Source organism: Lithobates pipiens, unplaced genomic scaffold, assembly GCF_037356315.1.
Source record: "Lithobates pipiens isolate NorthernLeopardFrog02 unplaced genomic scaffold, aLitPip1_a1.2 Scaffold_22, whole genome shotgun sequence".
In the NCBI taxonomy this organism is placed as follows: Eukaryota; Metazoa; Chordata; class Amphibia; order Anura; family Ranidae; genus Lithobates; species Lithobates pipiens.
The window spans coordinates 45987934-46042978 of record NW_027507784.1 but is presented as its reverse complement, the minus strand read 5'-3'; the positions used below and the strand labels follow the sequence as shown (position 1 = coordinate 46042978).

The 55045-nt window shown below is 45.9% G+C and overlaps 1 protein-coding gene across 1 annotated transcript; it reads right to left on the bottom strand.

Moving 5' to 3' along the window:
* Positions 1-618: 618 nt before the first annotated feature.
* Positions 619-29515, bottom strand: LOC143923726 (signal-regulatory protein beta-1-like). The gene is made up of 5 exons (XM_077447539.1): positions 29189-29515; positions 21169-21465; positions 18572-18856; positions 13060-13167; positions 619-1230 (listed from the first exon to the last, which is right to left on the bottom strand). Exons 1-5 carry the CDS (start codon positions 29472-29474, stop codon positions 911-913), a joined length of 1296 nt encoding a protein of 431 aa, XP_077303665.1. The 5' UTR covers positions 29475-29515; the 3' UTR covers positions 619-910.
* Positions 29516-55045: the final 25530 nt, after the last annotated feature.

Here is a 55045-nt window from a genome sequence, read left to right as displayed (position 1 = left end):
ATCTCACAGAATTTTCCTACTCATCCAAGCGTGGTTTCAGAATTCGCGAGCCAGCGCCAATCTTGTCCACACTAGAGAAGACTTTCAGTTCTGGGTGGCTTTGAGGGTCCTCGTGACTTACAGGGACTCAGAAACAAAAATACATTGGATTTTTGTGGATTCTGTGTAAAAATACGTTTTACACACCTTCTGGGGTGCCATATTATCTTTGAAGTTCAGTACATTCCAGGTGGGCTGAATAGAACTCATTCTGCTATTCAAATTGTGTCACATTCCTTGCTTTTAAACATGTGAGACTGCCTGGCATCAATATGGCTGAGTTCGGCTGTACAAACAGCTGTGTAGATGTATAATACTAATTCCTGTCTGATTCCAACAATTACTAAAATTGAAGTCCAGGCTAACATCTAAAACCACAATTGCAGTACATAAATAGGTCCAATTTTACGTGCCAAAATATTCGTATTTTTGTGCATCCAGTCCCAGAGATTTACACAACCCTAACAAAGAGCACAGCCAGACTAGTGAGACATTTTTTAGTAGGATCAGACTGAAGAACTCAGCAGAATCTTTTCTCTTCATATCAACATGTTTCTTATGAGTATAGCTGCAGTTGGTTCCTACTTCTGCCTCCTCCTCTCCCAGTCTAATCTTTGCTGTTCAGGGAACAACAAAAGGCTGATATTACATCAATGTAAATTCCTTAGATTGGTGGCCTAAAAAAAAATATATATAATTTTTTTTCAATTAATACACCACTGTAGTACGTGCTGTTGTTTTTTTTTATCTGCCTGAGGAACTGAGGATAGGTGTACTCAACTTTCCTCCTGTAACGTTTACGTGGATTTTGTTACAATTACTTGACCATATCAGTTTTTAGACAGATTGCTGCCCATACCAGAATATCCCCTTATACTTCATTATCTTTACCATTGCTTCTCCATTGTCTGTGTTTTGGGTGTTTCAGCTTGTTGTGTTCCACCACGGCTTGCACAATGTATGGCTTATCCTCCTGGATCTTCCCTCTGAGGCTTTCACAAGTGCTGGTGGCATTGAAGGTTAAATCTTGGTTCTGTTGCATCACAGTGGTGGAGCCTATTTTTTGTGGCTCTGTGCTTGATGGTGGCTGGAACACGTTCCAACATACTGTTATATCTGGATAGAAATGATCCATAGTTAAGCTGAAAGTGGCCCCTGAGGATCGAGTTATACGTCTTACCTTTGGGTAGCCTGTAAGATCAAACAGATAATGCTAGATACATTTTCCACTACACAGACATAGAGGAAGTTCAAAACTATGTATTATTTGATGGTATAACTATCAAAACACTTAAAGGACTTAGTAACTCTGCTTTTACTAGTGTGGGAGTGTGAATAAAAATCTAGTAAGAAAAGTCAATAATCTAGTAGGTTAGGTTTTCCCTAATCTGGCATCCAGAGTATTGTGTGGAAATGACTCCCACATTTAATTATCAAGGAAGCAGTATGGAAATTAAAAAATTTGTTGACGCCAAATTAAGTGGGGAATGGGGTGTATTCAAAATTCATATTCAGTCAACAAGATACAACAATATAGATTTAAGCACAAGCAGGTTATGAAAAATGCCATTAAAAACTTTTATAGCAGAAGGCTGTAAAGTCCTAGCTGTTTTATAAATTCCAATGAGACAGTTAAGCAGGGTAGAGGTCTATCACAATGTGGTTTAGCGGGTCTGCACAACCTGGTTAAAAGCCTGCTGCAGAAATAGGAAGGGATAGCCCATCCGCCCCACACCTCACCTGACCCCAGTGGTTAGCAGGTAAAAGCAGTCTCAGCTCGATTTAGCCAGGCCATGTCCTCAAAATGTTTCTCCCCCCCCTCCCCCCCCCCATGATTAAGCCCCAGGGGTGGGGGAAAACATGTTGGGACGTGGATGAAGTGAGCTAAAGCTGCTTTTACCTGCCAACCACTCGAGCCAGGTGAGGTGTGTGAAGGCTGGGCCATCTCTTCGTATTTCTGCAGCGTTCTTTGGGTCTGGATGGACCTCTCCTCAGCCTACACCCTCACCGGTCAGGGACATCCAACTCATCGGCCCTTGATAGCCTGGGCGGGGACCTTTAAGCATTTATTATGGGTCACACTAGTTAAAAACCTGTTGTAAATTGTTGATGGTAATAATAAGCAAAATACTCCAACCGTATGAGTGCTCTGAAATGAACTCTCAAGCCATCAAATGGCTGGTGTCATAACTGATCACATGTGCAATGACAACTGCAGTCAAGAGAGTCTAAGAGGGTAGCTTTTGGATACAGTGGGGGTTTATCACTGTCTGTGTCCCCATTAAGGAGATTTTCCCTCACTATGTGTTCTGGTGACCAGTTTCACTAAGAAGACGATGAGGGAAAATCTTTTTATGTTATCGTGCAATGGATGTTATAAGAATCAAGGAAGGTATACCAGTCATCTGTATCTTTGATAAATTTAGATTATGCATGATATTTGTAGGTCACAAAAGATAATTATAATTTTAATCTCTGATGGTCTAAGAACTTTGTTATAAAGAAAATATATATGAAAGTTTGATTTTGTAAGTAGAAGTGTTTTAAGAAATGAATTAGTATTATGAAAAACATAATCGTAATTATAACCATATACCGTATATACTCGAGTATAGGCCGACCCGAATATAAGCCGAGGCCCCCAATTTACCCCCAAAAAACGGGAAAACTTATTGACTCGTGTATAAGCCGAGGGTGAGACATGGCTGTCCATCCCTGTGTGTCCGTCCATCCCTGTGTGTGTGTCCGTCCATCCATCCCTGTGTGTGTGTCCATCCATCCATCCATCCCTGTGTGTGTATCCATCCATCCATCCCTGTGTGTGTGTGTGTGTGTGTGTGTGAGTGTGTGAGTGTGTGAGTGTGTGAGTGTGTGAGTGTGTGAGTGTGTGAGTGTGTGAGTGTGTGAGTGTGTGTCCATCCATCCATCCATCCCTGTGTGTGTGTCCGTGCAGCCTTGTGTGTGTGTCCAGCCTACCTGTGTCCCGAGCCTCCGTCCCGAGCCGCCGTCGCCCCAAGCCTCCTCCGTCCCGAGCCGTCGTCCCGAGCCATCGTCCCGAGCCGTCGTCCCGAGCCTCCGTCGTCCCGTGCCGTGCCGATGGATCGCCGCTCTTCTCTGCGGCCATTCTACAATTCAAAAGCCGCGCCTCCGCCTCTGCCTGTGATAGGCGGAACACTCAATTTCCCAGCAGCCTGTGTTCCGCCTATCACGGACATCCTCTCATCCTCGTCCGTAGTACGAGGATGAGTGGATGTCCGTGATAGGCGGAACACTGACTGCTGGGAAATTCAGTGTTCCGCCTATCACAGGCGGAGGCGGAGACGGAGGCGCGGCTTTTGCATTTTAGAATGGCCGCTGTCTGTCTGCTCGATACGCTGATCGAGCAATCAGACAGCGGTGACTCGAGTATAAGCCGAGGGGGCACTTTCAGCCTCAAAAAAGAGGCTGAAAATCTCGGCTTATACTCGAGTATATACGGTAAGAATATAACCTATGTTTAGATTAACACATACTCATTGGATATATCAGAATTATCCAGTTGTCCATATAGATAATATTCAGTGTGATATTGATTGATATATATAACCTGTGTCCTTCCTAGATAGAATAGATTTAATAGATATACATTTACTGTATATATAAATAGAGAACCATTTTATGTGATGTAGATGAATCAAAATTATGCTAACGGTATTTCATATTATGTTGGTTACTAGCATCCCTGAATACTAGATATATATATTCTTTTTACTAAGATACAAATAATACACATTCAAAAAATACAATTCTAAAAATAAAATATATTAACTTAAAGAGACTTAAAACTCCAAACACATCCACCCCTATCAAATCATTCTCTGCAGCTATTACCATTTGTACCACCACCCCCTCCCTTTAGAATGTAAGCTCTATGAGCAGGCCCTCCTGTCCCTTCTGTATTGTACTGCAATTGTGTTGTCCCCCTTATATTACAGACACTCCCTACCTCCTAGACTACAGAAGTCCCCCTACATTGCAGACCCCCCACAATACAGAACCCCCCTACAATGCAGAACCCACCCACAATACAGACCCCCCTACATTACAGACCCCCCTACATTACAGACCCCCCTACAATACAGACCCCCCTACAATACAGACCCCCCTACAATACAGACCCCCCTACAATACAGACCCCCCCTACACTATCCAACAGACTGGTGAAAACAATGGAAGGCCTGAAACCATAACTAAATTTGTAGATGAAATTCATGTATCTCCTCAATCATTACAGTCTAAAACCAAGAAAAAGATACGCTGATTTAGTCAGAGGAGAAATGCCACAGAGTTTCCCCAGCGGGAGACCAGATACCCCACCAATCAGAAGGGGGGACAGAGACTACCCTTTAGAGAGGAAGCACAAAGATCACCTCAGGAGTATCACCCGAGGTTTAAGAGAAACTATAGGGCGTATCTCCAACGGGTCAGATTTAAACCTAAGGGTAGACACCCTTACCATTACCAGTGTAATTGGCCCCAGGGGCCTACACAGGTAAATAAGGATTGTATTGATACCCCAATGCGGGGAGATTTTATTTGTTTTATTTCTCCCAAGTAGAAGGTTGACTATAATGTCAAATATTTTATTACTGACAGTAAGTTGACATGTCAAACTGAAATGTTTTTAATTGTTATTATTCCAGAACTGCTACAATTAAGCCATAAAAAAATGGTTCTGAAGAACGTAAGTAAGTCATTCATTTCTGGTATCCACAACTATAAATAAATGTCCTCATGTTAATGAGCCCTAAAACTATAGCGGGCAACTTATTTAGGTTCTTCTAAGTTTATACATTATCCCTATAGAAATAATAGATTTATAAACATTGTCAGTATTATTAGTAAAGCAAACTAATATATGACAAAGAAGAATTCTAACAGCTCTGCAGTGCTATGGCGTCACAAATAATGATTCTATATTGACTGTGCACTGAACTTTGTTATTTTGAGTGTAAGTGTCCCATAGAATATTTAGTACATTTGTACACCTATCATTACTAGAAAAGACAGTGCTAATGTGTTACAAATAAAGAATATGATAAGGAGACAGAAATGGTAAAAAAATACAGATCAGTTAATGCAACTATATAAAAATTGATGAACAATTAGCACTATAGTCAGAGGCGTAACTAGAAACCTCAGGGCCCCGATGCAAGAAATCAGGAAGGGCCCCCCCCCGAAAAGCATGATTTTGATACTATATTTTTTTCCACTGTAGAACAAAGTAAAACATTTCTGTGCAGCCTGTGTCCCGAGTGAAACCTGTGTCACCAGTGCAGTGGTGGTACTGGAGAGGGGTGGCGGTGGTACTGGAGGGGGATGGTGGTCCTGGAGAGGGGTGGTGGTCCTGGAGGTGGGTGGCGGTGGTGGTGGTACTGGAGGGGGATGGTGGACCTGGAGAGGGGTGGCAGTGGTACTGGAGGTGGGTGGTGGTGGTGGTACTGGAGGGGGGCTGGTGGTGGCACTGGAGGTGGGTGGCGGTACTGGAGGGGGATAGTGGTCCTGGAGAGGGGTGGCGGTGGTACTGGAGGGGGATGGTGGTCCTGGAGAGGGGTGGCGGTGGTACTGGAGGTGGGTGGCGGTGGTGGTACTGAAGGGGGGTGGCGGTCCTGGAGAGGGGTGGCGGTGGTAACAGAGGTGGGTGGCGGTGGTACTGGAGGGTGGGTGGTGGTACTGGAGGAGGGTGGCGATGATACTGGAGAGGCATGGTGGTCCTGGAGAGGGGTGGCGGTGGTACTGGAGGTGGGTGGCATGGTGGTGGTACTGGAGGTGGGTGGTGGTGGTACTGGAGAGGCATGGTGGTCCTGGAGAGGGGTGGCGGTGGTACTGGAGGTGGGTGGCATGGCGGTGGTACTGGAGGGGGATGGTGGTACTGGAGGTGGGTGGTGGTGGTACTGGAGGGGAGTGGCAGTCCTGAAGAGGGGTGGCGGTGGTACCAGAGGTGGGTGGCGGTGGTACTGGAGGGTGGGTGGTGGTACTGGAGGAGGGTGGCAATGATACTGGAGAGGCATGGTGGTCCTGGAGAGGGGTGGCAGTGGTACTGGAGGTGGGTGGCATGGTGGTGGTACTGAAGGGGGGTGGCGGTGGTAACAGAGGTGGGTGGTGGTGGTACTGGAGGGCGGGTGGTGGTACTGGAGGAGGGTGGCGATGGTACTGGAGAGGCATGGTGGTCCTGGAGAGGGGTGGCGGTGGTAACGGAGGTGGGTGGTGGTGGTACTGGAGGGTGGGTGGTGGTACTGGAGGAGGGTGGCGATGGTACTGGAGAGGCATGGTGGTCCTGGAGAGGGGTGGCGGTGGTACTGGAGAGGGGGTGGCGGTGGTACTGGAGAGGGGGTGGCGGTGGTCCTGGAGGTGGGTGGTGGTGGTACTGAAGGTGGGGGGCACGGTGGTGGTACTGGAGAGGGGTGGTGGTGGTACTGAAGGTGGGTGGCACGGTGGTGGTGGTGGTACTGGAGGAGGGGTGGCGGTGGTACTGGACATCAGGGTTCACAGAGGGCCCCCTTGCTTCAGGATCCCCAGATAGCCCCCCTTACATCAGGGTCCCCAGAGAGCCCCCCTTACTTTAGGGTCCCTAGACAGTCACCCCCCCTTAAAGAGGTTTCTCTGTACCTTGCTGGACTCCGATGTGCACCTTGGCCCCCAGCAGATCTCTGTAACCCCCCCCCCCGCACCTGGGGGGAGGCAACGATCAGCAGCTCTATGGATGTTGATAGGCGGCGGGATCTTCCTGAGTCTCTGCACACACTGGAGAGGGGTCAGCACGGCTGTGAGTGGAGAGCGTGTCTGTCATTTAACAGCAGCGCAGAGCCAGAGACACCGGGACTGACGTTTAATTTTCCCTCGTTCTCTCTCCCAGGGAACACTGACACAGCTGATCTGCTCCCCCTTCGGCCTCCCCTCCTCTCCTGTGTTCACCGCGGGAAATGTGAGCTTGTTAGCTTCGCACCTGAATGCCCGCGGAGAACACAGGAGAGGAGGAGAGGAGGGGAGGAGGGGAGGTGGGGCCGAAGGGGGAGCAGATCAGCTGTGTGTTTTGTGTTCCCTGGGAGAGAGGACGAGGGAAAATTAAACGTCAGTCCCGGTGTCTCTGCGCTGCTGTTAAATGACAGACACGCTCTCCACTCACAGCCCCGTGGATAGCAACCACGCCGGGCCCCCCCACAGTGATGGAATTCCAGGGCCCAGTCGCAACTGCGACTGTTGCGCCCTGATAATTCCGCCACTGACTACAGTGTATAGTGAGGTGGTGAGTGAAGTCAAAACTTGAAAATGGCAAAAAAAAAAGCCATAAATGGTTGCAGTGTTGGTTTGAATGAAGGAAATCCTACTGACAGAATATGTGAGTGTGAAGGAGAAAGAATACAGATGCGACAAAAAGAGAGACAAAAAGAAAAGAGTGCATGGCCAAAAAATGGTGGCGTAAGCAACACACAGCTGGATCTCCGGAGTGATCACCCCAAACTACAGTGATAGGTGCAATCTCCTTACTTCCAAAAGTGCCGTACTGCCATGTCTAAACAAAAAGCTCCATGGAACCATGGAGACAATTCTGAACCAGCTATTAGCCAATTCTTTGCCTCACAATTCTTGGACACGATTGACTGTCTAGGTCTGTGGGTATCTACTTGCCAGACTTGTATGGCTTTGATGATTGCTGCCACATTGGCATACAACTGTCAATATCAGCTTCTCTTCTCTCTCATCTCTTTACACCCTGGTGAGTACCTGCTCCCTCTCCCCATGGAGCTATTTAACCAGTTCCCGACCAGCGCGCGCCGATGTACGTCGGCAGAATGGCACAGGCAGGCATATTGGCGTACAGGTACGTCCAATCTTCAATGCCGCCCTGCCATCACGAGCACCCCCATGAGTCTGGTCGCGAGTCCCGCGGACTCGATCAAGGCGGGCATACCCGCGATCGTCTCACGGGGCGGCTGAATGGAGGAAATGCCATTGTAAACAGCATTTCCCCATTCTGCCTAGCAACTAGTGACACTGATCTCTGCTCTATGTGATTGGAGCAGAGATCAGTGTTCACTAAATGAAAGCCCAGCCCCCCACAGTTAGTAACACACCCCTAGGAACACTTAACCCCTACACTGCCACCCCCTGGTTAACCCCTTCACTGCCAGTGTCATTTACACAGGAATCACTGCATTTATATAGCAGTGATTGCTGTATAAATGGCAATGGTCCCAAAAATGTGTCCACCATAATGTCACAGTCACAATAAAAATCGCGGATCACCACCATTACTAGTAAAAAAAAATAATAATAAAAAATTATTAATAAAAATGCCATAAAACTATCCCTATTTTGTAAACGCTATAACTTTTGCGCAAACCAATCAATAATCGCTTATTGCGATTTTTTTTTTACCAAAAATATGTAGAAGAATACGTATCGGCCTAAACTGAGGGATAGAATTTTTTTTTTTTTATATATATTTTTGGGCTTAATCTGCTGCTTAATTTTTTCTGGGCTTTTTTCGGTCGGCTTGATCTTTATGCCATTCAGTGTCCATTTTTTCACTTGGCTTTACATCAACTCGCAGGTAAAACCTCTCTATGGGTGGTTGATGGGTATTGGGTATGGTGGCCAGCAGCATACTAATTTCTTAAGTGTTTTTTGTTTTTGTAATTTATTCTAAGTCTGTACTGTTTTTAACTGTATTTTGTTTAATGCAGTATCACATCTAAGTCTCAAAAAACATCCCCTGAAGAATCCCCAAAATGCGAAACATGTCGGGATTAGTCACTCCATGCTATTGTTGAGTGACCACTCTTTCCATCTGCTATTTAGATGTGTAATTGTATCTGCGTATCATTTGTACAGCCAATATTTTTAAAATTGTCTTTATGTAATAAACTGTTACACTTTTTACATTTTTTGGAGTATTGTAAAGTTACTTTTTTGCCTGCTACCACTAAAATCCCACCAAAAAACCTCCTCTGTTTACATCTATTTGAGTTATATTTAAACCCCTTGATCCCTCATTCTGTTTGGAAATAAATGTGTGATCTCAGAAAAAACTTTGTGGATGGGATAATGTAACTTGGTCAAACACAATGTCTTGTCTGGTGTGTAATATCTCCTTCAGGCAATTTTAATACATATACTGGGACACTCTTTTAAATAATTTGGCAAACATCCTACACAGCATTCCAACCCTATGATCTTGCCCCATGTTCCTTGCCTCTTCTTCCTATTATAGGTAATCCAGACATTTTGCCCGGAAGCCAGAGTAAGTCCTTCCTCGTTTTGTGGCAAACACATAAACGCAGTGATCATCATTTCTTGCAACAAATATCCTGGATAACTCCCCCCCAAATGTCCAGGTACCTGGATTGTGCATGCTTGGATATGCTTCAGATACTGCAACCATCTCATTTCCTACATTCACTGCCCAACCCAAAATGCTTCTTGAGAGCATTTATGCCAGTTAAAAATGAATGTCAAATGACTATGCCACTTTGTTATGCACTTTCCTGGTCCTACAAAATGTTGCTGATGGAAGTTTCCAGGTCTCCTACACGTTTCTTGAAACAGCAGGGGAGGGATTTAGGCATTTTTTTTTCACCAGACAACCAATATAAAATATTTTCATGTAATTTAAATCCTCCATTAGTAGTTATGATCAAGAATCAGGATACAAGATCCTTACCTGCTTGTATCGTACACCAGCGGTACTATATGCCATGTTTCCTCCTTTACTGACCACCTGTTAGAGATATGGACAAGGGTCTGGGGATTTGTTACACATTTTCTGGTCATGCCCAGCTCTGGACAACTTCTGGACTCAAGTCCACAGGATAACACAAAAAAATACTGACAGGAAAATCTTGAAATCACCAAACTTCTTTCTCTTATGCCCCGTACACGCGATCTGACTTTACGGTGGGCCATAGCCCGGCGGACATTCCGATCATGTGTGGGCTCCGGCTGACTTTTTCCTCCCAAAAGTCCGATGAACCTAGATTTAAAACATGTTTTAAATCTTCCCGCCAAAAGTCCGCCAGACCCAGTTCCTGTCAGGAAATCCGCTCGTGTGTATGCAGTTCCAACAGACTTTCCAAATGAACGGACTTGCCCACACACGGAGTAAAGTCCATTCATTTTGAACGTGACTCCAGGTACGATGGGACTAGAGAAGGAAGTCAATCTAGCGCTTTCATCGGCGAGATTGACACCTTGCGAGTCCTGTTGCCTGGTATGGATTTTGAGGGTAACCCCCATGCCGAAAAAACGGTGTGTGGGGGTCCCCCCGAAGTCCACACCTGACCCTTATCCAAGCAGCCCGGCTGGTCAGGAAAGGGAGTGGGGATGAGCGAGCGCCCCCCCCCCCCCCCCCTCCTGAGCCGTACCATCCCGCATGCCCTCACAATGGGGGTGGGTGCTTTGGGGGAGGGGGCGCCCTGCGGCTCCCCCACCCCAAAGCACCTCGTCCCCATGTTGATGAGGACAGGGGCCTCTTCCCAACAACCCTGGCCATTGGTTGTCGGGGTCTGCGGGAGGGAGGCTTATCGGGAATCCGGGAGCCCCCTTTAGTAAGGGGGCCCCCAGATCCCGACCCCTCACCCTATGTGAATGAGTATGGGGTACATGGTACCCCTTCTCATTCATCTAGGGAAAAAAAGTAAATAAAAAAAAAAAAAAAAAAAAAAAAAAAAAAAACACACTAGACTAGGTTTTTAAAGTAGTTTATTAGCAGCTCCAGGGGTCTTCTTCCGACTTCGGGGGTCTCTCCGCGCTTTCCGGCCTCTTCTCCCGCTCTCCGGTTGTTCTGCTGGGCTCCTCCGCCATCTTCTTCCAGCTCTTTTACTAGCGTTGGCCCCGTCTTCTGGTTGGTCGCCGCCGCCGTCTTTCTTCTTCCTTCTTCCGATGTTGACACAATGCTCTCTCCCGCTGTAATGCGGTGGACATGCTGCGTATCGACTTATATCACGTCCCTTATGACGTCATAGTCCCGGGGCATGCTTGGACTGCGACCCAATAAGGGGCGGGGTCATATGGTGACATCACCCGGTGACCCCACCCCTTATGCCTATATAAGTGGATACGCAGCGTGTCCATCACATTAAAGCGGGAGAGAGCGTCGTGTCAACATCGGAAGAAGAGAAGAAGGAAGAAGGAGAAGAAGATGGCGGCGGCGATGACAAACCAGAAGGCCGGGCCAATGCTAGTAAAAGAGCTGGAAGAAGATAGCAGGGGAGCGCGGCAGAAAAACTGGAGAGCGGGAGAAGAGCCCGGAAAGTGCGGAGAGACCCCCAAAGTCAGAAGAAGACCCCTGAAGTCAGAAGAAGACCCCTGGAGCTGCCTAATAAACTACTTTAAAAACCTGTCTAGTGTGTTTTTTATTGACTCTTTTTCCCTCAGGTGAATGGGTAGGGGTACCATGTACCCCAAACTCATTCACATAGGGTGGGGGGCTGGGATCTGGAGGCCCCCTTATTAAAGGGGGCTCCCGGATTCTGATAAGCCCCCCGCCTGCAAACCCCGACAACCAACGGCCAGGGTTGTGCGGAAGAGGCCCTCCTCCTCATCAACAAGGGGACAAGGTGCTTTGGGGTGGGGGGGCGCAGATTACCCCCTCCCCCAAAGCACCCACCCCCCGTGTTGAGGGCATGCAGCCTGGTACAGCTCGCTCGTCCCCTCCCCCTTTCCTGACTGGCCAGGCTGCGTGCTCGGATAAGGGTCTGGTATGGACTTTGGGGGGACCCCACAACGCTTTTTCGGCTTAAGGGGTTACCCTCAAATTCCATACAAGGCGACGGGGCTCGTAAGGTATCAATCTCACTGATGATAGCGGCAAAATGGACTTCCTTCTCTAGTCCCGTCATACCTGGAGTCACGTTCAAAATTAACTTTACTCCGTGTGTGGGCAAGTCCGTTCATTTGGAAAGTCCGTCGGACCTCCGCTGTAAAGTCCGGTGGAATTGTCCGCCGGAAAGTCTGATCGTGTGTACATGGCATTACACCACAATTGAGGCATACAAAAACACTATACTTCACCATTTAAATAAAATGATACCCGTTCATGTATTCCTGCACTGTGGAAATCAGCCTCACCCGCTACAATCTAGCAATGGATTACACGAGTGGCTATCAGGTTAATGGAAAGCCTTACCAGCTCCTTAAAAAAAACAAAAAAAAAAAAAACACACACTAAATTCCCATCCACATAGTTTTCTTGGATAGAATGTACCTGCACAGATGACTTCAAACAACTTTTGACTAAATAAATTAACTACCAACTCCCACCAGAAGGTGAAGCATCTCAAGCAAGCTTTACGGTCATTCCTCCACCTGATCCACCCTGTTCCCCTTTTCTTCCCTTCTTCGCCTTGTCTTCTTGATCCCCCTACCTTTCTCCCACCAAATGTCCCAACTTGTTCATCTTTCTTTTCTTACCCACCTACGTTTTGTCCGCTTATGGGCACCTGTTCCTCTTTTTACACGCTCTTCTGATGGAATCGTTGCTTAATGACGATATACCTGTGTTCCTTGTTGGACTGTCCCTAATGCCCCCTCATTGGGTTTCTGTTCAATAATTAAGAGTGGTATTGTCATAATCCAACATCTGACATATACAGTATGTGGTCTTTATCATTTCAGAACTTGAAGATTTGCCCAAGGTGTACCCATTTTAGAGGGGATTCTCAAGTATACCTTGTGTTTTGATTATTCCCTGCTTACTCCTTGTATCCATCGATGTTGTAATGATTGTGACATTTAAGTTTTAAATGCGCCTAACCTTTTTGTAACTCTATTTGTATTTTTTTAATGTTGTAAACAATAAAAGGATTGATGAAAAAAAAAAGAAAGGCAGGAAAAGATAAAGACTTAGTGGCAAGGTGGACCCACTGGATGAACGCATTGCATGGATCTGTTTTGCTACATGATCAAAAGACAACCTTGGTATAATGGACACTCTGCGCAGGTCAGCATATTTTCTTAGAAGCAGCATCTTTAATTACTTACTTTTTTTTTGTTTCCCGAATAAAAAAATAATGGTTCCAACTCCGAATAATATTAAGACCAACACTACACTGGCAATTACAATGTGCCATTTATACTGTGCCTTCATATCTGAAAATGAAAGAACATAAAAGGCTGTTTATTTGTGGTAAACTCTATAGTTACAAAATTTTCAGGAGTAAAAAAATATATAATATTTGTAAGTAACTGGGGTATACAAATTCTGAGAGAAGAGGATAATTTTGAGTTTCCATTGTAGCCAGCTTCTAACCCTTATACTGATCGTAGAGTACAAGCTGTATTTTGTGGGGAAATTTTAATTTGCCTTTGCTCCAGATATTACAAATCAACTTCTCTGCACAAATTGCATAACATGATCAGTCATGCAGGTCAGTTGGAAGAGACTTATGCCGTGTAAATACGAGCAAAATTTTTTGTCGGAAAAATCTTGGATGGTTTTTCCCACGGAATTCCGCTCAAGCCTAGCTTGCATACACACAAAATTTCTCGGAACTTTCGACCGCCAAGAACGCGGTGGCGTACAACACTACAACGAACCGAGAAAATGAAGTTCAATGCTTTCGAGCATGCGTTGAATTGTTTCCCAGCATGCGTAGGAATTTTGAGCGTCTGATTGCTACAGTCGATCGGAATTTCCGTCCGATTGGAACTTTTTCCGACCGAAAAATTAAGAAAAAAGTTTGGGCCAGCAAAAGTCCGATGGAGCATACACATGGTCGCATTTTATGAACAAAAGCTCTCATTGGTCTTTTGCTGGCCGAATTTTCGATTGTGTGTATGCAGCATTAGATATAACACAGCAGTAGAACATTCCAAATGCCTTCTGATTGATCTGCAGAATGATTTTTAGCATAAGCATGTACGGTTTCCCTGGCTGAGCATGTGCCCTGTGCAGACCCGCCATCGCTGGCTTTGTCTTTGAGACTAGGGGTCTGCAAACTATGGCCTGCAGGCCACATGCAGATTTGTTTTCCACCACACAGCTGATGTGCCTAGTCTCTGCTCTGATGCAGACCCTGATGCAAGGGGGGACTCTAGCGGGTATCCTGGTTTAATAGGGTGACTGATGTGAAGGGGAAATCTGATGGGGTCCCTGATGTAAAGGGGACTCTGATGGGGTTCCTAAAGTAAGAGGAGACTCTAATGTACAGGGAATTTAAAGTGGACCCTGATGTAAGGAGGGATTCTGATGTAAAGGTGACTCTGATGGGAACCATGGTGAAAGGGGGGACTTTGATGGGGGCCCTGATGTAAGGAGGGACTATGATATAAAGGGAATTCTGATATAAGGGGGACTCTGATGGAAACTCTTAGCCCTTGTACACACGGTCGGACATTCCGACAACAAAATCCGTCGGATTTTGTCCGAAACTGGTGTTGATGGAGCCCACACAGTCTGATGGAGCCCACACACTGTCGGATTATCCGACAACACGGTCCAATCGGACATTCTCGGTGGGAATATCCCACCGTATGTACAAGGGCTAACTCTTATAAGAAAGGTGCAGACTGAAAATATGTTTGTTGGACCTTCATTAACGGCTTAAGTTCATTTTGAGTTTTTTTTTTGCTCTGTCTTACTGAAATTATTTCTCTGTTCAGAATCACATCATACTTTTTACAGAAAACAACTAAAAAACTCATAGTAAAATGTATTTGTTCATTTAAATTGTATTGATTCATGTATTAAACTGATTTTGGTAGAATATACAATGTAGCCCTCATACTAAAAAATGTGGAGACCCCTGTTCCAGAAGATTGGTTCTTCCCCTGAGATGGCTGATGTCTCTTCATGGATCAAGGACAATCTGTAGACATGTGTAGCCTCAAGCTTGGCCAAGAATGAATAGTGAGAGGAACACTGGCTGCAGCTGCTCCCTGTAGCTGCTGCCCTGCGGGGCTGAACTGGTTTAAAGCTATATCAGTAACAGAAGTTACAACTCAAGAGCTTTTGAACTGCATTTCTTAGAGCAAGAGATTGCCAAGAGGAGGGAAAAGAGCTGGATTTTTCTGGCTTGTACAGGACACAGCTTTCTCTTGCTATGAGGAAGATCAGGGAGTGCACATTGCTGTCCAGTATGCATCATCTCTGCTGCATAGCCAAGGCATGAGTGGGATCCAGAGATCTGAGTTTGGGGATCCCGACAGCAAGAGTCACCTGGGAACAGAACACAGAGTGGGCTATTCTCTGTTTGTGACTGGATAGTTAGCTGCAATATAATGGGGACTGGTGAGCTTCTGCTGTTGGGATTTGTTGCTATAGAGACTGAGCCCTTTAGGAACTGACCTACAGCAACCTAGTAGCCTTATTGCTGCCTGTAGGCTTGACTTGGACTATTTTCGCAAGCACCAAAGGTACAACTGGGCCCCATCGCTAGCCGGCTGAAGAGTTAAGGCTAAACACTGTCCCTTTACAGCTGTTACACAGTGACTTTTAACTATAATTTATTCTAAGCCCTTGTACACACGGGCGGACATTCCGACAACCAAATCCGTTGGATTTTGTCAGACGGATTTTGTCCGAAAGTGTTGCATACACACAGTCAGACAAAGTTGTCGGAAAATTCGATCATTCAGAACGTGATGACGTTATTTCGTTACGATGGGACTACATTCAGGCTAGTAGCCAATAGCTTTGGTCTAGGAATTTGATCTGAGCATGTGTGGCACTTTGTCCGATCGGAATTCTCTACACACAATCGGACAAAGTCCGATCGGATCACGTTGTTGGAAAGTTTTATAGCCCAGCTCTAAAACCTTGTCCGTCGGATATTCCGACGGAAACAGTCCGATGGAGCCACACACAGTCGGATTATCCGACAACATGGTCCGATCGGACATTTTCCGTCGGAATGTCCGACCGTGTGTACAAGGGCTTACCCGTACCAATAAATTGAGTTGATTTACCACTAAATGGTCTAGTATTTATTTCTTGGTGCTAATTCATAGCTGAGTTAAAGTGATCTATACTCAAGTTCTTATAAGTGCTTGCAGTGACTTTCATTCAACCAGGTGTGTCAGAGAGGCTGAGGTTGTTCTTGGAGTCAAGATGCAGAGCAGAGAACCCAAATTGCCAAGCGGCTCCTGCAGGGTTAGCAGTTTACATTTGTGACTATCACCTGGTCTCTATAGGTAGACTATGGTAAAACTGAAGCTATAGTGTATATATTTTGTACAATTTTGTACAATTACATACCATGCATATCCGGTTATAAAAATACAAAAAATGAAACTAAAACACTAAAACACACTCATATAAAAAGCACTAAGTGGCATACTGTAAATATACATTCACATCAGCTAGAGACTGTAAATTGTGGGAGAGAGAAGTTTCCTGAAAACAGCCGACTTCCCATCTGTAATCCACTATTTATGGAATTGTATGCGGACCACCTACTCCCAGCTTATTTCATTGTTGATGGCCGAGGGCTTTTCCAGCTATTGAGATAAAATATCAAGTAAGTCAAGTTAATTGTTGTCCAGACAGTACAACAGACATTTTAGCTTTTGGGGTTAGTCAGATTAAAGGTTAATATAGAGCCAGGCTAAGGCTAGCCTACACTAATGGAATTTAATTTGTAAATTTTCACTTTAACCACCTCAGCCCCGGAAGATTTGGCTGCTTAATGACCAGGCCATCTTTTGCAATACGTCGCACTGCGTCGCTTTAACTGACAATCGCGGGATCGTGCGATGCTGTACCCAAACAAAACGTCATTTTTTTTCCCACACATAGAGCTTTCTTTTGGTGGTATTTGATCATCTCTGCGTTTTTTATTTTCTGTGCTATAAACAAAAAAAGAGTGACAATTTTGAAAAAAAGTTGTACTTTTTGCTATAATAAATATCCCCAATTTTTTTTTTTAACCATTTTGCTGGACAAAGACCAGAGCACTTTTTGCGGTTTGGCACTGCGTCTCTTTAACTGAGAATTGCATGGTCATGCAATGTGGCTCCCAAACAAAATTGACGCCCTTTTTTCCCTACAAATAGAGCTTTCTTTTGGTGGTATTTGATAAACTCTGTGGTTTTTATTTTTTGCACTGTAAACAAAAATAGAGCGACAATTTTGAAAAAGATGCATTATATTTTTACTTTCTGTTATAATAAAGATCCCCAAAAAATATATAAAAAAAACCTTTTCCTAAGTTTAGGCCGATACGTATACTTATACATATTTTTGTTAAAAAAAAAAAAAACGCAATAAGCGTTTATTGATTAGTATGTGCAAAAGTTATAGCGTCTACAAAATAGGGGTTAATTTTATGGGATTTTTATTAATTTTTTTTTTGCTAGTAATGGCGGCAATCTGTGATTTTTATCATGACTGTGACATTATGGCGGACACATCGGACAATTTTGACACATTTTTGGGACCATTGTACACTAGGGGGCTAGGGAGGGGTTAAGTGTGTCCTGGGGAGTGATTCTAACTGTTAGTTCGAAGTACCTTTGAACGGCATTGAGCAAGCCATCAAATGTACTGAGGATTTTTAGGACTATTAGTGTATAGCCAGTTTTAGGGTCAAGACTTGAGGGTTAGGTTTAGGAGTTAGCTGAAAGGTTGTTAGGGCTTAAAAGCAGTATTAAAGAGGTTGTAAACCCTCTGAGTTTTTCACTTTAATACATTCTATGCACTAAGGTGAAAAACCTCCTTTAGTGCAGCAGACCCCAGAGCCCTCGTTATACTTACCTGAACTCTTTTATTTCAGCGCAAGGAATGAGCACACATGCTCTCGCCGGTATCTTATGTCTTAGATTGATAGCAGCCATTGGCTACCACTGCTGTGAATCAAATCCAACGAGTCCTGCTGTCTGAGTCAATCCCCATACGCGTGTCCCCAGGGAAGCGCTTCACCGTCGGGGGGGGGGGGGGGGGGCAGGAGCGCAGCGGAGGGACCTCAGTAAATTGGGACCTCTCTGTGGAAAACCCTTGCACAGAGGAGGTAAGTATGACATGTTTGTTATTTTCAAAAAAAATAAAAAAACTGAACCTTTATTGTCCCTTTAAACCCAAAAGCAAAACATTTATGTTGCAGTTTACTAATTCTTTGATGTGATGGCTACATTTTCTTTTTTAGGCATTCTTCCTTCTGTAGCACCCTCTAGTGTTGTTAGTGTAGGTTTGTAGAGTAGGCTTGTTAGTATAGGAACATTTATTTTAGCTCAGGGCTAAGCCTGAGCTCTCAATCTGGGTCAGGGTTCAGTGAATCTGGGCAGGATGACTCGACATCCTAGCAGCCTATTTAGTGCCTCCCCCTGTTTTCTGTGACATTGGAGAATGTTCTAGACATAGTGGCTCGAGACTAGGAGGAACTGCTAGGAATATTTATGAGGACCTCAGCCAATCCCCTGTAAAGGGCTGGCAGGGGGAAGGGGCATCTCTTAAATAGGCATGCCAGCAGGGGCAGTCGGGTGGAAGATGAAGATGGAGTGCTGAGGAGGCTGTCTGCGGCCCTTGAGAAGTTACTCTTTAAACAGGACAGTGACCCACCTGCACCTTGTACCAGCAGTCTCTCCACATGTGGGGTGGTGAGGGTTCCATGTTCTACCACACATCTCAGCTCCATGCCCCAGTTTTGTTCTGTCGGAGTGAACAGGTAGACAGATTCCATAGCTGAGCTACTGATCCTCCTTGTCTTGGCATTCTCCAACAGGGTATCATTTAAGAACCAGTTCACAGTGATGGACTCTGGGTAAAATCCAGAAACATTGCATACCAACTTCTGCTCCACATTCATCCTAAACTCTTGAGAAATTATCTGAACAGTTGGGATATCTGCAATACAAGTGGTTTATATGTCATCCCAATGTTTTCGTATAAATCCAAATGCATTTATGTTTACCCTCCCCTGAATTCCCTTATACCTGGGCAGAGGTCAGATTCGACTGAGAAAGTTGTACTACAGTGAGATAAGATACATTGGAAGAGATGAAGATGTATTGCAATGGAATATTATCTGAAAATATTTAAATATCTAAAAAAAATATTTAGGGGTCTTTACATTTCTAGTAAGTTCATCATCTACATGGATTGTGGTAGAGCTTTACAATTTAAATCACACAATATTAAAACACATTGATTCATTTTTTTCATTGGCAGTGATGAGAGGTCACTAAAACATTGGAATGTTGGTTGCCATTATATAAGATAACATTGTCATTGTATACATACAACACAATTTCTCAAGCTACTCTTTACAAGAGCAATAAAAAAAAAATGTCAGGACAGCCACACCTGCATACTTTCGAACACATGCCCACATATCCATCATCAAAGTATAATGAAAGAAAACTTTTTAAAACATTTTTTGGATAGAGTGTAGTGGGATTACAATGCTTGTCGTATGTATTGCTGTCTGTGCCCCCCGTTAAAGTGGATGCACACCCTCACATATACACAGTGAAGTGAACAGCCTCAGATGATACACAGAGATTGAACAAATCCCCCTACATAAGTTTTACTTGTATATCTGCAGTCTTCAGCTTTCTAAACTCTTTAGAAAGTGCACATTGTGTTAGAAATTGTTCTTCTTGTTCCAGCAGTGGGATGGGAGTCTAGGCATACACTGTGTGTGAGCTGATTGGAGGAAAGGCACCCCCCCCCCCCCCACTCATCATAGCACATAGGCAGAGGAACAAAGAAACTTGCAGAGCTGTGCTGTGATTAGAACCGCTTTCTGCTTATTTATCTCTAGGTTACCTCCCCGGAAAACATTTTCAGCTGCTTTTATCTGTGTCAGAAAACTTGTCAGAAAATGATTATGCTGATAACAGAAGAACAGAGCAGCAGAAAGACACAGGACTTAGAGCTTTGAAGAGAGTTAAGTAAACACTACAGATATATGTGCCCAGGTCAGATTTCATGAATAGAGGTTACAACCATGCTACACCCCTTCTGTTTGTTCTATTTACCATTATCATTGAAAGTAAAGGAAAATCCCAAATTTTGGGTTCTCCTCAGAAAAATATTAGAGAGGACATCTTCCTAGTTCTGGTGACCTGGGGGGTCTCAAAGGAATTCCCTTAGTTTGCAGGATTTCCTCTCACTTCCCGTTTGGCTATGGGACAGGAAGTTAAGGGAAATCTCTGCAATGGAACACAAATATCCAAAAGAATCTGATAGGGGTTATAACCCGCTCTATCCAAAATGAAATGTGTTGCCTGTAGTTCTAGCTTAAATGTTGAAAAAAATATAAAAAAAAAACATTTTAAAAAAAGTAAAACATTAACATAGAAATTTTTACACGTCAGTATTTTGTAGATTTTGGACTTAAAAGGCTTATCTTATCAAAGAGTCACCACCCTTTTTGTTGAGTAAAACCATTAGCTAGGGAAAAACTAGAGTCATCCAGGGCACATCATGGTTTATCTAAAGTTGAAGTGGATACATAAGAATGGTAATATTGGGATGGATTACTCATGATGAACATAAAATGGAGACTATTTGGTAAAAAAACATATTTGGTCAAAACATTTAACTGGCATTACAAATAATTGTGATTCAGCCCCAAATGATGCAGGATTTGAAACGTTCCTAAATTGACGCAGGCCATTCTTTCCTTGCCAACTGTGAAATAGACATGTAGAAACCCTACTTAGTGTGCATCTTTAAGAAGATTTGTAAAATTAAACAGAGTTAGGGTGAACCACAGAAAAGAAGGATCTGGGGAACTCTTTAAATTTCAGGGATCTGGTTGTCAACCACAGTCATACAACAGGTTTGTATTTCAGCTTCTCTTTTTTAATCCATGGAACTGAACCTATGAAGTACGGACATGTTGCTTGGAGCTACCAATAAGGTTTCCTCTTTTTATCTTCTTAAAGGAATGAAAAATATAGGATTCCTGTAGGAAATAATTCTACTTTTTATTCCTCCTTTTATTTCTATTTTTTTAATATATATTATATATATATATATATATATATATATATATATATATATATATATATATATATACACACACACACACACACACATATATATATATACACACACACATACACACACATACACACACACACATACACTGTATATTTGTTTGATGTATTGGAAATAGACATCAGAATACATAATAATGATAACATTACCTCCATACACCAGCTGGAAGTCTTCCTGGAGAGGTGCAGTAAGAGACTCATGTTGCACTCTGCAGGAGAAGATCCGCTCTCTGTCCTCCTCAGTGGGAGTTAGGGTTACTGAGCTCCTCACGTGGTACGTCCCATCCTGGTCTCTCTGGGGCTTTTCCATGTTAAACTTGTCCAGTATCGCCCCATCCCGAAGCCATTTAATGTCAATTTCTTCTGGGTAGAATCCAGAAATAACACTTTGTAGGGAGCTCTCTTCATTTGTAACAACTCTGTCTGTGATGTTAATATGTGGAGGAGCTGTAACATAACAACACGTCAGCCTAAACTTCTAAAATTTGCCTCATTGTATCTTCATGAGTGTGCTTGTGTGTGCCTGCATAAAAAGATCATGTATGTCCAATTGAGTGTTGTGTAGGTAGACTGCAAGTAGGGAACCTTAATGAAACATGTTTTAATCTAAAGATATCCAAAGGCATAAGAAAGCAGTTAAAATGTGCCAGTACCGTTGCTCTCTGTAGAACCATTGTAGAGTAAAAATGCACAAGGAAGACAACCATACAAATTTATCCCATGTGCAGACATGTCTGACCTTATATTGGGTACCATAATGACTGTCTGTGAAAATCCATCTTGGAAAATTGATTCTTCCCCTGAGGTTGGTTAGTCTGGGGGTTATCTACGTCATGGGTTGTGCCTAAAAGGCCAACCATTCCCTGGTCCAATGATTAGGTCTGACTGGGCAAGACGGACCTTATGCCTGAGGTACCTTAACAGTAAACTTAACAATTCTCTCTGGCCAAACTAGCTTCCTAATTAGGAATCAATACACATTTTGTAGCTCATCTTTGTTGGCTCAAATTATGTAGCTGGATGCAAAGTTTTGTTTTTCTCAAAATAGGATAAAACTCATAATGCATTCATCCATGATAACATTCGGGGCCACACATGTTAGCTTCTGCTGATAATAAATGAAAACATTATTGAGGCTAGTAATTCGTGAAGAAACAAAAGCTAAACTAAATATATTATATTATTTTAGTGTGCGACAACTTTCATGGGCGATTTGAAACAGTGGTATGTGGTACCTCTGTGCTTTGGAATCCTCCTTGGTTGTGACCACTTAAAATGTCCTGCGGTTTCTCTGAAGTGCCTTGGTTTTCCCGAGCTCAAAATTTGTAATTGTTTCTATTAGCATCCATTGTTTAACACAAGCTGACTTTGCCAGAGGGGTTAATGTTATTTTATTAACAAACAAATTCACCCAATCCCCTGTTGGACTGTTAAATCTGGTATAACTAAATCTGGTATAACTAAATCTGGTATATAGTTTGGAACTGTAAAACTGCTGGAAGATTCTTGAAGAGATTCCCCTGAGCATTTTAAGAACATAGGGGTTAATTTATTTACAAAAAGGCAAATCCACTTTGCACTACAGGTGCAAACTACAAGTGCAAAGTGCACTTAAAATTTCAGTCGCTCTAAATCTGAAAGGTAGATCTGAAATGAGGGGAAGCTCTGCTGATTTTATTTTCCAATCATGTGCAAGCTAAAGTGCTGTTTTTTATTTTCCTTGCATTCCCTCGGACCTACAGTGAGTGCACTTTCAAGTACACTTTGCACTTGCAGTTTGCACTTGTAGTGCAAAGTGGATTTTCCTTTAGTAAATAACACCCATTGTTTCATCTGGGAGAACAAATTCATATGGGGACAATTAGAACTCAATTGTCTAGCCCTTTGCTATATGATTAGGGAACTAGTGAATGATGAGCAAACTGTGCAACTGAATCAGTTCACTGTATGCTCGCAGAATACTTTAAAGCAGCGGTTCTCAACCCTGTCCTCAAGTACCCCCAACAGGCCATGTTTGCAGGGTTTCCTATATCTTGCACAGGTGGTTTTAATCAGAGTCAATGGATTGATATTTTGGACAGCTATTTTATCCAAGAGAAATTCCCAAAATATGGCCTGTTGGGGGGACAGGGTTGAGAACCACTGCTTTAAACAATTCTCAAACCTCGTACATGGTGCCTAAACACTATTGACATCGATGGAAGCCAAATCTTGTATTTTTTTTCTGGGATTTTTCAAGGCCATTTTGCAAGCTTTTGGTTGAAAATGGCATGGGCACTGCCATTGGAGACATATACTAGTGCATAGAGCGTTTAAAAAAATAATATACAGTTCAGCAGTGAGCAGGTCTTTTAATAACGCTCAAATGGCAACACTAAAATACACAATTCCATGATCATGCTTGAGGGATGAATTAAACCTGCCTGTGAAGTGACATAACTATAGGATGTACTCTAGCAAAAGTGACATTTAAAAAAAAAAAAAAAAAAAAAAATCTATTGTGGGATCCCTGGTGACTTTATTGACCATATATGGTCATAGTCATATGTCGCCAATGACATCAGCCAGCATCGCCGGCCAGATTGTTGACGTTCAGCAGCCAGTGAGGTTGCTGTCATTTGCAGCGAAAATCTGTCAGGAAATGATTGTTAGCAGGGGCCACTATGTTTGTTCACGTAGTAGGGTAATTTATTAAAAAGAGCAAACCATAAAAATTCTTGCAACACTCAAGATACCTCCACTTGCATTGCTTACAGCGTGTGTTATGAAGCTGGACACTGACATCATCAAGCATGCGGGAAGTAGTTACAGTGGTGGCATCATTTTGAGTATTGCAAGCATTTTAATGATGTCGTTGGAACATTGTTCATCATGATTAAGTATCGATCCACATTGTTGAATGATGTGATTGACGTTGGATTTTTATTGTAGGACATTTTTGTTTTCTTAATAAAAATAATTTTGTATAGTGTGTGTTTTATTACATTTTGTGATTGAGCAACAAGGGGTACTATGAACTCCTTACTCATTCATGTGGGGGGGGGGGGGGTTTATCTGGAGTTCCCTCATCTCAAAATAGGTCTCCAGATACTGGTATGTTTCTCCCGCAGACCTTAACCCCCCACTGAGCCAGGTGGATGCGTAAAGGTCTTAATTTGGTGAATGAAAGTTGTTTTCTGGTGATACTTATATATGAGCATTTCACTCCTATTATTTAGCTAACATTTAAAAGAGAAGTATTGTATGTCCTTTTATTTGGACATCACTGTATACTCTAGACAACTTTTTTCTGTTTATTTTTGTAAGTTGGCAATTGTCGTAAGTTGGCAGTTTTTGAAAACAAAATAAAGGAAATACAAAAAAAGGAGGTATGGTCAAAGCCCTTTTGCCCATACTCATGTGGGTCACAGGAGTACACTTGTGCTCTCCTCTGACCCAGAACAGTCAACAGCGGGCTAAAGTCTGCTGTCAGCTGATGTTACAGAGCCTCTCCAGACTCTGGGTGTATCCCGGCAAGAATGTTGGGATCCACTCATATGCCTTACAGGCAGCTGGCTCAGCCTTTCAACTCACCACTGAGAGCCCGAGCCAGCAGTTCTCACCTGGTGCTCCAGTGAGTGCTGGAGGAGCAGAGAGCAGAGCGAGGACTGACAGAGTGGAGCTGAGAACTGAACGATTAGCAGTCAAGCGATTGTTCAGTTCTCAGGCTTGGAGCCGGTGGGGGATAGCTTGCAGAATCAGACCAATGCTGCAGCAAGTAGGAAAGCATGTGTACTTAGTTTCGTTCATGCACTTAAAGCAGAGTTCTACCCAAAAGTGGAACTCTCGCTTATACACTTCCTCCCCCCCACCGGTGCCATTTGGAGGGGGGGGGACAGGGAAAAGGGCCGAGGCCTGATCTCTCGGGAAGTTTGGCCTCGTTCCTCCTGCCCTCGCCTCCGGGCCAATTAGAAAGCACAGCGCACTTCACGCATGCACAGTAGGAAACCCGCTGTGAAGCAGAAAGGCTTCAATACCGGGATCCCTCATCAGGAATGGCAGCACCCGGGAGTGGACCCGAAGATTGGCTGGGGTGCCAACATTGTGGGCTCCCTGGACAGGTATGTAATATTATTATTTGTAGCTGCTGCTGACTTTTTTCACCCAGGCTGGACCTCTTCTTTTAGACCCCTTTCACACCACGCTGCCCATAGCGCGGGCGGTAAAACACTATTTTTAGCGGCGTTTTACCGGCGCATTTCTGCCGCTCGTGGGGCGCTTTTACCCCCCGCTATCGGCCGAGAAAGGGTTAAAACCGCCAGCAATACACCGCAATAGCGGCATTTTGCCGGTGGTAATGCAGCGCTGCCCCATTTATTTCATTATTTATTTATGGGGAGTAGGGATGAGCTTCGTGTTCGAGTCGAACGTACGTTCGACTCGAACATTGGCTGTTCGGTCGTTCGACGAAATCCGAACTCTTGGTCCGTTCGCGTCAAAATTCGCGTGGCGCGCGCGGACCACAATGCACTGCGGTGGCGCGGTGCATTGCTGGCTCATGATTGGCCAAGCATGCACTGTGACCCCGCATGCTTGGCCAATCGCAGTGCCAGCAGCGAGGAGAGCCATGATTGGCCACAGGCATCCTGCCTGTGGCCAATCATAGCTCAGGCTGTGTAGTGCATGCCCCACACTATATAAGGCCACCTTTGAGGCGGCCTCGTGTAGTGTGTTGGCATCTGAAGCAGTGGGTGTTCTGTGTACCTTCAACACAGTTACACACCAATCGTTTTTGGCTGATTTCCTATCTTGCTCTTGTGTAGTAGTTATTGTCTGTGCCCTGACCGCAGTATACACCACTACACTATATTCACCTCACCTATATAGCTAGCTAGTGATCTATCTTTAACCACTTAACAACCGCCCATTGCCGATTAATGGCTTCAGGGCGGTTGTTTAACTCTGAGAGGCCGTTAATTAACGGCCTCCCAGAATTCTGCTCGGGCGCGCACTCGAGAGCATCCGTGACCGCCGGGTCCATAGGACCCGGCGCATCACGGATCACGGTAAACGGCCGCTCATAGTGGCCGTTTACCACGTGATTGCTCCGTCAAATGACGGAGTGATCACTTGTAAACAAAACGGCGTCATGTTATGATGCCGGTTCCTCCCTGTACCGATCGGTACAGCGGAGGGGAAAGAGATCGGTGTCAGCAGCGATGTGGGCTGCATCTGCAGTGCCCACATCGCTGCTCACCGAAAATTAACCCCTCAATTCCCTGCCAATACTCTGCAGTAACCCCGCCATTACTCTGCAGTAACCTGCAGTGCAGTACCCTGCCATTACTCTGCAGTACCCCGCCATTACTCTGCAGTACCCCGCCATTACTCTGCAGTACCCCGCCATTACTCTGCAGTACCCCGCCATTACTCTGCAGTACCCCGCCAATACTCTGCAGTACCCCGCCAATACTCTGCAGTACCCCGCCAATACTCTGCAGTACCCCGCCAATACTCTGCAGTACCCTGCCATAAATTGCCATACCCAGCCATACTCGGTGATACCCTGAAATACCCAGCCATAGACGCCCCCTACCCCTCACCGCCCTCCGGTGCTTCTACCAACTCGCCAGTACGATCAAAGCCAGAATCTTTTTATTTTTTATTTCAGGCTTCCCAGCCTAGAGGTGAGATGTGGGGTCATATTGACCCCCAGATTTCACTGTAAAGAGGACCTGTCACCCCATATTCCTATTACAAGGGATGTTTACATTCCTTGTAATAGGAATAAAAGTGATCAAAAATATATTTTTGGGGAAAAAAATGTCAAACTAAAATAAATAAAGTAAAATGAATAAAAAAAAAAAAAAAAAATTAAAGCGCCCCTGTCCCCATGTGCTCGCATGCAGAAGCGAACGCATGCGTAAGCCCCGCCCACATATGAAAACGGTGTTCAAACCACACATGTGAGGTATCGCCGAGAACGTTAGAGCGAGAGCAATAATTCTAGTCCTAGACCTCCTCTGCAACTCAAAACATGTAACCAGTAAAAAAAAAAAAATTATGAAGAAAAAATTACTAATCTGCTAAATTTTATAACAGAAAAAGAAAAATTCATTTTTTCGCAGAATTTCCGGTCTTTTTTCTTTTATAGCACAAAAAATAAAAAACTGAGAGGTGATTAAATACCACCAAAAGAAAGCTCTATTTGTGTGAAAAAAAGGACAAACATTTCATATAGGTCCAGTGTTGCATGACTGAGTAATTGTCATTCAAAAATGTGAGAGCACCAAAAGCTGAAAATTGGTCTGGTTATTAAGGGTGTTTAAGTGCCCAGTGGTCAAGTGGTTAATAATAGAGCTTGCAGTCAGTAGTGTTAGGAGATAGTGAGTGCTGTCTGCGTGCTCTGTACCCAGTACATACCGCTATAATATAGGGCAGGCCCCTACTTTCAAACATCCAACTTACAAACATCTCCTACTTGCAAACGGAAGGAGACAACAGCAAGTGAGATGAAAAAAGATGGACGACAAAACAAATTATACAGGGGTGATAACCCTTCCCTATGTTTTCCAAAAAGCTTAAAAATAGTTTTTTTGACTGGAGCTACACTTTAAAAATGTACCAGTTGAAAATTACAAACAGATTCAACTTAACACAACAAACCTACACAGTCCCAGTCTTGTTTGTACCGCCTGTATACTGCTGTTCTGAGTATATAGGGCCTGGGGGCCACACGCATTTCCTTTTTTTAATATGGGTACGGGGTTCCCCTTAATATGCGTACAAGACCCAAATAGGCTGATAATGGGCAGGGAGGGCTACCCATGCCATTTTTCTGAATGATTTTCAACCATATTGCAGGAACCAGATATAACATTAAAACCGCAAGCAGTTTTATTGTTATTTCCGTTTAATGTCATTTTGTGCAGGGACTGTTCTAAACACGGGAAACACGTGGCACTTCACAGGCATACTATAGACACCCCCCAGGCACCATATTTAAAGGAATATTTCACTTTTTTTTTTTCACTTTAATAGTCATTAAAATCAGTGCTCCCGCCAAAACGGCAGTTTTTAAAACTTTTTTTTTTGCAGTGACCCATGTCCCCTGAGGCAGGAGCCAGGTCCCCAAACCCTTTTTAGGACAGTATCTTGCATATTAGCCGTTAAAATTAGCACTTTCCATTTCGAACATTCGAGTCCCATAGACTTCAATGGGGTTCTAACGTTCGTAACGAACGTGGGGGCCGTTCGCAAGTTCTGGTGCGAAGCGAACTGGGGGGTGTTCGGCTCATCCCTAATGGGGAGCAGCGGTGGAGGAGCGGTAAACACACCTCTCCTTCACCGCTCCAAAGAAGCTGCTGGCAGGACTTTTCCCTGACATCCTGCCAGCGCACCGCTCCAGTGTGAAAGCCCTCGGGGCTCACACTACAGACAATGGTGCAGCTTTTTTAGGGCAGATTGCAGGCGCTATTTCTAACGATATAGCGCCTGCAAAATGCCCTGGTGTGAAAGGGGTCTAAGGCTACTTGATACATAAGATAACAGTTAACTATTTTCAAATAGCTGAGCAAGAATCCCATGTCTGTGGCAGACTACTGGCCACCCACTTTTAGGGAAACAGTTGATCAAGCAAGTTAGAAAAATGTCTGGATTTCTTTGAGAACTGGCAACCGCTCATGCTCTTCCAGGGGCCAGATGCGGCTCTTTGCTTGGCTTTATCCAGGCCTTGGGGCACTATTCCTTCCAATGGCACCAACAATAGAGCACTATTGCTCCCACTTCCCCCCATAGGGCACTGTTCCTCCCACTGATACCAATGATGGCAATGATGAGACACTTCTCCCCCATACTAAAATATAGAGCACTATTCCTCCCTCTGATGCCTGGACATTTTCTGCTCCCACTGATCACAGTCTGGCCCCCCAAAGGTCTGAATAACAGTAAAATGGCCCTTTGTTTAGAAAGTTTGGAGACCCCTGATCTAGGCAGAGCTAAACTGTTGAGTTGGTAGAGAGTTCTCTAGCATTCACTAGACTGATTCTCCTCAGGGGATTAGATTGAATTACACATTTGATAAATCTCTGTCTGTGGAAAGCCTAAATCCATAAAGCTCAAATAGCACTTGTCAATAAGTAACAGGTTTATGACCTCAATGAATGTACATTAAATACTTTGAATTGTGTACCTTGTATATCTAGTCTGATCCCCTTCTCCTCCCTCTTTGGGGTGTACAGTATGGAGCACTTATAGATCCCTCCATCCATTATAGTGATGTTTGATATAGACAAGTCAGCGATTCCATCCTCTGCCCGGCCTGTATATGACACACGAGGATCTCTTATTCTCGCTTTATTATTCTGAACCCTTAAAATTTCTTTTCCGTGAAAATACCAGAATATTGCAAGATATTGTTGATCGATGGGAGGATTCTTAATTGTGAATGAGCAGGGAATGTTCACATCACCTCCCATTCTGGCCTGATGAGATAATGGAGCAGTCAGCTGCAGAGCGTGACCTGTAGGCAATAAAATAAAATGAATTAATTCATGAGAATAGGAATGGTAGAGACATTTCCCCATTGGCGACACAGAAAACATTAGGCCTAGTGAAGATAGGCAAGTGATAAAAGCTTTCAGGTTCTTCAGCATGCATTTATTACTTTTAAGTTTTGGCTACATATACATTTTAATTCACTTATGCTTTGTACACACGGTAGCACTTTCCTGCAGAAAAAGTCAGAGGGAATCATTTCATTGGATATTCTGATCGTGTGTGGGCCTCATCTGACTTTTTTTTTTTTTTTTTTTTTTTTTTTCGAATATTCTGGCGACCTAGAAATAGAACATGTTTTTAAATCTTTCTGACGGAATCAATTCCTATCGGGAAAACCGTTTGTCTGTATGCTGTTCCGACAGTCCAAAAACGACTGGCTACTGAACTTCCTTGTATATAAAGTGAGAAAAAAAACCACACTATCCACAAACAAATAAATAATAGCTGCCAGCACCGCAGACTTACTGCAACAAACAAAATGGTGAAATAATAAAAAAAAAAAAAAAAAAAAAAAAAAAAGTGCAGTGCTTAGAATATATGAGACAATATCTATATAATCTTTTACCAGTGTAAAAAATATAATCAACTTTAATAGTGATAAAAAAAAACTCATGCATAAATTAACACTATTAATGATTCTATGTTTTAGACAACACTATATCCAAATATACTAAAAAAAAAAAAAAATTGATATAAGTATATCCACCAAAGTGAACGTTAAGAGTCTATAAGTGAAACAGTATGGTGACAAAGTGAAATATCTTGAGAAGTTATAGTGACTTCAGTGGATACTTTGCAGAAATCCACCACCACTTGAGAGGAGGCTTACCAGATGTAATGGACCCAGTTAGGTATATACCTAGTGAGTCACACAAGTTTATTGATGTAAATCCACACGAAAAGACAGCTGGCAAACTTGTAACTTCTCATGGGTACCAGAGTAGACAGAGAGATGACCCAAAAATAGATGAAATGGCTATCCACCTTTTGGGGTGACTGAGGACAGAGATTTTTCACCGTATATTATAGGCCAAAAAGAAAATACAGCCTCATAGTGAAATACTGTTTAAAACTTTTATTAACGTTAAAAGCATAAATGGGTACTCACATATTACATGTGAATACAAGCATGGAATTAAAATCTGGCAACGCAGTGGCATCAACGATCCCTTTCCGACGTGCTTCTCCTAAACAGGCATCATCTGGGGTTCACTGCGGCCACCGTGTTTATAAACTATGGGGTACTCACATTAGAAGGTCAGCTCCCCTATCAGCTAGGTCTAGGTATGAACTGTTTCTGGTATCATCAAAATGGCACCCATGGCTTGCTATCCAAGCCTCATTCTGATCAGTGCTTCTGATCATCAAAATGGCACCCGTGGCTTGCTATCCAAGCCTCATTCTGATCAGTGCTTCTGGTCATCAAAATGGCACCCATGGCTTGCTATCCAAGCCTCATTCTGATCAGTGCTTCTGGTCAGCAAAAACACTACGGAAACACAATCAGTTCAAAAAGCTTTACACATCATTAAATAAAAACGGGCATGTAAATCAACATGGATTAACTAATAAAAACCGCTCATAATATGAGTGACCACAAAATGAAAATTAAAAAAAATATTTTTATAATGCATTCTAATAATTGACTATAGTAATTCTTGGGGGGCAGTCTTCCCAGAGGAGTTGAAGCTGTTATAGCTGTAAAGGGTGGCTAACTTAATATTGAACCCTACGGACTAAGACTGGAATGCCATTAAAGTTCATGTGTGTGTAAAGGCAGGCGTCCCACTACTTTCGACAATATAATTATATATATATATATATATATATATACCATATTTATTGGCGTATAACACACACTTTTTTCGCCTTAAAATCAGGGGAAAATCGCGGGTGCGTGTTATACGCCGATCCTACGCGATTTCTGAGCGATTTTTGAGCGATTTTTGAGCCTCTTGGCGGCTTTCAGCCGCCTTTGGCCCTTCTCGCGGCTTTTGGCTGCCTTCGGCCCTTCTCGGCAGTCGAAAATCGTCGAGAAGGGCCGTAAAGCGACTGAAAGCTGACGAGAACGGCCGAAGGCGGCCAAGTATGGCCGGAGGCGGCCGAAAGCTGCCTAGAGTGGCCAAAGGCGCCGCCAAGATACACAGGACATCTCAGCGGCGCCATTTTTAAAAATAAAAGCTGAAATTATCACTGACAAGGGGACAATGATGCACAAGGCTGCAATGATGGACAGGCTGCATGACAAGGCTGCAAATGACACTGACAAGGCTTCAGATGGACACTGATAAGGCTGCATTGATGGGCATTTAAATGTACGTTTTTTTTCCTTAAAATTCCCTCCTAAACTTGGGGTGCGTGTTATACGCCAGCGCATGTTATATGCCGATAAATACGGTACATGATAGTATGATGGTGCTTGTAGTTTTGCAACAGCTGGAGGTCCACTAATTGCATATCCCTGACATAGACCATCCCCCGCACCACCATCGACATCATCCCTTCCACGCTGCGCTATTGCTTTCAGATCGCTCTACTGCAGGGTAGTCTTCCTGGTCATGATTGCAGACTGAAAGCAGTGACAGCCAGCATTGCGGAGGACGGTCTATGTAGACATCTTTACCCCGGATGTCTGCATACTTAGATGTGCCTGTTTTAATCATCAACCATGTGAGTTGCTAAATGTTGGACCTTCATTAAATGTAACCATATTGCTACACTTAGAGGCGCCTCTCTTCTCTTTTATACTCGGTAGATCCTACTGGATTTTACTTCCAATCCCCTTGTGGATGGACATTTTATGGTTACACAACCCATCACATTGCTATAATCTTTTTTTATATAGACTATAAACTGAAGGACTTGTATAATAAATCAATGTTTGTGGAACGAATCATCTGAGTTTTCATTATTTCTTATGGGGAAATTCACTTTGATATACAAGTGCTTTGGATTACAAGTATGTTTCTGGAACAAATTAGGCCCCTTTCACACATGCGGATGGTATGTCCGTATTTCATCCATCCGTTTGCGGATGAAATACGGACATACATTCATCCCTATGGGGTAGCGGGTGTCTGCGGATGAGCATCCGCAGACACCCGCTATTGTCCGCCTCCGCAAGTGTCCGATTCTGCAGACGGAGGAAAATCCTATTTTTTTGTCGTCTGCAGAGCGGATCGGATGAACACGGGAAGACGGTCCGTGCTCATCCGATCCCCATAGAGGAGAGCGGAGAGCTGACAGGGCGGTCCCTGCACAGTGTGCGGAGACCGCCCTGTCCGCCGCCGGCTCAGCGGGGACAATGGAGCGATACCCGCTGAGCGAGTGGATCATCACTGGGCGGATCATTACTGATCCGCCCCGTGTGAAAGAGGCCTTATACTCACAATCCAAGGTTTTACTATAAATATATATATATATATATATATATATATATATATATATATATATATATATATATATATATATATATATTGTGGTTGTGTGGTACCCCACCAGTGTATGTACCCAGAGTTCTCAACCGGACGGGTTGAGGGGTTCCAGGGAGCTTGCAACGTCAGTTTCCTCACTATTTACTAAAATCTGTTTTGGGATCTGGAGCCTGGGGATTTCATAGTGATCCGGGTGGGATGAAATCCCCAGTCCTGGGTCCAGATTTTGGGACTCATCAGCACACTGAATGGTCAGGTGTGTGTTGGACTATTTGTAGACACCTGACCATGGTTCTGGGCTCCACCCTCCTGAGGAGGCACGCAAGGGAGAAGTGTGCATGTCTGCACAGTTGTGTTTGTCAGAGCATACAGAGGGTCCAAGCCTGTGGACTGGAACAGCAAGGAAGCTGGAAAAGAGTGCTGAGCATGGGCGTCCGCAGAAAGGGGCAAGGGGGGTCAAGTGCCCCCCCCTGGAATCATGGATCGGATCTCAAATTCAGCACAGTTGCGTCGCTATCAGGGTGCAGGCAGCCCGCAACCGGGTACCAACCACCAGTGGGGTGACACTATCAAGCTGCTGTCAACTCCGCCCCCCCCCCCACCCATCAGAGCAGTGTCATTTTGGCTCAGTCCAGCAGAGAACTCAGAGGCGCTATGACAGGAGAAAGGCGAGCTGCGGGCTGTCAGAGGTTTCCCCTGCTCGTCTCCCCTTCTCCTGTCAGGGAGAAGAGACGGCAGCTCTCACCAGGTCCCCACCCAGGTTCCTGCCCACTTCGTTCCTTGCCTATTGGCCATAACTGAGGGTCAATCAAAGGATACTTAGAGAGGGTATGATCATGGGACATGTAGTCCCAAAGATTGGCGGCCCCATTTTCCACAGGGAAGAGGCTACAGCTCGATCAAGAGAGAGACTGAGAGACTACAGCCTGGAAAAAAGCTGAGGGAGAGAGTGCTACAGGACAAAGAACGAGGAGTGTGCTCGGCGGAAGCCACAGAGAGAGATCCATGCTGCCCAGCGCCACCAGAGAAAGAGCCACACTGCCCTGCACCACCAGAGAGAGAAAGACCAAACCACTACCAGGGTACAGAAATACTATACTACTGACCAGAGTCGATCCCAGGGAACCCAGAGTGAGCAATCGTCCAGCCGGAGGGATCACTGCTATAGTTTCTCTGGGTCTGGTAAGAGGGCCTGTTGGCCATTATTCATTACTCATCCTAGGGACTGTACTACGTCTGCAGTCTCTGACCATGATAATGACATTGTCAAAAAGGGGCAGTGCATGGATGACCCTAAAATGATGCCCCTCCCTGAAAAGAGTTCTGCGGACGCCCATGGTGCTGAGGTACAATAATTCCATTATAAACTCAAGAGGGCTGAAGCAAAGCCTGATCAGCAGAGCTGACCATAGAACCAGGTGGCTTGTTATTTTTCATTTATTACCAGTGATGAGCTCGGGCGTGTTCGCACAGCCACGTGCAGAGCCCGCCAGGAAGTTGGCGCAGCGCAGCGCTAATCACAGGCAATGAGATATTGCCCGATCTCTGCAGCAGCACATCGGGAAAATGTCTCACTGCCTGTGATTAGCGCAGCGCCGTGCCGACTTCCTGGCGGGCTCTGCACGTGGCTGTGCGAACACGCCCAAGCTCATCACTATTCATTACTCCTGTGAAATTGAAACCCCTGTGTGGGAATTATCGATGGACATTTTCTTTCTTTAATAAAAGTGGGTCAAAAAGCCCTGAAATTGAATTTCTGGTGTGGATTGGTCTCACTAGTGGGTGCTAAATTATATATATATATATATATATATATATATATATATATACACATATACACACACATACATACATACACACACATTTTATTTATATAATTTTTTTTTTTGTGCAAAAAAAAAAAAAAATAAATAAAAAAAAAATAAAAGAGGTCACACAATAACAATACATGGCAATACGTTTACAACACCAATCAGGTACAAAAAAAAAATCTCAAAAACATACTCGGCGTATAACACGCACATTCATTTTAAGAGGGAAGTTTCAGGAAAAACTTAAATTTGTGTATTGGCGTATAACACGCACACGCTATTTGCACCCGATTTTCATGGTGAAAAAGTGAGTGTTATACGCCAATAAATACAGTACATAATATCCAAAATAATGCAAATATATGAGTAAACAAATTACAAACATCAACAATAAGCATAATCTCATAAACAACACAACAAATATCTAATAATAATACTAATGTAAAACGTAGGAAGATTACCGCTTCAGCCTCACAGAAACACCACCAACATGTTACCGTAATGAGACTCTCAGGTGCTGGCTCTGCTCAATGTAGAAGATGAAAGGAAGTTCCTGGATGGCTGCCCATCAGAAAAATTGCATCTTTATTGGTCAATAAAATTCAAAAGCAGTCACATATCCAATATGGAAGAACATGATAAAAAAAAAAAAGCTAACGTGTTTCACGCCTTATTCTGGCGCTTATTCATAGCTAATGTAAAAACGTATGTAAATGTAAAACTCAGGCTTTATACTGTACATACAAATATATTTATTACCGCTGCCTTCTAAACAAAAGCGGAAAGAGACAATATAAACATTATAGTTTATGCTTAAGAATACAATAGGGTTGCCACAACTGTTCTAGCAAAATAATGGGCAGGGAGTGAAGCAGGAGTCAAAGCTAATAGATCAATCACATCCGGGGAAGTGAAGATTTTGACAAGACAAGCAGCCCCCAGAACAAAGGACAGCAGATTGTTTAGAAAAGTTGCTGTCTCATGCCGCATGGCAGACTGTAGGCTCAGCACACACCCTCCCATTCCTAATACCAGCATCATCATCCTCACATCCCTCTCCCCCTCTCCCCATCATTGTTCCCGCTATATCCCTACACAAAATAGTCACAATATTTCAGACTAATTACCCGATTGTTGAAGACAATGAAGGAGCAGCACATGTACAAGCATTTTATCCTGATTGCAGTCCTCAATGATGCCTTACTTTCACTTTCCATGTCTACATGACAACTTCCTCATAAAACACAGGGAGAGGAGGAATATATTAAGGATGAGCTGAGGCGTATTCGCATGGACCACGTTCTATTCACAGGCAGTGAGACATCGCCCCGATGTGCGGCTGCTAGGGTTGCCACATCATCCCTTTAATCCAGGACACACATTAATTACACAGGTTCTGTGGCTGATTAAGGTGGTAATTAAACTCACTTGGTGCCTTATCTGCGTTAAATCAGCCTCAGAACCCGTGTAATTCATATGTGTTCTGGATTAAAGGGATGATGGGGTCACCCTAGCGGCTGCAGAGATGGGGAAATATGTCTCACTGCCTGTGATTAGCGCAGCGCTGTGCCGACTTCCGGGTGGGCTCTGCACGTGGACCATGCGAACACGCCTAAGCTCATCCTTAAATGTAATGTTCTCAGGATTTCTTAAAAAGAAATGGGCTCTGATAGGTCCGTTGTAGCATGAAATTCACTATCCCGTTAAAAAGAGGCTACCCCTCTGACGCTACTGCGCCGGTTTCATTACAAAGAAACCGAGTGTAGAGCTGCTCAAGACGAATACAGCTGACTCGGATTAACCCCTCACAAGCCGATCGATCGGCTACACAGAGACAACACAGGCTGGTTGCGAGCGGACAGCAGCAAGCTGTATCACATACACACAGGCTGGATGGGGGCACACCATGCATAGCACAGGGGGCATATCACAGGGGGCACACCATGGATATGATGGGGAGGGGGGCACTGACCCCTGTATGATGATGGAGGGGAGGGGGGCACTGACCCCTGTATGATGATGGTGGGGAGGGGGGCACTGACCCCTATATGATGAAGGAGGGGGGGCACTGACCCCTGTATGATGGAGGAGGGGGGGCACTGACCCCTGTATGATGGAGGAGGGGGGGCACTGATCCCTGTATGATGGAGGAGAGGGTGCACTGCCCCCTGTATGATGGAGGAGGGGGCACTGCCCCCTGTATGATGGAGAAGGGGGCACTCACCCCTGTATGATGGAGGAGGGGGGCACGGACCCCTGTATGATGGAGGAGGGGGGGCACTGACCCCCATATGATGATGGAGGAGGAGGGGGTGCACTAACCCCAATATGATGAAGGGGGGACACTGACCCTGTATGATAGAGGAGGAGGAACACTGCCCCCTCTTCCATCATACAGGGATCAATGCCCCCCTCCTCCTCCTCCATCATACAGAGGTCAGTGCCCCCCCCCTCCATCATACAGGGATCAATGCCCTCCTCCTCCTCCATCATACAAGGGTCAGTGCCCCCCCCCTCTTCCTCCATCATCATCATACAGGGGTCATTGTCCAACAACTTAATAGAAATAACCCCTTACATGACAGAGCAGGCCCACTGGATCGTGCCTTACCTTACATGACGTAGCTGAAGAGGGGATACCAATCTGCATGCTACAATTCTGTGTGCAGATCGGTATCCCCTCCCGCTCCTGTCATACTGTGTGCAGATCAAACTTTCCCTTTATGTCTCATTCACATCATCTTTCACGAGTTATCAATCGGCACACAGGATGAATTAATCACTTGAATGCTGATTCTTTAGTGCTTATCTCTGTGGATTTCACAGGAGTTGGGATTCTGTTGGTGGGCAGTGGGGTGTGCGTTAGTTGGTGGGGGTGTTTGATTTGATGGGGGGTCTGTCAGTGGGGGGCAGGGGTCATTACTCATGGGGTGGAGTTCTGGTAGTGGGAGCAGGGCAGTAGTTGGTGGGGTGTGGTCAGTGGGGAGTGGCAGAGCAGTAGTTGGGGGGTGGATAATGACATAGTGGTAGTTGGGGGTAGAGGGGGGTCTGGTAGTGGGGTGGAGAGTGGCAGTTGGGGAGGTGGGTAATGGCGGAGAGTTGGGGATAGGGGGGGTCTGGTAGTGGGGCTGTAGTTTGTGGGGAGCAGTAGTCCGGGGCGGAGGGGGGTCAGCCTGGAGGATGTCATTGCGTGTGGAGTTGTGGGGGCAGATTTTCTCAGACTGCATTATGATGAGTGGATATAGATGCGATACAGAATTTCATGGTCTGTATGGGTCATTCTGTGTTGTCATTAGTTGGGAGTGACATGTATTAGTGGAAGGGGCTCACGCTGGTGTTTCAGTTGGATAGGGGTCAGTCTTTGGTGCCAGTAGTTTTTTTAGGGGGGTGTCAGGCTGGCTGGGGTGTAGGTCTTCCAGTATTGTGTATCAACAGGGTGTTAAGTCTGGGGTGTCAGTAGTTGGTAGTGGGTGTTGTCAGTCTGGAGAGTGATGATCTATCAATCTGCTTAGCCAGCCACCAGGAATTATTAATTTTTTAGTGGTTTGGAGTAAGTATGTTTCCTCGCTCACTTACTGTACTTATATTTCAATAAAAAAAAGTCAAAACATTTTGCTTTAGTGTGATAATTGTTTATCTCTGTTGGTGATTAGTTTATTTTCTGTATGTTATACAGAACAGACCCTTCTAAAACTTTCTGGGACCAGTGGTTCAGTTACTACAAGACCCTAGACTCTGGCCTGTCGGGTTATCATAGGTGCAGCAACAGTAGGGAACTTTTTGGGGTGGGGGCACAGCTCAGGCCCTTAATGAATCTGGGGCCCCAAATGTGGGCCTCTGTGTATCCCTGTGCCAAGTTTGGTGCCTTAAACCCACGTTGATTGTGTATTACAGGATCCTGAATTTCAGTCAGTTTCGCATGGTATGGCAAGTTTGAAGCAGGCACAGTTGGAGTACCAGAGGTTGGGCCTTGAACATGTCAGGGGGCTCAAATTTGGCACAGAAGTGGGGAGGGCATTCTCTACCACCTCATAAATTTGGAGGTCACTAGGCATGCCAAAATTTCATGGTTAAATTTTTACAGAGGCACCTTGAGAGCATGTGGCTCCAAGGGTCAGTACCATGCAATAGGGAGTTCTGGGTACCATATTAATCTTCATAGGCCTAGCTATCCAATGGTACCTGCGTAGTGGGGCTATGCCAATACCTGTTCAGCAGTATTTTGACAAAGTCGACCCCTATGCCAGCCCTTGTGAAAATAACCATTCCCCCCCCCCCCCCCCACAGGGTGGGCCCTGAATGAGTCTGGATGCCCAAATTTAGCACAAAGGTAGGCAAGCTCTTCCTTTACTACCCCAACATTTTGGTGTCACTAGCCTGAACTTTCCCAGTACCATTGGAAGTATGTGTCCTTCATGGGGAAGGTGGAGAGGGTAGTGCTTGGTCCATCAGGAATCTCTGGGCTCTTCGTTAACCAACCGTACCTGCAGAGCAGGTCTCTACAGCTCCTTTGTCCTGCAGTGTTTATCCAAAGTCTATCACCATTCGAGTACCCATAAATTTAAGCATTGGCCCTCTAAAATGTGTGTGGCCCCTGGGGGTCCTATATTATCCCTCTGCAAAGTTTGGTTCCCTGTGTTTTGCCTACCATGGGGTTCTAAATGTAGGCTACCATAGCCCGCTATGTTAATCTATGGCCCAGTTGTGGTAGTGAACTTTGAGGGACCACAGCTCTGGCCCCATACATGTCCAGGGCCTGGAGCTGTGGGGGCCCAGACTCGTTTGGTGCATGAGCTGTGGTCTCTTAAAGTTGTATACCATGACCACATCTAGTAACATCACTAGTACAAGGTGGCAGAAAATTCTGGACAAAAATCACACATATATTACAGGAACCCTAGGGACTACACATTTTTTTTGGCCTATACCTAATTTAATTGGGGACAAGCATGGGGGTAGACTATGCCCTCACTCCCATGGTCCATGGATTCTGGTGGGACCCAGCACTTTCTATTCAGTGTTGCTGCCAGAGGCCCATATGTTCTTTAAGGGCCACAGAAATATTCAATCTGTAAATTTCAGGCTAGCAACCACATATATCTTGGGGTGGTAGATGTAGACCTCTCCTAGCTCTGTTAAACATTTGGGCTCATGGGCCACGAAAATGTTCCCTACTGTGACTACGTTAACAGTAATATGATTGGCCAGAGTGGCTGAACTTTAGGACACCACAGCAGCCAAAACAAAGGGCCCAGGATTAAAAAACTTTAAAAAGATATTATAGGACCCCCAGCTAAAAATGCAGGTCATGACATTCAGGATCTCCTCTATTTATCCACTGATTGTAATAATGCAGCCTGTGAAATTGTGCCAATCTTAATTTCCCTGACCCCTACTGAAAGAACCAAAACTGACATCCCCAGGCCAAACTATTGTCCCCTGCCCCTCGCTGACACACTCTGCCCCATCACTATCCACTGATAGACCGCCACCCCTCAACTAACTACCCCTGCCCCCCCCCCCTCCACAGAAAACACCCCTCACCAACTACTGTCCACAAACCCTCACTGACAGACCACCCCATCCCCAAAAGTAATTGGCCCTCTCACCACTGACAATCCCCCCCACCCCTCAACTGTTGGGGCCTTTAGTCACTCTCTCTCCTAGGAAATGTCCCACACTTTTACCATCTGGGTAAAACCCATTTTTTTCAGAACCAGAAGTGCACTTTTTGTGAACTCAGCATTTCAGCTTAGTTACTACTGCTGTGACATCAAAGTGAATGCAACTTGAAGGAGACTTTGACATTTTTAAAATTTTGTTATGGTCAATTATAGCAATACAGAGTGTGACACAATTAATTTTTCATCTGCAATGCTTTATTCTTCTGTTTTAGGTCTTTGTTGAACAGCCCTGTATGGTGCTTAGCAGTCTTGTCCCGACTAAGGTTGTCACGCCTAGTCTATGAATGATTGCAGAGTCCGCACAAGTTCAATTCTCATGGCCAATTTGTTCTCACGGCATATTATTTCTAAACACGCCTAAGAGTAATACATGCAGTGTGCTCATGAAGATGCAACTGCATTTTTTTCAGCTGCAGAACATATATTAATGTACGCAGTGTGTGGTCTGACAAGCCCCCTTCACTTTGAGGATCTTCTAGAGTAGATAGGTCCAATGCTGTGGGTCTGTGCTCCTCAGTGGCGTAGCATTGGGGGTGCAGGGGGTGCCATGGTCCCAGGCACGACATTTGGGGGGGGGGGGGGGGGGAATTTTGTGCTAGTAGTGTCACTACTGGCTGCCTCCTCCTAATTTTCAGTACCTGTGTCCCCCGATCTCCGGCCGCCATGTTTAGTGTCCTGCGCCCTGTGAGTGGGCGTATGGGGGTCATGTGTGTCGTGGGTCAGTGCCCCCCTCCTCCATCATACAGGGATCAATGCCCCCCTCCTCCTCCTCCTCCATCATACAGGGGTCAGTGTCCCCCCCTCCATCATATAGGGGTCAGTGCCCCCCTCTATCATATAGGGGTCAGTGCACCCCCTCTTTCCATCATACAGGGGTCAGTGACCCCCTCCTCCTCCATCATCATCATACAGGGGTCAGTGCCTCCTCCTCCATCATACAGGGGTCAGTGCCCCCCCTCCATCATACAGGGATAAATGCCCCCCCTCCTCCTCCTCCATCATACAGGGGTCAGTGTCCCCCCTCCATAATTTAGGGGTCAGTGCCCCCCCTCCTCCTCCATCATTATCATATAGGGATCAGTGCCCGCCCCTCCATCATACAGGGGTCAGTGTCCCCCCTCCTCCATCATACAGGAGTCAGTGTCCCCCCTCCTCCATCATACAGGGTCAGTGTCCCCCCTCCTTCATCACACAGGGGTCAGTGTCCCCCCTCCTCCATCATACAGGGGTCAGTGTCCCCCTCCTCCATCATACAGGGGTCCGCATCCCCCTCCTCCATCATACAGGGGTCCGCATCCCCCTCCTCCATCATACAGGGGTCAGTGCCTCCTCCTCCATCATACAGGGGTCAGTGCCCCCCCTCCATCATACAGGGATAAATGCCCCCCCTCCTCCTCCTCCATCATACAGGGGTCAGTGTCCCCCCTCCATAATTTAGGGGTCAGTGCCCCCCCTCCTCCTCCATCATTATCATACAGGGATCAGTGCCCGCCCCTCCATCATACAGGGGTCAGTGTCCCCCCTCCTCCATCATACAGGAGTCAGTGTCCCCCTCCTCCATCATACAGGGTCAGTGTCCCCCCTCCTTCATCACACAGGGGTCAGTGTCCCCCCTCCTCCATCATACAGGGGTCAGTGTCCCCCTCCTCCATCATACAGGGGTCCGCATCCCCCTCCTCCATCATACAGGGGTCAGCGTCCCCCCCTCCATCATACAGGGATCAATGCCCCCCTCCTCCTCCATTATACAGGGGTCAGTGCCCCCCCTCCATCATACAGGGGTCAGTGCCCCCCCTCCATCATACAGGGGTCAGTGCCCCCCTCCTCCATCATACAGGAGTCAGTGCCCCCCCTCCATCATACAGGGGTCAGTGTCCCCCTTCCTCCATCATACAGGGGTCAGCATCCCCCTCCTCCATCATACAGAAGTCAGTGCCCCCCCTCCATCATACAGGGGTCAGCGTCCCTCTCCTCCATCATACAGGGGTCAGCGTCCCCCTCCTCCATCATACAGGGGTCAGCGTCCCCCTCCTCCATCATACAGGGGTCAGTGTTCCCCCTCCATCATACAGGGATCAATGCCCCCCTCCTCCTCCATTATACAGGGGTCAGTGCCCCCCCTCCATCATACAGAGGTCTGTGCCCCCCCTCCATCATACAGGGGTCAGTGCCCCCCTCCTCCATCATACAGGAGTCAGTGCCCCCCCTCCTCCATCATACAGAGGTCAGTGCCTCCCCTCCATCATATAGAGGTCAGTGCCTCCCCTCCATCATACAGGGGTCAGTGCCCCCCTCCTCCATCATACAGGGGTCAGTGCCCCCCCTCCTCCATCATACAGAGGTCAGTGCCTCCCCTCCATCATGCAGAGGTCAGTGCCCCCCCTCCATCATACAGGGGTCAGTGCCCCCCTCCTCCATCATACAGGGGTCAGTGCCCCCCCTCCTCCATCATACAGAGGTCAGTGCCTCCCCTCCATCATATAGAGGTCAGTGCCTCCCCTCCATCATACAGGGGTCAGTGCACTCCCCCCATCATATCCATGGTGTGCCCCCTATGATATGCCCCCTGTGCTATGCATGATGTGCCCCCATCCAGCCTGTGTGTATGTAATACAGCTTGTTGCTGTCCCCTAGCAACCAGCCTGTGTGTCCACCGCCGTGAGCCCTCGCCGTGTCCCGCAGCTGCTGTCATCTAGATGGAGTTAGTGTCATTCTCTGTGTAGCTGATCGATCAGCGTGTGAGGGGTTAATCCGAGTCAGCTATATTCGTCTTGAGCAGCTCTGCGCTTGGTTTCTTTTGACTGAAACCGGCGCATGCGCAGTAGCGTTAGGGGGGTAGCCTTTTTCATAGTGACTTTCATGCTACACTGTCCCTGCACAGTGAGCAGAGATGGACCTATCATCTGCCTCCTCAGCGGGGATCAACGGAGCGATCTCCCACTGAGCTAGCAGAGCCCAACCAATGGATCTGTCCCATGTGAAATCGGACTAATGCTAATTTTACCCACTTTTTCCAGATGTTTTCTCTTCATTGCACCTCTAGGTGAGGTGACAGTGCTGGGCCTTGTCACAGTGTCAGAAAGGTGAGTTGTCACCCAGGGGCTCTTTATATCTGTTCTGAGTGGAGAAAATTTGTTTTTCAGTTTACTCCAGGACTGGCAACTTTTAGTCTAAGGGCTGTTTGTGGTTCAGGACTCCTTCTTCTGGAGAAAAGCTGCTGCATGAGCAGTGTGTGTGACCAGACACCAGGAGAATGTCTACTCACGTCTCAAAGAGAGGCCATCAATGTTGTAGCATGGGTTATCAGCACCTGGGGCAAGGCAAGTAATTAGCGCCCCCTAACCCATGGACTTACTGTGTCCCTTCCACCAGTACAATTTGTAGCAAGGTCCCAGTCTTCCTTTGGTCTAACTCTAATGAGAACCTCCAGGGCCAGAAATAGTTATAGAATGTTTGACCATTCTTCCAGAAACACATTTGTGAGGTCAGGCACTGATGTTGGGTGAGAAGGCCTGGCTCGCAGTCTCCGCTGTAATTCGCCCCAAAGGTGTTCTATCGGGTTTGAGGTCAGTCATATTCCGCCACCCCAAACTCGCTCATCCATGTCTTTGTGGACCTTGCTTTGTGCACTGGTCCAAATCATTTGGTGGAGGGGGGATTATAGTGTGGGGTTGTTTTTCAGACATTTTGAACAATTTCATGCTCCCATCTTTGTGGGAACAGTTTTGGGATGGCCCCTTCTTGTTCCAACATGACTACGCACCAATGCATAGTGCAAGAGTACCTGTATTCTCAGATACCAACAGGGTGCCAGAATGCATTTAGAACCTGTGACTAGGGATGAGCTTCGTGTTCGAGTCGAACGCATGTTCGACTCGAACATCGGTCGTTCGTGCGTTCGCCGAATTCCGAACGTTTGGGCCGTTCGCGGCAAAATTCGTGTGGCCCACAATGCACTGCGATGGCGCAATGCATTGCTGTCTCACGATTGGCCAAGCATGCACTGTGACCCCGCATGCTTGGCCAATCGCAGCGCCAGTAGCGGGAAGAGCAATGGTTGGCCACAGGCATCCTGCCTGTGGCCAATCATAGCTCATACAGTGTAGTGCACGCCCCACACTATATAAAGCTGCCTTTCAGGCGGCCTCGTGTAGTGTTTGTTAGCATCTGAAGCAGTGGGTGTTCTGTGTACCTTCAACACAGTTACACACCAATCGTTTTTGGCTGATTTACTATTTTGCTCTTGTGTAGTGGTTACTGTCTGTGCCCTGACCGCAGTATACACCACTATATTCACCTCACCTATATAGCTAGTGATCTAGCTTTAATAATAGAGCTTGCAGTCAGTAGTGTTAGTGCGTGCTGTCTGCGTGCTCTGTACCCAGTACATACCACTATATACACCTACATAGCTGTTCTCTATTTGAGCCCGATTGTCATTTGCTGGAGTTATTGGAAGTTGTGTGTGCCTCCAGCACAGCACAGTATACAGCTGTATATACCCCTTTAACTCTGCTGTTTTCTTGTTATTGTCTGCGTGCCCTGACCGCAGTATACACCGTGATATTCACCTCACCTATATAGCTAGTGGTCCATCTTTAACAATAGAGCTTGCAGTCAGCAGTGTCACTCAGGAGATAGTGCGTGCTGTGTGCCTGCTCTGTACCCAGTACATACCGCTATTATCCACCTACATAGCTGTTCTCTATTTGGGCCCGATTGACATCTGCTGGAGTTATTGGAAGTTGTGTGTGCCTCCAGCACAGCACAGTATACAGCTGTATATACCCCTTTAACTCTGCTGTTTTCTTGTTATTGTCTGCGTGCCCTGACCGCAGTATACACCGTGATATTCACCTCACCTATATAGCTAGTGGTCCATCTTTAACAATAGAGCTTGCAGTCAGCAGTGTCACTCAGGAGATAGTGCGTGCTGTGTGCCTGCTCTGTACCCAGTACATACCGCTATTATCCACCTACATAGCTGTTCTCTATTTGGGCCCGATTGACATCTGCTGGAGTTATTGGAAGTTGTGTGTGCCTCCAGCACAGCACAGTATACAGCTGTATATACCCCTTTAACTCTGCTGTTTTCTTGTTATTGTCTGCGTGCCCTGACCGCAGTATACACCGTGATATTCACCTCACCTATATAGCTAGTGGTCCATCTTTAACAATAGAGCTTGCAGTCAGCAGTGTCACTCAGGAGATAGTGCGTGCTGTGTGCCTGCTCTGTACCCAGTACATACCGCTATTATCCACCTACATAGCTGTTCTCTATTTGGGCCCGATTGACATCTGCTGGAGTTATTGGAAGTTGTGTGTGCCTCCAGCACAGCACAGTATACAGCTGTATATACCCCTTTAACTCTGCTGTTTTCTTGTTATTGTCTGCGTGCCCTGACCGCAGTATACACCGTGATATTCACCTCACCTATATAGCTAGTGGTCCATCTTTAACAATAGAGCTTGCAGTCAGCAGTGTCACTCAGGAGATAGTGCGTGCTGTGTGCCTGCTCTGTACCTAGTACATACCGCTATTATCCACCTACATAGCTGTTCTCTATTTGGGCCCGATTGACATCTGCTGGAGTTATTGGAAGTTGTGTGTGCTTCCAGCACAGCACAGTATACATCTGTATATACCCCTTTAACTCTGCTGTTCTATAAAAAAGGCATCTGCAGGAGTTAGTGGGTGTTGTGTGCCTCCAGCACAATATAAACTACCCAACTACTGTTTTACCCAACTCCCTTCAGGCCATTACCATGTCTGGAAGGCCAGCAAGGAGAGGCAGACAGGCGCGAGCCGATAAAAGAGGGCAAGCAGGCTCTGTGTCTAGAGACAACAGTGCTGGTCGGGGACGCGGTGCATTGTCATCAGCACGTGGCCATGGGACATGCTTGTCCTTCTTTTCTGCAGCTGGACATGTTGAACCGCAACATGCCAACGACTTGGTAGAGTGGATGACCAAGCCCTCTTCATCCTCCTCATCCTCTCTCACCCAGTCTCAGGGTAGTAGAAAAGCAGCTGCCAACACATCGTCGTCCCTCCTCTCAATGTCATCATCAGTGACTCCTTCCCTAGACCCACCACGTCCTCCTGAGGAGTCTCCTGAACTCTTTGAGCACAGTGTTGGGTACATGCTCCAGGAGGATGCCCAGTGTTTGGTGGGCTCTGATGATGACACTCAGCTAGAGGAAGGCAGTAGCGTGAGCACAGAGAGAGGGGATGCTCAAGAAGGACAGCAATCTGGCAGTAATGTTCCACAAGCTGCAGCATACTGCCAGGTTTGCTACAGCGATGAAGAGGGAGGGGATGATGAGGGCACTGACTCCACGTGGGTGCCTGGAAGGAGGGAGGAGGAGGAGGAGGAGGAGGAGGCACATGTCCAACGAGGCAGGATGCCCTCCGGGGGCCAGCTTAGGGGCAGCACACCGACTGAATCACACCGCAGAGCTCCGCCTGCGCAGAGCGCTTCCTCTGCGCAGAGCGCTTCCTCTGCGCGTTATTCTAAAAGTTCTTTGGTGTGGGCCTTTTTTGAGACGAGTGCATCAGATCGCACCGCTGCTATTTGCAACATATGTCTCAAGCGTATCTCACGTGGCCAAAACATCAGCCGCTTGGGCACCACATGCTTGACCAGACATATGTTGACCTGCCATGCAGCTCGTTGGCAAGCATACCTCAAAGACCCACACCAAAGAACAAAGCGGACCTCTCCTTGCTCCTCATCAGCTGGCATCTCCAACCCCACTAGACCTTCAGTCCTCTCTGAAACCTGCTCTGAGAGGAATGAAGGTGTAGAATTAGGTGTGTCACAGCCAAGTGCTTCCGGGAACTCTGCTAGTGGTACATCCACGTCCGATTATAGCAGACAAATGTCCCTGCCCCAGCTGCTGGACCGGCGGAAGAAATTTACTCCCAGCCATCCACATGCCCAGCGGTTGAATGCTAGCTTGGCTAAATTGCTAGCACTTCAACTGCTGCCTTTTCAGTTGGTAGATTCGGCCCCCTTCCGTGAGTTTGTACAATGTGCGGTTCCTCAGTGGCAGGTCCCCAAACGCCACTTTTTCTCACGGAAGGCAATTCCGGCTCTCTACCGGCATGTGGAAGGCAATGTCCTTGCCTCGCTGGACAGGGCGGTCAGCGGTAAGGTGCATATTACCGCTGACTCATGGTCCAGCAGGCATGGACAGGGACGTTACCTGTCTTTCACGGCCCATTGGGTCACTCTTCTGGCTGCTGGGAAGGATGCAGGACAAGGTGCAGTAGTATTGGAGGTTGTTCTGCCACCACGCCTCCAAAATGCTACTATTGGTTGTGACACACCTCTCTCCTCCACCCCCTCCTCTTCTTCTTCCTCCACGGCCTCTTCCAGTGCTCTGTCCTCAGAACCAGCGGTGCTCCGTAGGCGTTGCAGGGGCTACGCAAGTACGCAGGCAAAACGATGCCATGCCGTGCTTGCGCTGGTTTGTTTGGGGGACAGGAGCCACACTGGGGCGGATGTTTTGTCAGCTCTGCAGGGGCAGGCCGAGAGGTGGTTGACGCCACGCCAGCTTAAGCCAGGAATGGTGGTTTGCGACAATGGCACCAACCTCCTCTCCGCCCTCCGACAGGGACAACTGACCCATGTGCCCTGTGTAGCTCACGTCCTTAACCTGGTGGTGCAGCGGTTCTTGGGCAGGTACCCCGGCTTACAGGATGTCCTGAAACAGGCCAGGAGAGTCTGTGTGCATTTCCGCCGATCATTTAATGCCTGTGCTCGGCTGGCTGAGCTCCAAAAGGAGTTGAACCTGCCCAAGAACCGCCTTATATGTGACATGCCCACCAGATGGAACTCAACATTGGCCATGCTGCAGCGGCTGCACACGCAGCAGAGGGCCATCAATGAGTACCTGTGCGACTACGGCACCAGGACAGGGTCAGGAGAGCTTGGTTTTTTCTCACCACGCCAGTGGGGCATGATCAGGGATGCATGCACTGTCCTGTCACCGTTTGAGGAGGCCACAAGGATGGTGAGCAGTGACAGTGCATGCATCAGTGACACTATACCTCTTGTCCACCTCTTGGAGCATACGCTGCGTGGAATAATGGACAGGGCACTTGAGGCAGAACAGAGGCAGGAAGAGGAGGACTTCCTTGCCTCTCAAGGCCCCCTTTATCCAGACAGTGTTCCTGCTGTGCCACCCATCACACAGGAAGAGGGTGAGGAGGAGGAAGAGGAGGAGGAGGATGATTGTGTCAGCATGGAGGTGGAGGCTGGCACTCAGCATCAGCAGCAGCAGTCTTATAGGGATGATTTACAGTCCCAAGAAACACGTGGACTTGTACGTGGCTGGGAGGAGGTAGCTGCGGATCATGTTGTCCTTAGTGACCCAGAGGACTCCGGACCGAATGCCTCAGCTAACCTACGCTGCATGGCCTCCCTGATCCTGCAAAGCCTGCGGAAGGATCCTCGTATTCTTCGGATCAAGGAGAGGGACCATTACTGGCTGGCCACTCTCCTTGATCCACGGTACAAGGGTAAGGTTGCCGACCTTATCTTGCCATCGCAGAGGGAGCAGAGGATGAGACATCTCCGGGAGGCCTTGCAGAAAGCTCTGTGCAACGCGTTCCCAGAGACTGGGAGGTCACAAACTCCTGGTCCTGGACAACGTGTTGCTGAGGCATCACTCAGAAGGAGCGGTGGAGAAGGTGGCCGTCTGACTGATGCTTTCAGACAATTTTTTAGTCCGCAGCCCCAAGGTATGATTGGTTCCAGCACCCATCGCCAGCGTCTAATTTACATGGTGCAGGAATACCTAGGGGCAAGGTCAGACTTGGACACCTTTCCCACTGAAAATCCTCTGGCTTACTGGGTCTTGAGGATGGATCACTGGCCAGAGCTTGCACAGTATGCAATTGAGCTACTGGCCTGTCCTGCATCCAGCGTTCTTTCGGAACGCACCTTCAGTGCTGCTGGTGGCTTCGTTACCGATCACAGGGTGCTCCTGTCCACCGAATCAGTTGATCGACTGACCTTCATCAAGATGAATCAGTCTTGGATCACCCACAGCTACCAAGCACCTGAAGCTGATGTAACCGAATAATTTTTTTTGAAATACCACATCCCTTCAAGACTGCCTATGCTGATGCTGAGTGACTGTCCTGTTATGTTGATTGTCTATCCTCTTCCTCCTCCGCTGATATGTTGGAAGAACATTTTTGGTTCTGGGTGATGCCAGCAGCCCAATTTTTCTGCCCCTGTTTAACAGGGGCGTTTAAGTACAATTTTTGATGCAATGCTTTGCAGCAGGGCTAATTCCTGCAATAAAACTAGAGTGTATGGCAGAGGTTGCAGTGTGATGGCACCAGTGCCTAAGGCCCAATTTTTCTGCCCCTGTTTAACAGGGGTGTTTAAGTACAATTTTTGATGCAATGCTTTGCAGCAGGGCTAATTCCTGCAATAAAACTAGAGTGTATGGCAGAGGTTGCAGTGTGATGGCACCAGTGCCTAAGGCCCAATTTTTCTGCCCCTGTTTAACAGGGGCGTTTAAGTACAATTTTTGATGCAATGCTTTGCAGCAGGGCTAATTCCTGCAATAAAACTAGAGTATATGGCAGAGGTTGCAGTGTGATGGCACCAGTGCCTAAGGCCCAATTTTTCTGCCCCTGTTTAACAGGGGCGTTTAAGTACAATTTTTGATGCAATGCTTTGCAGCAGGGCTAATTCCTGCAATAAAACTAGAGTGTATGGCAGAGGTTGCAGTGTGATGGCACCAGTGCCTAAGGCCCAATTTTTCTGCCCCTGTTTAACAGGGGCGTTTAAGTAAAATTTTTGATGCAATGCTTTGCAGCAGGGCTAATTCCTGCAAAAAAACTAGAGTGTATGGCAGAGGTTGCAGTGTGATGGCACCAGTGCCTAAGGCCCAATTTTTCTGCCCCTGTTTAACAGGGACATGTAATTACAATTCTTGATATAATATAATAGGACTTATAGTGTTGTGGCACCAGCACCACAACCACCAAAGGTCAATTTTTCTACCACTTTTCAACAATGGCATGTAATTACAATTCTTGATATAATCGTTCACAGCAGGGCGCTCCAGCGGCCACCAAGGGTCACTTTGAGGGCTTACAATGTTGTTGCAAAACCAACACCTTGTTCCGCCATTTCTGCAGAGCATATAGGGCAGGCCCCTACTTTCAAACATCCAATTTACAAACATCTCCTACTTGCAAACGGAAGGAGACAACAGCAAGTGAGATGAAAAAAGATGGACGACAAAACAAATTATACAGGGGTGATAACCCTTCCCTATGTTTTCCAAAAAGCTTAAAGATATTTTTTTTGACTGGAGCTACACTTTAAAAATGTACCGGTTGAAAATGACAAACAGATTCAACTTAACACAACAAACCTACACAGTCCCTGTCTTGTTTGCACCGCCTGTATACTGCTGTTCTGAGTATATAGGGCCTGGGGGCCACACGCATTTCCTTTTTTTTTAATATGGGTACGGGGTTCCCCTTAATATGCGTACAAGACCCAAATAGGCTGGTAATGGGCAGGGAGGGCTACCCATGCCATTTTTCTGAATGATTTTCAACCATATTGCAGGAACCAGATATAACATTAAAACCGCAAGCAGTTTTAAATGGTGTTATTTCCGTTTAATGTCATTTTGTGCAGGGACTGTTCTAAACACGGGAAACACGTGGCACTTCACAGGCATACTATAGACACCCCCCAGGCACCATATTTAAAGGAATATTTCACTTTTTTTTTTCACTTTAATCGTCATTAAAATCAGTGCTCCCGCCAAAACGGTAGTTTTTAAAACTTTTTTTTGCAGTGACCCATGTCCCCTGAGGCAGGAGGCAGATCGCCAAACCCTTCTTAGCACACTATCTTGCATATTAGCCGTTAAAATTAGCACTTTCCAATTCGAACGTTCGAGTCCCATAGACTTCAATGGGGTTCTAACGTTCGTACCGAACGCGGGGGTCGTTCGCAAGTTCTGGTGCGAACCGAACCGGGGGGTGTTCGGCTCATCCCTACCTGTGACAGACTGACCTGAGACAGAGGCTTTTGGAGGGGACTGAATGCTAGCCTCCTTCCTACTGACTATGGGCCCTGGCATTTGAGGGAGCTACATGCATTTAGGAAGATATTCTGTTACGTAATGCAAAAGGACATTATTAAGGAGGCCATGATGGTCTCTGCCAGCTTGGGACTCAGTGGACAGATGTATGTAAAAGGAATGCTGATCAATGAGATTTGGAAAGCCTGGGTCTTTCACCTAATAGTTTATTATGCTCATTAACACACATTTGTCTCCTAGCAAACTATTGGGGGATGTGTTTCTATTTATGTGTGTTGTAAGTTATGAGTGAGGAGACGGCAAGTCTGCCCTGAAAGGTCATTTCTCTGATTCACCAAGTCTGGGTAAGTGATTAGTTAACTAGCTCATGTTAATTAGGTTTCTGGTTACAGTTTATATTGTCATCCTACTGTATATATTTGTGTGTCATCTCAAATAAATCAGTTCATGTTCAGCAACCAAACGAGTATTGTCTTGTTTTGTGGTTGTCAACGGTTGGAATATCTGATATTTATATTCAGACTGGGAGGAAGCAGTATATAACGAAAGCACTCAAGCAGGGTGTGGGACGGTTCTTTGCAGAACCTGAGGGTGACATGGCCTCCAGTGTCCAGGACACAATTCCTCCCAATGACACCATCATTGGGGCACAATTCCTCCCAATGACACCAAGAATGGCGCACAGTTACTACCAATGACATCAACAATGGGACACAGTTCTTCCAGTTGACACTAACAATGAGGCCCAATAAGACCAATGATGGCGCACACTTCTTCCCATTAATACTAACAATGGGGCACAATTCTTCCCAATGACACCAACAATGGGACACAATTCCTCCCAATGACACCAACAATGGAGCATAGTTCCTCCTATTAACACCAATGGTGAGGTAAAATTCCTCCCAATGACACCAATTGTCATGTTTCACATGCCTTTAAATGTTATTTGTATTCTGTCCCTGGTTCCTCCCCTTGCCCTTATCTCAGTTTTATGCTGTATAGATAGCTCTACCCTTTGTTCATTTTTCACAGTAATGCATCTCAATCTCAAGGCACATTATGATCTTTTGACCTATCGGATGTTCATTGTTCTCAGATCCTCACAGTTTATGGATTAAACTTCACAAGATCTTCAAGGTGTCGCCTGGATTGAGTCACTGTCTGCTAATTCAGCTAAGATTGGGTTATCACTATCTCATCACAACCGTAAATGACAGAGATCACACTTTCAATGCTTAGATTGGAGAGGCAGAAAACCAATGATGGGGCACAATTCCTCCTGATGACACCAGTGATGTGCTACAATTACTCCTATCGACACTAATGATGGGTCATTGTTTACTCCCACTGGTGCTGAGACATTTTGTACTTACAAAGGCCACAGTCTGGGCCCCTTAAAGTCTGAAGGACAGTAAATTGGCCCTTTATTTAGACAGTTTGGAGATCCCTGGTATAAGGTAATGCTTGTAATGATGATATTCAGTATACACATTTTACAAAATTCATTTAATTACATTTGTCTCTACCTTTATACACAGGGCAGGTTGTCCAGCAAAAATGACAGAGGGGTTGGGAAAAAAATATTTAACACTGATGGGGATAGTGTTCAAGTTTTTATTTTCCAAAAGAAAAAAAAAACAGTAACTTCTTAAAAATTACTGGAGTTAAGCTTTAACTTGTCACTTATTTAGAGTAACCTAAAACTGTCCTGTACACGGAGTGACAACACTGCAGGGATTTCACTGTATAACAAGCATGACTGCTGAGGTGCAATGAGCCCAGGTACCATAAACTGTAAAGTATTTGTATAACCAAATTTTAACCCTTGCCCCTTCACCCCATTAAATAACACACTTACAACTGTTAAGTTGGAAAGGGCAAGGCCACAACTTTATTTAAATCCAACACATAACATCTGAATACTTCAAACAATGCCTGTCACAGTTATACTGTAAGCACATCATTCCAAAAGGAGGGGAAGGAGATAAGAAGGGTCCTGTCCTTACCATAAGTGCTGGACAGGCCGTCTGGTCAAGAAAGGTCAAGAAACCGCAGCCAACTGTGACATACCAATGAAAATTAGGGCGGGAGGGTGGGCAGCTCTTCCAAACCACGCTTCCAGAAGGATCCGGAAACCTTTGGAGCAACACTTGACCAGCCCGACCCACTTCCCAACCAATCCTTAGTGACCCCTCGGTCACCTTGACCCGCCCTGGTTATGCCCCCATCAGTCAAGGCTCTCTTTCCTTAAAGGGCTCAAGAGGCCTTCAATGTTGTTTCCCTGGAAACATAACTGGCAGGATCAGTAGGTGATAAAACTATTTTACAACTTAAGGGTGTTTGATTGTTTTTTTCAGCCTCTAAACGCCCCCCTATGGTAGCCTATATGGTCATGTACACATAGACGTTTACAAACGTATTAGACGAGAAGTTAGGGCTGAAAAAGAAAACCAGCACTTGCGTGAAAGCAGAAAAATGTTTGGCACGCCTGTAGACACACCTAAACGCTATGTGCATTTGGCACTTGAGTGTTCATTCATGTCAATGGCCAGAATACATTAATATTCTATCCAATAGAATAAATGAACGCCCCAACAACCTGAACGCGTTTTCAAAATGCAGCATTAGGCTTGCATTTCTCCTGCTGGGAGAAAAGGTGTTCAGAGGAGCTGGGAAAGCCACCAGTGTGTATGGAGCTTAAAGTGGTTGTAAACCCTTACAAACCACTCAGGGGCGTACCTAGAGCATTCGTCACCCGGGGCGACTCCTATATCTGGCACCCCCCCTCACTTTAAAATGTAAAAACACCGCACTGTGTCCCCTGCATACCTTTGCATCCCCCAATATCTCTTTGTCACTACTTTGTACCCCCTCTCCACAACTGGACTCCTTTACATTGCACAGCCCCCCGCAGCTCTGGATCCCTTTACATTACACACCTCTGGACCCCTTTACATTACAAAACCGGTGAACCTCTAGACCCATTTACATTACACAACCCCCTGTACCTCTAGACCTCTTTACATTGCATAACCCCCTGAACCTCAGGGCCCCTTTACTTTACACAGCACCCTGCACCTCAGGACACCTTTACATTACAAAACAGTCTGCACCTCTGGACCCCTTTACATTACATAGCACCCTGCACCTCAGGACACCTTTACATTACAAAACCCTCTGCACCTTTGGACCCCTTTCAATTACACAGCACCCTGCACCTCTGGACCCATTTACATTACACAACCCCCTGAACCTCAGGGCCCCTTTACATTACATAGCACCCTGCACCTCAGGACACCTTTACATTACAAAACCCTCTGCACCTCTTTACATTACACAACCCCCTGCACCTCTGGACCCCTTTACATTACACAACTCCCTGCACCAGTGGACCCCTTTACATTACACAGCCCCCTGCACCTCTGGACCCCTTTACATTACACAGCACTGTGCACCTCAGGACACCTTTACA

Coding starts and splice junctions, on each gene's coding strand:
- LOC143923726 (XM_077447539.1), bottom strand. CDS start 29,474: ATGGGAGGTGATGTGAACATTCCCTGCTCATTCACAATTAAGAATCCT. Junction 21,466..29,188: donor GATCAGACTAGATATACAAG/GTACACAATTCA, acceptor GTTATGTTACAG/CTCCTCCACATATTAACATC. Junction 13,168..18,571: donor ACTGCTGGTACAAGGTGCAG/GTGGGTCACTGT, acceptor TTTCATTTTCAG/ATATGAAGGCACAGTATAAA.